Source organism: Photinus pyralis, unplaced genomic scaffold (genome assembly GCF_008802855.1).
Source record: "Photinus pyralis isolate 1611_PpyrPB1 unplaced genomic scaffold, Ppyr1.3 Ppyr1.4_LG6, whole genome shotgun sequence".
NCBI classification, from domain to species: Eukaryota; Metazoa; Arthropoda; class Insecta; order Coleoptera; family Lampyridae; genus Photinus; species Photinus pyralis.
In genome coordinates, this window is record NW_022170663.1 from 23,478,304 (window position 1) to 23,548,375 (window position 70,072).

The following is a 70,072-nucleotide window of genomic DNA, read 5'->3' on the forward strand; positions in this document are numbered from 1 at the left end:
GGGTTGTATTGGGAGAAGGGCAGGTACAATTACGTCAAATTTACCTGATCGATGGAACGGGGGAGGATTGATGTAATCTCGGTTGACAAATCGCCATTGTGGTCCAGAACTATCATACGGATATCTGTTAAAGGTGAATTTAACTTGAGCCAATTTTGAAGTCTGTGCGAGGTTTCCCTAAAATAAAGGTGTAACATCGTAACATGATTCATGGGATGAGTTACATACTGAAAGTGAGGATATCAGCAGCAGAACACCGACAACTTTGTACATCTCGAGGCGAAAGTAGAAGCGCAATGCGTGAGTTCAGATACAGTGGGCCTGTATTTAAACCGAATTACGACCACTAAGTTGTAAATCACTTCTGTATTATCCGCAACCAATTTCATGCTTTAATTAGAAATGAGTGGGTACTTTTACAACTCAGAATATTAGATCACTTGGGCTTCAATAAAATTTACCTATTCCAGTTTCACTACATTTCTCCAGTGGAGAGGACAGGCGGAGAAAGAGAAGTATGTTATGCGTTTCTCCTCGCCAGTCTCTGACTAAGGGTCATAAATAGGATATTGTGAGAAAGATGTAGTTAACTAAGGATTAAATTCGCCTGATCAAACTAGTGAAAAAATCCATGCAACCATTGGAAATGATAACCGTATAGCGTCATATACACAAATATGTCGCGTATCACTTACTCCACTCGCTCGCAAGCTCACTCGTGTGGCAAACGTAAGTCTTCTGAATAATAAGCGGCATAATATGCTCGTAATGCCATCAAAGAAGATGTGCGAGAATTTTACCGTATCGACAGTATCCACGACTTCTCCCCAACCTACCGATCTCGGCGGCCGAGTACGGAACAATCGTGGCTTGATGCGACACCGTTGCCTTTTGCTTGTAAACGAAACTCGTAACTTTGTACCCATATACGAAAACATAAACTTTATTTACGGATGAGCCATCAGGAGCGCCCACGAAAATCAACGACTATTATACAGGTTTCCCCAAAAGAGACTTTTTGTTAGACGACCATCTTGTTCAACGTTTACTATAGAGAGGACCACTTAATCCTACAGCACTGGTCCAGGATTTTAGAGAGGAGAGAGGATTTGTAGCTCATAGTCCGAGAGCTGGCTACGGAAAAATGTGACTTGCCACTACATGGCTGATTTGTTGTGTAAAGTATCCTGATGCATAGTGAAGGAGAAACAGTCATGTCTGCCAGCGAGGTCCCGTGACTTAAGGTTGGGAGGGTTGTTTAAGTATGTTAAATTTTAATAAAACTGCCGATTTTCCGGCTATATTTACCTCTTTTTGTACAGGTCATCAAGGCACATATTTTTTTTATATTTAACATTTTTCGCTATGAGGCTTACTTTCTGAAAAAATTGTAAATTTAGAAAAATTATAAAATGAATATTTAAACTGTTCAATTTAAAATTTCTCAAAAACTAAGAAACCCCCAAAAAATGGTTTCTTGTGCCACATTAGCCATCAGTGTATGCGAAAAAATTACAAACATTATTTTTAAGCTGTCCTTTTAAACTTTTAACTCTCAAAAACCCTGAACATGGTAGCTGGTAACGGACTGAAACCAAAATAGGTCGTTTGCGATTCTCCATGCAATCCTATAAACATTCCAAATTTCATCAAAATCGATTTAGGTATTTTTTGAGTTATCGTGTTCATAAAAAACGAACCACATGCATACAGTTCAAAAGGGCCATAATAAGAAATTGTTTGTAATCATTTTTGCACACACTGGCAATTGGGCATACAAAACTCTACAAGAAAAAGTCCATTACAGTTTTTTCTGAATTTCTTAGTTTTTGAGAAATTCTAAAATGAAAAGTTAAACTATTTATTTTATAATTTTTGTTGTTTGCAGTTTTCTCGAAAAGTAAGCACTATAGAGAAAAATGTTCCATGCAAACAAGTATAAATTGTGCACAACTCTTGTGTAGATAAAGCGCATTTTTTTAACCGAAATAGCTTTTGTTTTGACATCACCAATGGATATATTTTTTGCAGACGTCTTAATCGCCCTTTGTGAGTAACCTCTTCCGACAATCCGTTCTTGAGTTATAAGGGAATATACCCGATCACGATAAGAGGTCGAGGAGGAGGGCTATGATTGGTAGAAGTTAATTCCTTTCGTTGAGACCTTTCATTAGAGTACCATGAAGGATAAAACTAGTTCCACCCCCCTTCCCCTCCACCCCCTACTTTGATAAGAGGACAGAAAGAAGGACAGTTGTTGGTAGAAAACGGTTCCTTTCGTTGAGACCTTTAATTAGAATACAATGAGAGATAAAATTAATTTTAACCCCCCTCCCCTCAAGCCCCGTCGCTCACTGATCTCGAAAAAGTGTCGCACGGGAAAGTTATAGTTTGTACAAATCAATTTATTTCGATGAGGCCTTTCATTAGAATACCATGAAGGGTAGAACATGTGTTCCCCCCCCCCCCCCCCCCCGTTCCAAAAAATCCAGGACTGTAATACCATTCCCCTAGAAGTAGTTCAAAACAGCAGAAATGAGTCCGGACGGACGGACGGACAAAACGCATACAATAGCACATTTTTTTTAATTCTTAAAAAATGCGCTAAAAAATACAAAATAAAGGCGCCAGAGGTAAATATAGTCGGAAAATCGGCAGTATTATTAAAATTTGACGTATTTAACCACCCCTGGGAATTTCTTTAGATTCGTTTCGAGCATTCTGCCGGCTATTCCGAATTAGGTTTCCCTGCAATTTTCCTAATTCGTAAGGTATATACCGGAGTAGTATAGAACAACTGAAGACCTTCTGCGTAAGCTTGTTGAGGGCCTAGAACAAAAGGGACAATAAATAAATAGAGCGTGAAAATCATAATTAGAGGGAGGAGGCTAAGTCTTCTAAGAGAGGCAGCTTGGTGGATGATGCACTAATGGCGAAATTTAAATCAATGACAGATTCAATCTTGCAGGTCAAGTTTACCTGGAACAGGGGGCCAAAACTGTGGTAAGCTAACTGCTATACCAATTGGATGAACCGGTCCAACACCATCCTATGGTTTTTGGTTGTCTGTGAACATATTCAATGAATTAAAGTGTAGATATTATTTGGTACGTGAAGTTGTAAATCAAATCATGCGCGTTAATGTAAGTTTATACTTCATTTCAAATGGCCCCGACTAAATTTACGTTGTGTAAGTTTGCTTGGGTGTTAGGATGTACCGCGTGACCCAATAAGACTGTTCTTCGTTCATATGTCGAGAACCGTTCATCATATGACTTAGGGGTAAAAAAATTATTGGGTAAATCGGTCATGAAGAATCGCTGGAAAACTGATCAACAGAGGGCGTAACTGCCATCATAAATCTTAAAATTGCATTTTCTTTCAATTTCGCATGATAAACTAAAAAAAAATTTTTCACATTTTTAAAGAGAACCACTTTACCTATCATTTTCGTAAAAACAAAAACTCAGTTATTTCAAAAACAATGATGGCGTGGGGCGTTCAATTGTTTTTGAAATAACCTGCTTTAACTTCTTAACCGTTTGACCGATTTTAACAAATTTGGTATGGTTAAAAAGAGCATTTCTTGGGCAATGACAATCAACAAAATATAGTTAATTTAGTTGAATCCTTTTCCGCCAGGGGGTTAGTTTTGACACTATGACCCAAAATCCTAAAAAAATCAAATGGAATGATATTACTTTTTCTTTATGAAAAATTAGCCAAATAACATTCAAAGGGGCCAGTGGAAACCGTTTTTAAAAATCTCGTTCCTAACCTCAAATATTGGGAAAATGAGTAATTAATTAATCAATAAAAAAGCTTAAATTGTATCTTAATTTACTTTTCATGTATTTCCGGTATTTGTCGATGGCGCGAAAGAAAAGCACCCTACACTTTGAGGTAGCCCCTTGGAAAATTAAACAAATGAAACACGATGCATTATAAAATAATAACAGCCGTAATTTGTAAATTATTCTGCTGCGACCACGAACCATCGCCGCCAGCATATTAAATGCTTCTTGGTTAGAAATCGGCATTTTAGAAAAGATTACACATTCAAAAGACTACACTTTCTGAATGTAAACACAGCAGAATAATTTACAAATTACGGCTGTTATTATTTTATAATGCATCGTGTTTCATTTGTTTAATTTTCCAAGGCCTACCTAAACGTGTAGGGTGCTTTTCTTTGGCGCCATCGACAAATACCGGAAATACATGAAAAGTAAATTAAGATACAATTTAAGCTTTTTTATTGATTAATTAATTAATCTTATTTTCCCAATTTTTGAGGTTAGGAACGAGATTTTGAAAAACTGTTTTCACTGGCTACTTTTTCATAAAGAAAATATCATTCCATTTGATTTTTTTGATTATTTTAGGATTGTGGGTCATAGTGTCAAAACTAGCCCCCCGGCGGAGAAGGATTCAACTAAATTAACTATATTCTCATTGCCCAAGGAATGCTCTTTTCAACGATACCAAATTTGTTACAGCAAGTTATTACAAAAACAGTTGAACGCCCCACACCATCTTTGTTTTTGAAATAAATGAGTTTTTGTTTTTACGAAAATGATAGATAAACTGGTTCTCTTTAAAAATGTGAAAAAAGAATGTTTAGCTTATTATGCGAAATTTAAAGAAATTGCCATTTGGCAGTTACGCCCTGATTTTTAGAACTTGAAAATATTTTCCAGCGATTCTTCATAACCGATTTACCCAATAATTTTTTTTTCCCCGAAGTCGTACGACGAACGGTTCCCGAGATATGCTCGAGGAACGGTCTTATTAGGTCACCCGGTACCTACAACCCTAGCGCAAGAGGCGTCAATGCTTGCGCAATGAGCTGAAATGTAGTAAATAATGTTCTTAATTTTATCACACTAACATAATACAAATTTTACTCTGATATAGCCGAACGTTCCGCTGTATCGCAGCAAAGAATGAACTATTAAAATCGGGCGTATTAAAATTACATTGTTTACATTGATCCCGCGTAAGGTTCGGCTGCATCGTGGTAAACAATGTATTTACGCGTCCCGCGCCATTTGAAATGAAATATAAACTTACACATCCGACACGCATGATTTGATTTACAGCTTCACGTGCCAAATAATATCTACAATAGGTATATAAGTGCAAATCTAGTTACCACTTCATTTGCTATCAGAAAAGGCATAATCATGCATCAAATCGTGTGTGCTCTACTCCTTACATCTTCACTTACGGTTTGTATCGTATTTCCTTTAAACTAGTTTGCACACTAAGTTTACTATCTTAGGGAAACTTCGCAGCACCAGCTGTTTCTACAGGTAGATTGGGCACCGTCTAATATTACTTTAATTCACTGAATTGATGTTCACAGACAACCAAAAACCACAGGATGGTGTTGGAGCTGTTGATGGTGTTGTACCTGTTCATGGTGTTGGACCTGTTCATCCAATTGGTATAGCAGTTAGCGTACCACAGTTTTGGCCCCCTGTTCCTCCAGGTAAATTTGACCTGAAAAATGGAATCGGTCATTGATTCAAATTTCGCCATTAGTGCATTTACCCTCAGACTATGGTTGGTTCCCAACAGTTGAAATAGTACCACAACCTATACCTTTGAATGACGGAAGAATATATCCTTATTATTGGCCGTTTTAATCCAATGGGCACATTTTGTAAACTTGGAGAAATACCTATTAGAAATCTTTATTAATGGAAAATTGAAAAACCACAAATATATATTGGATATAATAAAAGTTTATATTGCAGCAATTACGGTTTTTTTAATTACAGAATATTAGAGCGCTATTGGAACATTGAAAACTACAAAGGTAAATATAATAATAGAATTATATTGTATATTTTATAAAGCACCAACAACATTCTATACGGATAGCTGAGGTGGTCTTTGTAAATGTGTATCCACCACAACAATCAGCTGCACCTGTCAATGCCAGACTAATACTACTAATCATTTGTTGTTCGGTCGTCGTGGGGCAGCTGAAAGAGAAATAAATTTTTAAAAAACGTTCAGGAAAGGTTGGTAGCTGATAGTCGGCGAAAGGGTCTACTATCAAATACAGCACTTGGAAAGAAACTTATTAACACTCTGTAATTGGGCGTAAGCCTGTTGAGGGCCTAGAACAAGAGGGACAATTAATAAATTAAACAAAAATATAGCAAACGAGCTCCTGGGTATGGCTATAGCATGTGCAAAATCAAATTTTAAACCTGATGTTAGTTTTGCTTTTATTTAAAGTGTATATGTATGAAATTTCACTTGAATGCCTCCATAAATAAGCTGCGCATGCGCAAAACCAAATTTTGAAACTGATGTTAAATTTTTCTTTTATTCCAAGTAGTTATGTACCAAATTTCATTTAAATCCCCCTATAAATCAGAAAGTTGGCACTGCGCATGCGCAAAACGAAATTTTGAAACTGGCGTTAAATTTGTTTTTATTCCAAGTGGCTATGTATCAAATTTCATTTAAATACCTTCATAAATAAGAAAGTTTGCAATTCGGTCTGTAAATGGTCGAGATGCGCAAAGGGCACTGTGAATGCTGATCGATTAGGTTCAACTTTTGGAATTGTGTTTTATATGGCTAAGGCTATGCGCATATTGAATTTCATGCAATTCGGTTCATAACTAACGGAGATGTCAAAAGGGCCTACTTTATTTTTTGGGCTACATTGCCAATTCACGAACTCCGATCTACAAATTTGATAAAGAATCCACCTGCAAAATTTCATTGTAATCGGTCCATTCGTTTATGAGTTATCGTGCTAACGGACGGACGGACGGACGGACAGACACAACAAAATTATAAACTCGCTAGGAGCTCTTTAATAAATAGATAAATAAATAAATAAATAAATAAATAAATAAATAAATAAATAAATAAATAAATAAATAAATAAATAAATAAACAAATAAGTAAATAAATAAATAAGTAAATGTTAATGTGACGGGTTTCATTATAAGTAGTAACGTACAATTACGCTTAAACACAAAGTAATCGCAGTCTCCGGACTCTAACAAGCCATACGATAGTTGTGCTTACGGTTTGAACGAGTTACCCTCCGGCCTTCTACAAGCCACACATGCAATAAATAAAATGAGATGAATCATTTCAAATTTACTGTTTAAAGTTACTGAACTTGAAGGAGACAGGGCCTCAAGTTTCATTTTTGCTGGTTGTTTCTAAAGTTATACCTACCATAACGATAGAGGGGACAATGTTAGGTGGGAGATTTTATGCGTTATTAGTTTATTGTAATACAGTGACGTTACCAGAGCCTACTGTAACTACATAGGCTCTGGTTATACAGACAGTGATATTCATGTAGAAGTAGACATAGGGATTTCCTATAGGAATTTCCTATGTCTAATTTGTCTTCGGAACGACGCTTAACTTTATGCAAACCAAAATAACTACCTACAACAAATGAGGATCTGTCTGTCATATTAATTAATTTGAATATAATCGCTTTGACTTCCGTATTCTAATTATCGTTCGTATGCCATGTATTTAAGTAAAAAAAAGTTGATATTTCCAACTAGTATAGGGCCGGTAACAATTAAAGAAACTTAAGAGACTTATTTTCTGTGAAGCCAAAGAATAATTAATATGACAGCCAGATCTTTGTTTCAAGAAGTTGTTTTGGTTGCATAAAATTAGGCGTCCTTCAGAAGACTTTTTATCATTTGAAAGTAGAGATAGGAAATCCCTATGTCTACTTCTACATGAATACCACTGATATAAAGTCACTGTAATGGTAATTGATCGCCTAGCCCCCTATTAATAAAATTTCCAAGAATTATTGTAGATTTCTCTACAATAAAATTTCATATTCTTACATCTCCCCTTCTTTCTCAAGAACATCTTTCCGCCTCCATACTCCCATTTCTATGGCTGATTCCCTGGGAAGACTTAGCCTCCTCCCTTTAATTCTTATTTTCAATCTTCTCCGGTTGTTCTTTTGTCAATTGTCGACGACCAAGCGTTGTCGGTTGTGTTTGAGAGCCCTACAGATTTCCTCTGTTTTGCAGAAATCTCGTGGCCGGTTCAAAGTTTAGTGGTGCGATTCCATGTTTCCTCACTGGTAGTACGATGTCGGCCATTTCCGTTTTCATTTCCCATATCTCCAAACAAGCGGCTCTCAAACTCTCTTCGGAGTTGGTGGCTGTGGCCATTCTATCATGAGCGAAGGCGTGTTAACTGGTAACTGGTCTAGTAACTGGTGGTGTAAACCCTGGTGGGGTTTTTATATTGTTGAGTACTTTTGGTAGACGATCCTGGTGACGATATTTGTGGGCTTCCAAACAGCTCACTCATCATCTTCGTCATTTGTTCCATCGCTGCTAACGATCGCACCTTTATCCTTATAATGTAAGCTAGTGAGGTCCCTGTTCTGCATCTTTCGTTTAGAAGCCAAGGATTCATTCGTTTGTTCACCGTAGCCATTTCCTGTACACTAACTTCTTGTGTAGCACTATTTAAAATTTCTTCCTTTCGGTGCCCCTCCATCCCTATCCCTTACTTCTTCTCCACCTACCTCCTGATTTTCCTGTTTCCTAGATCTATCACCTCTATGATTATTGAAGAAATTACTTCCTTAATTTTATACGATCCCCCAAATTTTGGCGTTATCTTACTCGTAATACATTTTTCCTTGTCTGACTCTATGAGTCCTGCAATACACCGTATCCCTTGATCACCTGCTCTTGGTCTATACGGCCTACTTCTTAAATCGTAATAATCGTTTTGTTCCTTAAAAGCTTTTGCCAAGGTTTTGTCTTACCTCTTTCAATTTTCTTTGTTGATTTCTTTGTCCATCGGTTTTTAATTCCTCTTCACTTTGTTCTCCCTCCAGTTCTTTGGTACGTGTTCCGGTTGGTAACATCTCCCTTCCAAAGTTCAGAAAACTTCATAGCAAAGGCTATCTCTGATAATTGTGCGTCCCAATGTTTGGCATTCTCTTTGGCCGTTTGGGCAATCATTGTCCCAATTGCCCTCTTCGCCCTCTCTACCGGATTGGCTTCCGGTGTGTACGATGAAGTTAATTGATGTTTTTTTATTCATTGATTTATTATAGGTCTTAATTTTTGAGTGGGCGGGGTTTCAGCCAAGACTACTGTACCAACCCAGCCTACTTTTAGAAATATCCTAGTCCGAATCCGGATTGGAACCAGGGACCCTTAGTACCGCAGTCAAGCTTCAACTCAACTGCACTACTCGGGCCGACCGATTCCCTATTCTGCCAATGCTGGTGAATTGTACCCCATTATCCGACACCACCATGCGAGGACTTCCATACCTCTGTATATAATAACTTCTTTAAAAATCCTAATTATAATGGCACTGGTAGCTTTTCTCAGGGATTTTATTTCCACCCATTTTGTAAATCTATCTTGAAAACAATTCCTCTTGCTTGACCTGGGAAACGGAGCTATAATGTCTACACTTACACTCCTCCATGTTTGGCCTACCTTAGTGAAATATAATTAACCGTGGGTTTTGTGTTCGTATTTCAAACAGGTGTCACGTTTCCTTACATATTTAATTATTTCTTGAGTGCTCCTGGGCCGGTAACAGTTCGGGAATACCTTCTACATCGTTTTCGAAACTCCTAGGTGCCCAGCGGTTGGATCATCATGACAGTCCTTAAAATCCAGGGTCTCTGATGTGTTCGTACGCACAATTTCAAGGGACTAACCATCGCCTCTACCTATGATGAACATATTTAGGGAAAAGAATGGTATATGCTACCTTCTTGTACCTTGTAATAAGGGCGGGCAACCTTTCGGATGGTTTCTAATTTTCTCCATATTTTTGGCTAGTTAAATATTCATTTCGGATACTATTTACGCCATTTGTATATTTTTCTTAAAATTCTATGTAGTTTAGATTATTGGCATTTGGTAGTTTATTATTCTGCCACTAGAGGTCACGCAAAGTACCTTTAGTTTAAATTTTTTATTGATTTATTTCCCTAGAGAGCTTCGGTTGTTGACTTGTAAATCGTAATGCTCTCATATTTTTTACTTTGATTATCTTCGTCGCACCTTGTGATATTTCTGTGAAGTTTCCTTTCGTGCAGTATTGTTGATACGCTTCATTGAGAACGCACTTTGCGAAGCATTTAGTCCCGGTAGGTAAGTATTTTAAGATTGCGCAATGTTGCATTAACATTCAATATTAGTCCCTCAATTTGCGGGTTAAATTTTTATTAAAATTTGTTTTAAACGGTATGCTAGTTGTTTATTGGTACTGATATCGTCACTTGTTTTACTGACGCTACAAGATACGATTGCGTGTTCACAAAATTCCAACTTCTCATGGGCAAAATGGGGATGGGCGATTGTTAATCATACAGCATTTACAAACTTACATCCATCAAAGTTTTAATGAAATTTTTTTTGCGATAGTCCATATCTATGTATATTCAATTTATAATAAAGTCTCCAAAAAAACTAAGTCCACGGGAAAAACCTAGGTAATATTCATCTAGAAAATTTTTTAAGTCCAAGATAACGGACCTGAATTGCCGTACGTTAACTGCTTTACCAATTGGATGAGCATGTCCAACACCATCCTGTGTTTTTTGGTTGTCTGTGAACATCAATTCATTGGATTAACCTAATATTAGACGGTGTTCAATCTACCTGGTACAGCTGGTACTGCGAAATTTCCCTAAGATAGTAAACTTAGTATGCAAGTAATTGAAAGAAAATTGGATACAAACCGTAAGTGAAGATGTCAGGAGTAGAGCCCACACGATTTGATACATGATTATGCTTTTTCTGATAGCGAATGAAATGATATCTACATTTTTGTATTTATACCTATTGTATTTGGTTTGTGAAGCTGTAAATCAAATCATGCGTTTGGAATTACGTGTAATTTTATACTTCATTTCAAATGGCGCGGGACAGATTTTTTAATTACTATTGCAATACCTGGTTCGATCGTTTACTACACCAATTTACATTGTAGTTGTTGTAGCGTCACGTAACAATCTGTACTCACCATTCGCCATAAACACTGTGACGTCACGTTAACATCGCGCGCGCTCGCCATCCGTCGTAAAAACGAAAACTCCCACTCATTAGCGCGCATGTGCGACGGATTTATAAGTCGATTCCCAAACGGAAGTTGTCATTCGTTATTCTTACCTTGTTGTCTAGCAGGTGAAGCAAGGCCCAGTAATGCCTCCAGTGTTTATTAACCTGGAGAATTTACCGCTTCAGCCTTTTGATATCCTGCAGTTGAACAGCGTTTTTTAACCTACGCCCCAACCTGGGTAATGTTTACTCTTCAGCGTTCCTCGGCCTGAAGACCAAGCCCGCTACCGAGCATCGACATAACAAACGCACTGTACCTGCGTGCTTAAATCCGTCAAGGTGCACCACGTCTTCCGCTGACGTGTCAGTTCAACAATGGTGCCAACAAACGACCCCAGAAAGTACGCCATCCGCCAGAAATTCCTCCGAGTAAACGACGCTGCAAAATTATTAATTTGTATATGTTGTAAATAAATCATCAATTAAGAGAACCAAAATTAAGAACACCAGCGCAGCCACCATTTTTGGAATGTAACGTCATCTTCATGCTTGCATATGCAATTAAGGATAACCCGTGGTTGATCAAAATTTTGTTTTTGCGTCGAAAGTCATTCGAATTATTGATTCTTATTGTGTATTAATTAGTTTTTTTATACACGATTGTCTCCGCAGACGTTAGAGATTCCTTACGCAATATTTTATGTACGGTGTAATTCACTACCCTTTTTACTGGTTTGTTGTGTTATTGTCTGTTACAGATTTACAGAATGCGCTCTCTTGAGCTCAAAAGCTTGCGACCCGAAGTTCAAAGGTAATCTTTATGTTTCGTCGACTCCTTGATTAATATTTGATTACATACTGATTTTGGAGACAATCGAATCTCCTCCTTTGTTTTCTGCCGAAGCCTATTTTGATATTAAAATTTTCTCTGACTACGTGTTGATCCCCTTTTACTAGAAATCAATTTAAAATCAAACATTGACGTAATAGGTCTATATATTAGAGTGATCTGTTTGCAATATTTTTAGTTCATTGACTAAATTATCCTTGATTGTGACATCAATTATTATTTATGTTAAGTATTTTATTCTTTTGGCTTTTCAAGACCCAAACAAGGATTTCTTAGTCTGTCTTATGTAAAAATTTCACAGATTTGGCAATCCATCGGAGATATTGGACATGATAACCGTATAGCGCCATAATGTAAAACACAAATAACCCTTATTCACCCGGAATCACTTAAACTTTCAAAGTCATAAGCCTCATAACATGCTCGTAATCCTATTAAAGGAGATGTGCGAGAATTTTAAATTCGGATTAACAGAACAATTGCGCACTATTAAGTAAGTACCGTATCGACAGTATCCGCGACATGCCGATTGCGGCCGAGTGCGGTACAATCATCACTTGATGCGACACCGCTGTCTCCTTTTTCTTGAACTAAACTGCTAACTTTATACTCATAGACAAAACATAAGCGTTTCCAATGTTAAAAATAAATCCATCCATAGAAAATCATATGAAATTCAAATACGATAATCAAAGATTTGAAAACGTCTTTGGATTGCAAAATTTGAATTTTATATCACTTTGCGAGTTGAAATTTTTAAATTATCACAAAAAAAACTTGGCCATCGATCGGGTGTAACGAGTTATGTTCTCCCTTACGAAGCATAATTATTGTTTACGGTTCATTACTTGTTGAAAGTTCCTCGTAACAATTGTAACGATCTGATAAATGGCTCTATCTATTATTGGAACCTGATAACGCAATTTTTCGGCGCAATTTTGACGGCGCATTTTTGATTGACGGGTTCATCCTTTTCCTTCATAAGCCGTATCGAAATACACATCGCTTAATCAGTGAGGCAGAACGCATGGAATTGTAATTGCTATCTTCCGTATATATTAATTTCTGGCGATTGGATTCATCATTTGGGGATTCCGATGTAATTAGTGGACGAAATTCACCTATGCTCCTAGGGAGGATTAACAATTGCTTTCTTTCTTTCTTATCGTAAGTATCGTTATGTGCATTTCGTTTACTTAAAGTGTACCTTCTTTAGGTTTCCTGTAATTTGTTGTAACTACTGCAATAATTATTGCTTGATCTACAACTAGCCCGGCTTATTTAAGAGGTAAGTAAATTTTTATGTCATCAACGAAGGGCGGAAGATCTCAAGTTCTTATTTAACTCTTGACATGGGAGGGAGGGGGGAGTGCCAGTTGTAAATTCAGTGTCGATAGGATTTTCTTTTAGTGCAATAAAAAGGAAGAAGAGCCAGAGGAAGAAAAATAGTGACACCTTACCGGGGAGCAAATATTGCAGTGCGAGGCGCCTTTTTGGGGAGGGGGGTGTTTACTAATGCCAATTATCAAAGAAAAAATGAGCTATAGATCAGTATGTCTATCAAATACACATTAACAGCACCCAGATCTATGTGTATGCGGATGAGTTTGGTATACAAATCAGCATCATCAAATTTTTTGTCAATAGCACCACCAAGGTTATATATCCGTAGCAATGAAAAATCAAGAGATGTGACCGTGTAAATTTTGATTTTTATTTCCTTTAATTTATATCCAACAGAGTGTAACAAATCAAAAATTTTAATATACACATTCTGAAAAGGAAGATTCCTCTTAAAACGTGCCAAGCCAAGCTGTTTCAATTTAAAAATTTTCATGTGTTTCCATGGTGTATTGGTTTGCGTCAGTGGATTAGATAGTGAGGCCTAAAAATCTAAACGCAACCGTCAGCGATGGCTCATTTCGACGATCAATCAAATTCACCTGAATAATAGGGATGACCAAAGTGATGGTTGTAGTGTCCAAAGCCGCGCGCATAGTGACCATGGCCATAGTAGTCGTGAGGATAGTGCAAATGTCCTAGATCTCCATCAAACGCCGAAAATGCCGAATCTGAAAGTAGATGAATTGCAGCGAATTCAAATTGCAAATTGCTACCCACCGAAATGAGTCGGATATCCGAAGACTCCCTGAAACAATCTCACTTAGTAAAATATTCTAATGAATGTTTGTTACAAACCAGAAGCATAGACGTTAGCAACAGTCCGAAGAATACTTGGTACATGATTGACTTGTTACCACTCTTGTTGGTAGCGAAAATGCAAGTGCTCAGAGCAATCCAGATACTCCCTATTTAAAGCAAAATCCGATGACGAAGCTACGAAACAATTATGCATAACAAAAGCACAATTTAACGCTTAAATTCCGGATAAGAAGAAAACGTGTGGGATATATTAATATTTCGATACTTCGGTTCGGGCGGCCGCTCAAGGTGGCAAAAAACTTATTTTACTTGTAATTTTCTAAACCAATAGCAGCAATATCGTACGATCCAGGTTTGATGCATTTCCATAGGAAATGGGGGTGCATTATAGGAAACCCCGGATAAATGATATAGCAATAGTTAACGTTATAGACCAAAACCTAGGTCGTTTCACAGTTCATATTAAAACGGGAAGCATCAAGGAAGGAAGTCATGTATGCAAATATTAAGCTCATCTCTATCTATCTGCCATGTGTGTCAGGTTGCAGAAATCCGAAGTCTTGTGTTGTTAGCTTTAATTAATGACTCAGCCGCAAAGTATGTGTGGGTAAATAATAAAGAAAGTTATTAAATTTGCTGTTTTATGGATAAATCAGATTTCAGGAGACCTTCTAAATTAAATCTCCCACCAACATTATATTTTAACATTTCCACATACACGAATTAATTTAATTTGAATTAAACGTTTATAGAAAACCTACACAGTGATACGAATAGTTCCTTTTAAGCTAATTAAATGACCAGAGATGCCGTATCGATCATATCTCAGAATATCGCATTGATGGTAGGTACATACAGAAGATAGTTGAATTGTTCAGATAAAAGTTGGGTCTGAAAGCCTTATTCCTGTTCCTGAGGTTTTTACACACAAATTGTTTTACTTTGCACTTATTTGAAATAATTGTCAGCATGGTGTTATTGTTCATCATTTTGTAAGAATTTTCACCATCGGACCTTTTTTCGGAACAGTTTTTTGAGAGTAGTTTCCAAGTCTGCCTTCCTAATGTAAGTAATTTTGTCTTCCTGTTGATTTCCTTTTTAATTAGGGATGTGTTTAAAGACCGATATACATTTGCATAGTTGTTTCTTTGCTTTATCTCTACTTCCAGATTCCATATACACCCCATTTTGCAGCTATACATTTACTTACTAGTAATTTTCTACTAGCATTACATTATTGTAACCGTTTTTAGTGCACGTTCACTTTCAAAGGTGCACTTTTGCCAGAACTCATAGTAATGTCAGTTTCCATTAGATCATTTTCTCAGCGAAAGGTCGGAACTGCCAAAAAGCAATCGGTTTTCTGCTTTAAAAAGAAGGCTATAAAATACTGAGTGACTCCTTTTATTCTAAAAAGAGTATCTACAAATGATAAAGAAGAACAGTTTAGAATTATAAAAACAGCTGACATACGATCTCAACTGTACGTACTATACTTTAGAGTATCTTCTAACTGATAACTTTTTATCTAATATTCTTGAAGTTATTCCTGAATCCTGACACATTGAAACTATTTTTTGAAAGAGTAATTTGAAAAAACAACGCGACGTGAGCAAATATAAGGATATATGTACCTTTTGGTCGCACAGCAAAGTCACATTCTTTCCTGTCACCTGTTTTGTTGGGAGTTAGTTCGTATCCTCATAAACGTCCTTTCACTCTTCTCTAGGTTTTGCATCTTACAGGTGAAACTTTACTTCTACAAATGTCCAGCATCCTGCATCAACAGAAACCAATGTTGGAAGATGAAGCATTCTGTCAATTCATATTCGACAACGGAGATTTTAATGTTAATACACTAGATAGCAAGGGGCCGATTCATGCAATGGGTCGAATTACGTGTGCGAAGTCTAATAACGCCTTGCTTCCAGTTGAAATACAGCAATGTGCCTCCGCAGGTTAAAAAATCTGATAAAGGAGGCTTACATTACAAACAATCAAGGAAAATAATCCCTTTGACAATGGATTTGTTTTCGATATACGGTAAATGGAGTAAAAATGAAAGTATACCTGGTTGGAATGGATTCTTAGAGCAGGTAACCAGTTCTGAACCATACGGTCAAAGATTATGTGCTTTCCACTCATCACTGCACTACAGACCCCCTATAATACTGCGTGTACTTCTGTTCTACTTGCATCAAATCAGTCTAGAAAGAGTACCCACGTGTTTTGTAGCATTCGACCAACTATTATGCTAGAAAGCAAGGGACGTAGAAAATTACACTGAAATGAATAATGTTATTGTTAGATTGGGAGGTTTTCATGCGTTAATGGCGCGTATGGGGACAATAGGCCAGATAATGGGTGGATGCGGTTTACAAGTCCATTTTTCTACGAGAATAGCGTAGAAAAAATAACGTCTGGACACGTCGGAGCAATTTTCAAAAAGAGGGGATAACTTACAGGTATTAGCAAAATAGTCGGTAGCGACCTTCAAACGGTTAAATTCAGTCCAACAAGACGCAGTCGATATTCTTGCATCCTTTCGTAGTAGCATAACAGAACAGCAAGAAACGCTAAAGTTACTGTAGTCAATCCGCTTACCCTATTTCAGAGATTGAGTATGTGCAAAGAAACTGGAGGAGGACATTTTTTAACTTATGAATTAGCCAGCCGAGCAGAAAGGGATTCCGATGTTTTAATCATTACTACTGCTATCTCCAAAGCGCGCGAATTTAAAAGCGTAGTGGTAATAGGTGAAGATATTAACCTGCGCGCCTCGGGTGTTTAAAATTCTTTGAAAAAATACCCACTTTTGCACTAATATACTATTATGCGACTGGTGGTTGCTGGTGATCTGGGAACATAGCTCACTTCTCTGGATGACATCTAATTTACATAAGTTAAGCGTTGCCTTTTTTTGTTTGGCTTGTATTTGGCCTATACGTGCGCATTTGTGTTCGGAATATCAATTTCTTTGTGGAAACTTGTTTTAAGATAAAGTAATCAATTTAATCGCTCATTTTTGATAGGAGTTTTGTTAAACTGGTGTATTTCAATTTGTGTATTTCTCAATTTGTAATCAATTTGGATATTTACGCTATTCCATTGGCCATTGAGGAGATAAATTTGATTTTTTCCAATTTCATACGGGGAGAGTTGAGTTAGAAATTGAGTGGCGCTCCACCCTTGATAAGTGCACCTCAATAACAAACAAAAAACAAACAATAATACCCATTAGTTTAATTAGTTGAATTTGTTTAGTGGGCGAGGCTAACTTCGCTGACATAAACATGATTTTATCTAAGTCTTGCGGTTGGCGAGTTATTTTTAGAAAAACCCAAAACAGTCAAAAATTGCTTGATTTTTGACCACACAAATTCCGCCGGACGTCAGTCGCATTGGCAAACTGTTTTCCCTCTTTACTATTTAAATCAGTCGAAAAAATGAAAACTTATTTCCGATCCTTGGTAATCATAAAGTACAAATTTACTGAAGGCTTTATTAATTTCTTTTCGTTTTACAATCCCCCCCCCCCCCCTCCTTTCAAACTGTCATATATTTTTTTTCCGCTAAATTTTTCCCAAGTCTATATTTATTTCCTTGTGTGCCTTTGTTTAATTGTTGAATTGATGATATATGGTTTTGACCTTCATAATACGCCTTGTTTCTATGCAAGTAATGTTTTTCCAAGAAAACTTCGTATGCCTTTTTTTCAATACTTGAGAGCGTTCCGTTGTATTTGATGCATTCCCTGTATACACGGCGAGTTTCTTAAAGTGTTACAAGGCGATATCTCAAAAACGAAACGAAATATTTTTAAAAAATTTTTGGTGATGTGGGGGACCAATTTTGACATATTTTTGAACTTAAAGAGTATCATTTCATTTTAAATGTCTATCCCTTAATCATTGAGAGAAGAAAAAAATTTAAAAAACATGTTAAAATTTGTCTCCCTGCATCCTTAGTAAGTAAGTGGGGGTCATGCGTTGGTGTAAACCTTAGATCATATACTCGTGTATTCCATAAACATAGCCTTCTATGTATTTGTAATAAAGAGCATCTGCGCCAACATACCTACCAAAGACAGAGATATATTACGTAAGTAGAACATCACACATGCGCAATAACATTCGAATTTAAACAGTTGATAACCATAGGCGGCATAAAAAGGGTTTGCAGCATTGGTTTCGTATTGTCTTGTTATTCCTGCATCGATTTGTCTGAAAGCCCAAAGTCATTCTTGAAGTTGATAATTTACGAATTTCTATGTCTCTGTTTATAATTCGTGATCTCAACGAAAAACGCAGAGTATTAGGGTTTTCAACAATAGATTCGTATTACCGAGTTATTCCTGCAAATTACAAACAAAACGTTTAAGTGTATAAAATAAAGAAAAAGAAAGCTATTTTTGACGAAATAAGAAAAAAACTAATTAACGGTTAAACTTAAAAACTCGTCCACTGTGTATACTGAATGGTTTAATAACAGTTTTCGTACTACTATTGCAAATTTGGTGTCACGCCAGACCTGTTTTTCGCGATTACAATTATGTAACATTCTATAACATTAGTTTCATTGTTTAATGACTTTTTGCACTATTAAGGGATAACTAGTATAATTCACATGCACTCAAAAACAACACTGTATATAGGACGATTCACGTAGCGCGTTCGTTGGAAGTTTTTGTGGTTGAAATGGAAACTTGAAATTTGGTTCTCAACCATAATCGACTATTGCTAATGGAAGTAAAATAATTTCAAGATTCAAGATATTTTCTATTTTTTTTAAATGCGTGAATTCCATTAATTTAAGATTTGCGTATTTATCTGTCATAGTTTTTGACATATTATGTGAATTCGTCTCTAAAATTCAAATCTACGTTCATTTTTGGCAATATAAACTGAAGTTTTTAATTTCAGCGGACATTCAAAAAATGCCTTTGACTTTAAGGATTCGATAATAAAAAGAGGCACTCACTTTTTGAATTGACCCTTACATCTTCTAACGTTTAGAGAAAAATTGACGTATGTCAAAAACTATAACAGACACGTACGTTGAATTCAGAATAAATAAGAACATTTAGAAAAAAATAATGGTACGTTTCTATTTAAAAAAAACTTCCAGTATTTACGAAAGCACCAACATCTTGATATTATTTTAATTTCAAGTCGCAATGGTCGATTATGGCTGTGAACCAAATTTCCAGTTTCTATTTCAACCGCAAATTAAAAAACTTTCAAACGAATGAGCTACATGAATGTCCTTGTATATTTCGGTAGTAAACAACACCGGTGAGCAATCAGGAAATACAGAGCTACGAAAACAATAAAAATATACCGGGTGTCTCAATTAAAATTATAAAAGTCATTAACGAATGAAACTAATGTTATACAATACTATAATCAAGAAATACAGGGCTATCCAAAACTATAAATATACAGGATGTCCCATATTGAATTCAATCAGTTGCCACATTTTTTGTTGGTGCAGAGAAACTTTGATTTTTTGTGTGCCCACGATTAATGGAAATAGGTGGGGGTCAAGATATACTGGGCGTTTATCATTTAAGACGAAAGATTCAATATTTAATCTTGATATGAAAATTCTTGATATAACCTCTCTATATCTAAAAATAATGACCGTGTGCCTTAGTGACAGTGACAATTTCCACAGCAACAGTGTAAGCGGACGTTATCCACAGTATACGAATGTTTCTATTTTCTAAAAGTCATTTTCGAAATAAATGTTTATAGTTTAAATCTAGGGGAATACATTGATGTGTTGGGAATGCTGTTTTGTACTTTATTTTATAGCATATGTTAAAATGACATTTTAATAGGTTTTAATGAGTAGGCTTAGCCGTTCTTTAATAATAAGAATAGATAACGTGATCACTTTAACAGTAAGGGTAGATAAAGTGAAACAGATCAGTGTGCAGTCTAAAGACACTTGTTATTCTTATTTCAAACGCACGATATAAAATGACGTCCAGAACATTTGCCAATTCTGTTTCTATAGCAACGATTGCGACGGCAGAACCTAAGCTTGCGATTTTTGACGTCTCTAAATTAAATTCAGAATTGTCAGAAGCTTTACAATGATTTATGACTTTTGCTATAAAATAAAGTTTTGTATTATAAACGACAATAAAAGGAAACTAACCATCTCGGGAAAGTTAATATAATTATTATCTTTCACTCCATGGTTAAAATATCCCTTTATCGTCTTGTATAATAAAATAACTATTATTACTTTCAGTGTTGTAGACGAAGTACGAAAATATGACAAAGATCTTGAACCTCTTATTGCATTGGAAATCGTTGTGATGCTTGTTAGTCAAAAAGGTGAAGGTTTCTCGATGCCGCGTTATAAAACAAAAGTGTGTTATCTATTGGCGAACGTGATCTTATGTCTACCTAGTTATCCACATAGGTACGTACTCGTACATACTTAAATATAAGGGTTTCGACTCGGTATTTATTAAAAAGTATTTCAAACACAATTTATAGGAATATCATATAATAAAGCTTTATTATTAGATCAATAAAATCATATTAATAATATATTAATAATCATTTCATAGTTGTAGGTACCCAATTACTTTTCCTAGGAAAAATTTATATAAGTCAATCTCAGACACAACTCGAGCCTTTGCAAACATATTTGTTGTTGTGTCTTTGACGGGGTGGATTAACAATTCAATATTGATCCGGTGGGCACGTGCACACCTTTTTTGGCGGTGGCTTGGGTGTAACGTGTGGCGCAGGGGTAACGTGCGGCGCAGGTGGAACGTGTGGCGCTGCCGTCGGCGCCGGCTCATGTGGAGTGAGATTTATAGGTTGATCATTGGATGGAACCCTGGATGGAACTGTATTGTCCGTATTCGGGACGGGACATTCCTTTTCCTGCGGCGGCTGCGGCGGCGGCGATTGATATCCTTGGCGAAACTGGTCTCCGGAACGGCCGAAATCATTGGGTCTTTGTGGGTAATAGTCGAGCATCTGTTGGGGCACTAGGATGTCCAACAAGTTGGGGATAACCTGTAAAGTAAATTGAGAGCTTGCTTGCCACACTTGTTCTTACTTGTCCATATCCGTAGATCTCTACAAAAAATAACTGATATAACTAATTATCTGCAAGAAGCTTACTACTTACGACTTGATGTTGTCTGGGGGATGACTCCCTGAAATAAATCTACCTAGTGAAAGAAATTTAATGAATGTTTGATACAAACCAGGAGTGCAAACGCTACTAGTAAGCTGACGAAGACTTGGTACATCTTTGAATTATTGTTGTGCAACTAGTGTGGTTACTTCCACAGTGACCAAGGTTTATATACGCAGTTTGGTAGACGAGGGTGTATAGCATGACAAATGGGTAATTTAACGCCCGCCGAAGAATAAATTATGTTTATACTAACATTTCAATGCCAGCAGCGATTCCTAACAAAAACACTACATAATTTGTTTTAGTAATTATATCTAACAAAAACAGTGAATTGATTGTTTTCCGTTCTTTGAATGAGTTTCGTTTTAATTCCAAGTCTACTGCAAGTCGGTTATTAACAATATCTAAAGAAATTGTTGGAAGACTGTGAGCGAACCCATCTTCAGAGAAGCTAGCTGCGATGTTTTTGGAAAACGTCAGAAACTTTGGTGTCACGCACTGCGTACAACGATCAAGCTTGACAAACCAATAGTTTACAACGATCGAGGTTAAATAGTACCGACAATCCTATGCGATCTTGTTTTGGTTCACAAAGCAAAATTAATGGGCTGTAATAAAGACGGTTGTGAAACGCTAATAACGAGGCGGTATAAATTGAACAGTTCAAGAAAGCACGAAATCAACGAAATCTTCATTGGATTTTATCTCTTCGGTATAGGTAATTCTAATTTTATTTCTTGCTTTACGATATTAATAACTAGGTAGTTCGTCAAAAGTATAAATCCATCTTCAAAGGGGGAAACCGTAAAAAGGAGTCACAAGTTTTAGAAGCGATTCGAAATGGCGAATGCTTTTTGTTGTTGAATTACGTATAACTTTGTGAGGAGCAGATCAATTTGGCGGAAATTTTGTACCAATTGTCCTTTTGGGTATAAAAAATTGTATAGAATTCCATTGAAGAACGCTTGCTTGAAATTTTCCAAGTTAAATTTTATTCGAAATTACCGATTTTTTAAGATTGTTCACATGATTTTCCTAACATTCTCGGCAGTAATGTTGTTAAAGATTATCAGAAGCTCCTCTTTAAGGTATGTGTTCCTTCAATGATTCTTTCCAAAATTTTTTCGTACGACGCTATTTTGGATACTAAGAGAATTTCTGGACTATTTCCTCGCTATAGCGATTTTCGTGGAATTTTCCTATCACAGCATTTTGCTCTCCTTGTATTTAGTGATATGAGAGTATTCTATTTTATACGGAGTAGACGAAAATTTGCCTATGAACTTCGGGTCGCAACCTTGTGAGCTCAGACGGGCGCGTTCTGAAAATCTGTAACAGACAACAACACAACAAACAAGTAAAACGGGTAATGAATCGCGCTGCACATAAAATATTGCGAAATACAAATTCTGGCGTCTGACACTAAGTAGGTAAATCGGATATTAATACACAACAAAACGAATCAATGGTTTGAATGACTTTACACTAGTAAAAGTAAAATTTTAATCGACCACGCGTTTCTTGTACATTTACGAAATACGCACACAGTTGGTTCGCTTCATTTGAATATGTATCTCAGTGTTGTTTTTCCTTTCCAAATTTGGAAATCCGTAATTTTTGTTTAAATTTTATCGATCTAATAATTTATTAAATTCAGGTAAGGTGTTAGAAGTAAGGTTACGGTCTGGTTGTTTGCGATAATAAGTTTTGTTGTTAGGCGAAATCTAATTAACGCACGTGTTTTGGTGGTGATAACTCTGACGCAGTGGTTTCGGGGAATTGCGTGTTTTATGTTGGAGAAGTGGGGACGTTATCTCGCTGATTGGCGATTTATTTGAAAATTCTTAAAGAAGAAGTGTATCTTATGATGGAAGTGGTATTTCCTTAAAATAATGGAGACGACGAGAAAAATGGGTGGCTAGTTTTCGCTACGGTTGAAGAGCACGTACATCTTTTTTCGCTAAATTACGGGTAGTCAGTCTTATTTGTTTTGTTAAAGACGCAGTTCCTCATTATTTCTAATAAATCTGTGCAGATACAAGTTAACCAAAGTTGTGTGGGAAGTTTAACGCGTGTTTCTCGATTACGAAGCAGTTGTAGTTTGTGTTTGGGTTCAGTGAGCTTGTATTGCAAACATTGTACGGACAGATTATTTTTGTTATTAAAAAACTATCAGTGATTTTAATATCTCTTATTTTAATTGTCGAGGTAACGTCCAAACAAGCTTTTCTTTCTTTCAAGGATTTTGTTTTAATTATTTTTCATTGCGTGTCGGAATAAATTTTTGTTACTGTCAATCAATTAGTTGCGTGTTTATTCGAATCCAAAGTGTGACCCAGATAGAGTTTTCATGTTTTTTATTTTGCCTTTATTTTTGAGTGGGCTGGGTTTCAGCCAAAGCTGCTCTACCAACCCAAGCCACTATACATTTACAAATATCCATACCCGAACCCTGATTCGAACCAGGGACCCTTAGCACCACAGTTCAGCTTTAATTGAACTGCGCCACACGGGCCGGCCATCAGATTGTTTTCTATTTATGCCCAATATTTATTTCAGGTATTCCATCGTGACACTTCCTCGTGAAGTTAAAGCGTGATTGTTTTCATTTTCACTTTAATTGGATATACCTACCCTTAATTTCAAGGAAATCCTACCAATAAACAATACACAGACAAAAATTGAAGGGGAACAAGTTATAACCTAAATTCAAACGAAACTTGATCTTTTTCAATGGGTTTAGGCTCAACCGGTGCCATCGCTTACGGCGGCCCCTTTGTCCGTACGAGACATAAATATAGACCATCCATCGATTTCGAGTTTTGTACTACATTTGATAAGAACCTTTACAATGAGGATTTCCAAGACTAAATATCCTGGGTGTGTTACTCTTACAACCTCCAGGTATGAGTTTTGCACTTCTGTACCTTATACTTACTAGTTCGTCAAATTTTTTGACATAAGGCATTTTATTGCAAAACTTAAAAAAAAATGATTTTACAATGGCTGGATCAGTATTATTGTAAAGAGAAAAAGAGAGGACTTCTATCTACAAATTGTAAGAGATTCACATATACTGCTGTGTGCAATGGTATGCGGCCAAATAGCAAATCAAAATTGGAACGCCTGAAATAATTCATGGGTACGAAGAGAAAAATCTGACATGCAGACTCTATTTTGGTCGTACAATGGTTTGGAATAAACACACCATGACAAAATTTTCATCCGAAACACATTAAATGAAAATTAACACAAATTCCCCGAAAAAATGCAAAGCTTATAAAACTTGTTTTTATATAGCACCTACCTCGTACGCCGACGGTCGATAATTAAAGATAAGTAAATCGTAAATTTACTTACATTTTTTTTTCTTTTATAATCCTAAAATCTGGTTGTGAAGAGGTTTGCGATAAACTCAACACAAACGTCTGACAGGTTCAGAACTTTTCTTTTACGCAAAGTTGATGATAAATGAACTGGAATATTGAATACAATGATAAAAAAATTCAGGGTAGCTGCTCGAACAGTATCACTTTTAATTCTTAACAGACAAGATAACCTCAACAAACTGTTTTTTATCTTCAACTTAACTAACTTTTTTCCGTAAAATGGACAACGCGCTTTCACTTCTTACAACTTTTAAAAAACTACAGTTAACTTTCTTCTGCACAGAAATAGTTATAAAAATGACTAAATGCAGCTTCAATCAATCAAAACGGGCGGATACGTCGAATAAATAGCGTAAAGAGACGTACACCTTTCAACCGTTGCGAAAAAATGCCAGTTTTTTTTGGCTGCAGTATTTAACGAAACACCACCTTCACCATCAATAAACTCCTTCTTCCAGTATTTACAAATAATACACCAATTACAATTACACTAAAAAACTCCGAATGCAAAAAATCTCGCTTGAGATCCCCTCTTCTTTCTGATGAGCTTACTGTTTATTTCCATAGCGTGGACAAAAATTGAAGAGGGTAGGAATAGGATCGTGATCTTCATTTGGGACGGAGTTGAGTGGAATTAGGGTAAGGACGAGAGAGAATACGGTGAACCGGGGTGTCGGACAATGATCTTCATCGAAAACGGCCATACGCTTCCGATAACACTCAAATCCTCCGTGCGAGGAGAAGATGCGAACTGCCGCGCGTCCGTGGACATGCCTTTGGTGTAATCATTTATGGATAATAAAGGTTAAGGCAAAGGTAGTACGTCCTTTAACGGACACGTTCCAAGACCAAAGCTTTATGTGACGCATGGCGGCCGAAAGGGAAAGGAAGTCGTTGATAGAAATGCTGTCGTTAAACAGGGTATAGGTGCCGGTCCTGCGTAGGATACTGCTCCAGTAAATTTCCTCCAGGAGATGAGGAGGAGGAGAATTCATAGCATATGACGCATAGCGAAATCGTTGGGTACCGTTCTGTAAGTCCTAAATAGGTCTTAAGGAATAGGAACTGATTCAATGCCATCTTCCTGACCACGCGAGAATGCCTGAGTCTGTTAATAGTAATTACTTTGCCAGTTGTGCAACTGACAGGAAAGTAGCAGAGGCTTACACACGAATTGTATAGTTCGACGATGGATATAGGATACCTTGCCTAGTGTCCTTTGCTATGCTAGATTCCAAGTTGAATTGTTGGGAACGCATTTCAGCGTGGATTGGTTAGTCTTCTGTCGGATCATCGTCAAGAAAGAGGATATGCAAAATCGTCTCCATCGTTTGCTGTCTAGAAACAGTGTATTTGTCACCGTCGCGGACATTGCACCAAAAGTCGAAGGAAACTTGATTCGAGAGGATATGCGGCATACTACTCCCCAAGAGTTAGCCGACATGCTAGACTCATTGAACTACAACGTAACTGGAAGGGAAACCGGTATAGGCGAAGCCGTGCGACAGACCTGATAGAAGCAGAAAATTCGACTGTATGAATTTAAGTGAAATAGAAAAATTTGTCAATGAATTTAATGTTACTAGTGTGAGAGAGATAAAGATACTACCACTCGTGGGGCTTCACTAATAATATGCTTATTTCCCTTCCAGTTACGAGTATACAGTATGTTCCAGATCTCGTGGGATTGCATGGGTAACTTTCCTATTATTAAAGATAGAGAATTGGTTTAATGGACAATGTTTTGCAGTTTTAGATGCTTATTTAAAATTTTATTGTGGAAATTCAAAATATCGAATAGGTCAAGTCAAGTCAAGTCAGTTTTTACGTAAATTTAAAAAAAACTAAAATTGGTCATTTCCATGAATGTCTTATATCATCCAAAGTATAAGAGATATAAAAGAATGTTTTATATAAAACTTACTGTCTTTGATACGTTTAGTTTAGAATTGATGTCAAAAAAATTCAAGATGGCTGCTTTTTAGAAACATTTACTTCCTAAAGTTAAATAGGCGCCATATTGAATTTTTAGATTACTTGATAGATTATTTAATTTTCTTTTCAATAAGATACCAGTTATATCAACGGTTTTATATTTTAATCAAGTAGTCTGTGCTGAATTAAAAAAAAAACAAAATCTATTCGAGGCAACAAAACAATTGTTATAGTAGGCTCTTTTTCAGTATTCAGTATAATCAGATAACAAATTTCTATAGTAATACTTCTAGAATTGATAAGGGTACTTCTTTGTTTATTTCAATTTGCAAATAGAGGGAATATTACAGTATTTACTTGGAGCATATTACCGCAACGATTCAGGGCAAGGTGGGATCTTCACAAGCAGTATTCCAACTCAAATTAAATATTTTATTAAATTAATATAACAACATACAAAATACTTTTTTTGGAATTGAGGATAAACCGCTACATTTCTCTAAAGAACGTAATTTTTTTACTGTATAGGCAAACGTTTAGAGCCTATGGCAGCGACTCAATGGTTTTTTGAAATTTTGTGTGATGTAATTTTGCCAATGTCGCCAGCTTAGTTGTTGCATGTGCAAGTACTATCTTTAACAGTTGGCTTCTTATCGTACTCCTCCGCATTTGGTATTCCTATGACGTTCGCGCTAGGACTATTGGGTGGCTTGGGAATTGGTACGGGACGCTGTACGGTCTGTATTTGCGGTCGATAGTAATTCATCGGTGAGGGTTGAGGGTAACCAAAGTATGGTCTATAATAGTTATTGTACAGATCTGGATTATACAGAAGGTCCATCATGTTCGGGTAACCCTGCAACTAAAAACTTAAAACCTGACGCTTGCGAATAGTTGTTTTCTTACTTGTCCATATCCGTAGAATTCTACAACAAAAATGTATTAAAACGCTAGTCCTCCAATCATGTCGTACTTACGGGTCAGCACTGGCTGTGCGAGTACACCCTGAAATACGCGTACTTAGTAAATGCCTTTGGTGCAACAAAAGAAGAGCTACAAACCAATAAGGAGAATACCAGCAGACTGCTATACACTTGGCACATGTTGGTGACGTAAATTCAAGTGTACCAGCCGGCCTGAAGTGACCTACATTTATATGAGCGACCAAAGACGAGGGTGTAAGCAATTATGCGTAACAAATGGTTAATTTGATGCATGAGTTGCACGTATGAAAAAAATTGTGTGGGACCCTTTAATAACAATTTAATGTCAGCACAATTCCTAGTCATTTTTATAAAAATACCCTTGATCAAAACAATATAAATTAATTATTTTCTAATTTAAAGCGCAATTATTTGTCATTTGCGCACTTATTTGTGCATTTATAGTGTATCATTCACAAGGGAAACATTTCTTGTAGCATTGGGAATAGTGATATGAAATTACACTATTTTTTTAGTGAGTAATATTACGTGTAAAATTACCAATTGTTTTTTATGGTATATTATGTAATTTATGAAACTGACCATTTAAAAAAAATAATTTTACAGTAAAATTTCCAGTAATTTACGTTTTTTACGTAATTTAAACATATTTTTGTAAAATTACCTGTCCTTTTTGTTTTTTTTGTTTTTTTTTAATATACTGTAAACCATATTTGGATTATGTGGGTGTTTGAAAACAAAAACAGTTGTTAAATTTTATATATGTTGGTGTATTAAATAAAATACCCAAGCAGTAGGTATTTCGGCGTGACGCGTATGTTTATATTTTTTATTTTATAGCACATATGTTACATTGACATTTTAATAGGTTTGAAGGAGTAGGCTAAGCTGTTCTTTAACCGTGAGGATAGATAAAGTAATCACTTTAACCGTTAGGGTAGATAAAGTGAAATAAATAATGAATAATTCTAATGACATCTGTCATTCTTATTTCAAATGCACGATATAAAATGACGTTCAGAACATACGATAATTCTGTTTTTATTGAAACGATCGCGACGGCAGATCCTAAGCTTGCTATTTTTGACGTCTAAATTAAATTCAGAATTGTCAGAAGCTTTAGAATGATGATATGATGATATGGCTTCTGCTATAAGGTAAAATTTTGTATTATACACGTCGATAAAGGGAAACTAACCACCTCGTGAAAATCTTTCACTCAATATTTTTGAAATATTACAGCCTGGAAAGCTGATAGAAATGATGAAAATGTCGCTAGTTTGATTATACAGACCGTTCCTAAATATGATGTACACACAGAAGGGGTTAAACTTATTATAGCGAACATTCCAGAAATTTCGATAGACATCGAGGCGCCATGAAAGATGGCCCCTGAAGCTTTATAGAGCAGCTGACGGTGCAGACGATTATCGACGGTGTTCGCGATGTGGGAAAGCAACAAGCTTTTAAACTTGCGCGACATGAGAATTTGGGTCATGCTCTGGAGTTTGATGCTACAAAGAATACGTCTTGTGGTAATGCTAGCGTGATCGGTGAAAAAGATCTAGCAGAAATAGTGAATAGAGCAATGCGGCGAGGGCTGCGATGTGGGTGCAGTGGTGACAAGCAGGACAGAAGAAAAAATTGTTCTGACATTACAGTGACCAATAGCCAGGGAGAACAAGGACGAGTCAAAGGGAAGGAGCGAGCAAGTTGTGTCCCGGAGAGACTGTCATCTAAGTCGCAACATTGAAACATGAAGATACGCGACGCACGGTACTTGTAGATGATGGTTGGGCACCGCAAGAACTTCCGACGGCTCAACGAGATGGCCGTGATCTACGTTCAGTGATAAACTGGAAAATGGAAGAGAAAAGGTCAATCTGTAAAGAGGTATCTCGATACGGTCCAATTTTAAAGGCGTATTGGTCTCAGTGGAACCCGTTACGAGGCTTCCAGAAAACACTGGTTAGGGTGCGGGAACGATTCTACTGGGTAAATTGCAAACAAGATGTGAAAGGATGTTGCAGAAAATGGCCGATTTGTACCACATTTAATCATGTGGGTACTTCATTTCAAAGAATAACCAGTAATATCGGAGGCCCAAGAAGCGCCAACTATGATAGACTTTGTAGCATATTTGGAGTACCCCTGGAACCACACTCGAACCAGGGACGAAACTTTGAGTCGGCGCTATTCCAAAGCCGATGTCAACTATTAGTCTGAGAGAGTGAGAGCTGGTAGACATTGTTGGGTAGGTATTTGAGGCACGACGAAAACTTGTCCAATACTTCTCCAATAATATCTAAACACAGAATTGCAGACCTGGCTGAGGAATAGCGGGGCTAAATCAACCCGTACATTTTTTAAGATACGAATTTTTTTTTAGTTTTTAGTGGGGCCTTACACTTTGACAGGCGCCTTCAAGGTTTGAAAGAATGTATACTGGCCGTCATACACCCAGTGTATTTTGATGAAAGTTTTAGGACAACAGTTTTAAGAAGGGGTCAGTGTAGTGAACATTCCCGAAAGTCATGAAAGATTAGTCATCGGCGATAAAGAACGAAGGCGGATGTGATGCAATCGTTCCATTGCTTTCCAGTTTGCTATATAAGCAAACAATAATTGCGTTTCCGTTGAGTTTTAATTTCAACGCCAAAGTAATAAATAGTTGTCGTTATTATAAATTGTGTATGTGTGAGATAAATAATATTTTAGCTGTTATAAATTAATCTATTTCAAGACCGTTACAAATTTAATGTTTTTTATTTATTTATTTATTTTTAAGTGGGCGGGGTATCAGTCATGGCCGTTCTACCAACCTAACACATTTACAAACATCCATGTCCGAACCCAGGAACAGTGGAAAAACTGCCAAAAAAATTTAATTTAATTTAATTTTTTTCTCAGCAACCATAAGAGTTTCAAATATTAAGGGCGCGTTTTCGAATAGGTTTCCCATTGAAACTTGAAACTTTGACATATGCCTGGTGTCGCCGCCTCTCCCAGGATTTAGCGATTTTGCAAACAAACTTTCAAAATTCCTATCACTCCCAAATAAGTGTGCGAACAAAATTCTGATTTCGACGAAATTTGGTATCTGGGGGTTTTTGAACATCAAAATCACGAATCTGAAAATTCGAAAAAAAATTCCACTAAAATTCTTAGTCGGACAACGAAAACGGAGAGAATTCCACCAAATTTATTGTGTACATTCTTGACGAGTTAAAGATGAAAATTGTCGAACAGTTTTTTAAAATCACTTTTCAAACAAAAGACAAAAAACATTTGAGAATTCACACTTCGGGTCAGAATCCTCATTAAATGGTATTAAAAAATTTGAAGAAAGATTCCAAGAAGATTGTGCGTGTTTGCGGGTGGTGGGATCTTCGAAAATGATTGAAATGGGAGTTCCATAACAATAAATAATAATTTCCAAGCATTTTAGTATCTACTTGTCGTTAATTTTTTGTTATTTGCAACATTTTCAACTAACCACATGCGAACTAAGATTTATTTTATTTATTTATTTTTTTAGTCTTCATTTTTAAGTGGGCGGGGTTTCAGCCAAGGCTGCTCTACCAACCCAACCCTCTATACATTTACAAATATCCATGTCCGAAACCGGATTCGAACCAGGGACCCTTAGTGCCGCAGTCGAGTTTCCACACCACAGGCCGACGAGCTGACTCACTAGTAGGCGTGGAAGTCGTGTGAGCGATTCGAAATGACTTTTGTAATGACGCCACCACGAACTTTGCCGAAGGCGTATTTAATTAATTTTGGGATTATTTTAAAACGAAAAGAAACAAGAGGGGTCCCACAAGTGTGCGAAAAAGAGTTTTAAAATGGGACGGTAGGGATTTAATTTTCAATGATTAAGTTATTGAAGAGAGAAAGAGTTTTAAAAGCAACTCTCGTTTGTCGCTTGTAATGTTGGCTGCCTATAGATATCTATTTATTTATTTATTAGTTATTTATTTATTTATTTATTTATTTATTAATTTATTAATTTATTAATTTATTAATTTATTAATTTATTAATTTATTTATTTATTTACTTATTTATGTATTCATTTATTTATTTATTTGTTTATTTATCAATTAATCAAAGTTACTAGTATAATCCAGTATAAATAGCAGAGAGACCTATAAGGCGACCGCAACGTCCGCCACCAAACAAAAAATTTTTTTAAAGAAACGGCGCACAGAAGCTGACGATAGGCGCACAAATTCTTACAAAACAACCACAAAAAAATATTACATAATATGTTCTAAGGCACTAACAGAAGATTTTTACTGTCTCGGAAACGAAAGGAGCATAAAACTTAGAGATTGGCGCAGAAATCAGCACAAAATAGGCACAAAATTATGACGTAGGTTTCAAATCGCTCCGATTGTGAGGGGTGCTGCGATAAGTTGACACCCACTTCACACATTTTGAATTTCTCGGAAACGAAAGGCGCACAAAATTTTAGTATGAGCGCTCAAATCAGCACAAAACTATAGTCTTAGTTTTATGTCGGGACACGGATTAATTTCTTCGAAATGATAAACGCACAAAATATCCATAAATCAGCACAAAGCAACCACAGTATTTTGGAATGCCGATTAAGGGGTACTAACTTAAACCACCTGAAAAAATAAACAGTTCAAAGTCACAAATTTATTAAATTATGTACTACAAACACTGCGCAAAATTATTTGATCTGTGTGATAATAATCTTAATCTCCCCGAAAGGTCGTCAAGTTGTTTATTTAAGACCTTTTTGTACTTAGAGAGACCTGGTATCATTCCGAATCTCTTAGTTTTTCTCACTGCTATAAATCATGGCTGGCTTCACTATAGATTTAAAAACCCTTTCTTTAACCTCTTTCCTAATCCTTCTGTCATATACAGTCTCCCGTTATCTTTTTCCACTTCATCCACTCTGCACCGCTTCATACGAATAGTAACAGGGTGTAGGTTTATCGGTGACAGCCAGACGGGATTGAGAACGCGTGGGTTGTGCGATAGTTGGTGGAAAATTCGTGAAGCTTACGCGTAACGAAGTACCTATTTTCCGCTAGTTTTAAGTTTACTAGCTTTAATGAACACTCGGTATCAGGGGGCGCTTCGTTATGAAAAGTGTCGCACCGAAAGTATTGTTGGTTTTGGGATTTGAAGATGGAAGGTAAAGGTAATTGATTGAATTTCTAAAGTTGTGTTTCAGCCGCCGTTACCGTAAACAAACGCTGTAATTAATTCGCCGTTTGCAACCGTTCCCGTCAGCTTGTTCAATTATTTTCGTTGCGCCCGAAAGCTCCTGTCATTATTAGAAGGCGAAGACAAATTAATATTTTAGATTTCAACCCTGTTAAGTTATTTAAAATAAAACGAACATTAAAGCTGCAAGGTCATTCAGGTTTGACAAAGACCTTTTGCCTACTTGCGAAATTCCAATGGGGATTAATTAGAAGTATGAATTTAGAAATTTCATCTCGCACATTTCAGGGAGTATAATTGACTGTAGCTAATTTGATTAGTTGCAGTAAACAGCTTCCGGTTAAATCGTGAGTGGTCTCCAAAGAAGCGCATTGAATTAATGTACATTTTAAGATCAAGCACAGATTCTTAGGACGTCAGGAGACCGCAAAATTAATTAAAAAAGTTCTTATCCGAATACACTGGGCTGGTTCGGGAATCCGGCGTTCCATCCATGGCATGACCGAATTTCATGAAAAATAAAGCACTTGTTTGAAGGGGATCTTTTACCTTTGGTGTAAGTTCCACATTAATTTTTGATATCTTACGCAAATTTATTTTGCATTCATATCGTTTTATTTTTACCGTATTGTCAACTGTTGCTTGCACAGTAATTTCTACCGCTCCGTTTTATTGAAAGGTAAGCTTTTTCCTACTTTCTGTTCCATTAATTATAAGGGGGATATTGTTTCTCTTCCCTGCATTTCATTTGCCGTAGACACCGCTAACTAATTTGTGTTTTGTTGCTTTCCTTCCCGGTGAGTTTTCCGTATGGGCCGTGTGCCGTAATTTTGTTTTAAGTCTTCCGAGGTGACCGCCGGCATTTGTTAAACTCATCCGATTCCTGGAGCTTTGATTGAGTTTACTCTGATTGAGTTTACCTGAGGTTTTTAAGACCATCCCGCAAACCTCTACTACCGCCATTTTTTTTTGTAATTAAATTGTAAACTTTATTCCGCTAATTATAATGTTTAGTTTTAAATACTACAGAAGTTCGACGCATACTTTTGTTCCGTTTTCAGGTTCGCACGGCAATAATGACTGATAGCGAGAATTTCAATCGCGGAGTAAGCGAAGCGGGCAAAATGTTAAAAGTTAAGGGCGCAGCTACAGCTTACGGCGCGATTCATTTGCAGATATGTCGTGGTTTTCCTATTTCCCGCAAAGAAAGAAACTGCGTATACCAAAGAACGCTAACCATGCTCTAGGGGAATTTTCCACTACGAAGGAATTTCTGGAGAACGACGCAACTTAAAAACCGTAAGATTACCGTGATAGAAATTTCAATGAGTAAATTAAGGTTTCCATTTTGTATGCATTTTAATAAGACTTGACTTTTCACTGTTAGATTATTTATTGCTGTCAAATTATAGTGTTAGTTAAGGAATTTGTAACAATAATAATCAGTTGTGTCTGATGTTGTAATTTGCGTTTTGTGAAATGATGGAATTACTAATTTGTAAAGTCTATTAAAAAGATGGCTATAATAGAATAATGTAGCTGCATGAGCTGGTCTTCTGCAGCCTATATTCAATCACTTTACTTCTTTCAGTTTAGAAAAGACGTGTTCGTGTTTTTTATACCGAATATTAATCGCATGAATTTTGCATTTTTGTATTCAGGCAATATCCAGACTATCAAGGCCAGAACCATAGACCATATCTCAATAATTAAGTGTGCTAAGACAAACGATTCACATAAAATCACTTTTCAATTCTGGCGTAATAAATCTCTATTGTTGTAAATTAGTATTGCAAATCAATATCAATCACCAGTTGCTTGAAATCGTATATCACGGTCCATTTGCAATCCAAAGTTTTTAACGTAGCGCTTCGGTTGTAGTAGCGTGTCATTCATTTTAATGGTATTAATGTGAAGGTATCTAAGTTTTTGTGGCCCATCAGCACAAATGATGATTTTTGGGCAACCCACGTGTTTCTACCATCTCTATCAGAAACTTGGACAACCTCTGAAGTAGCAAAATGATGAAGTAGCTGAATTTAACGTGATTAACCCCATTTTTAAAAACCGAAGTGTCTATAGAAAACAGGAGCGGGCCCAAAACAATTCCCTGGGGCGCTCCCGATTTTATTGTAATTGCCGGAAACATTTACCCAAAACCACATACCTTCAAGAAAACTTTGTATTAGGCCGGCAGCATGAGTACTAACCCCTGGTTCTATGCAGCATTAAAGCTTTTTCACATAAAAATTAATTTTTAGATGTGTTGGATTCAGTGTTTATGAGGAAGATATGAGCACTGCGCGGCTAATATATATGGCTTGTTAAATGTATGATCTGTTTGCAGAAACAGTCCTCGATTTATACAGGGTGCGCTCACAAAGGACCCCCCTGTATTTGAATGCGTTTTTTAAATCTACGTGTAATTGTACGATTTTTTTTTATTCTATGGTTAATATTCGAAAAACTAGCAGTTATAAAGATAATTCGATTTTTAAGAAAAATTGGGCATTTGCAAGCGTCAGTATATTGTCAAAATTATTATTATAATTTTGATTTCAAGTTCTAAATCTTTTATCCTGGGTAAAGTAAAAGTCAACTATTATGAAACATTAAAAAAAATAGCTTATGGTTTTTTTGTAGGTCCAAAGTTACAAAACCTCATATTAAAAAAATCTCACTTTGTTTAAATAGAACACCCTGTATATTTTTCTGTCATCTTTTAGCTCCTCCAAAAACCTTCGCGAGTTACTATCTGAAGCACTGTCGAGGTGTAAATACCACCGTACGTCCTCTATGTTTAAACAAATGTTTTCTTCTTCTCTCTAGGGGCGAAGGGGTAAGGAATGTAATATGCACAATGTAGTCTCAAGTTTATTGAAATGTATTACAATAACAGTGCGGACTTTCTCTGAATTTGCACTATTGTCGAATTTATAATCCTATAGTATAGTCTATATTTTTGTGTTTTCTGCAAATCCTAAAATCCAATTACGACAACATCCAATATTAACGAAACGCAACAAATCGCGTGCACCTACCTACTACTGTTGCATTTATCAATTCATAGATGAGTCTACTAAAAACGTCAGTCCAGAATTTCCGTTGCTGGATTTTTTGAAAGCCTTGAGGATCGACCGATCCATTACGTGTAGATATCGAGCTTTGTTGCGCTGGAATCAGACGAAAGTTGTTCAGTGGTAAAACATATTGAAAGTTCTGCAAGTGAAACACTTAGGAACTTCTCTGGTTCGTGTCGAATTTAATCTACCCCATGTTCTGGTCCATGTAAAGATGTCGGTAACACAGCAAGTTAAATAATTTTCAAATTATCGTGCCTGTCTTTCCCAAATTGTATACTTACGATTAGTGACATGCGCATACGTTCCCTGTAATAAATGTACTGTATGAAAATTCGTATGGAGGGTATGGTACAAACCAATAAGTGTAAAGTTATTAAAAGACCGTAGATCAATCGGTACATCATTCCAAGATGCTCAACAACCAAGGTACAACTGGCTCGAATCACTCAAAAGTGATTTGTATTTAAACCAAACGTTGCAATCAGTATTTTCACGCTTTAATTTTAAACCAGAGTAAATATCCGTGGGTTATTACTATTATATTGTGGACTTTATCTAAATGTTTCGCGGTTTTGGTTTAACAGATGTATTTATGAATATGTTGCAAGCTAATAAAGTAAACTGAAGATTAAAACAGACTGACGCGTCCCAGGTAGCACATAATCTTGACATTTCAAAGGGGATATATAGGCTCAATATAAATATGTTGGCGCAATATTGCATAGATAGTGTGCTTTTGTTTCCCTTAAGTTTCTTATGGGATTTTCTTCCACAAACATTAAAACATTCAGTTTCATATCATCCGATAAAAGTGACGGTTGTTTACAGTGTCATGTGGATCGCATTTAAATACTCACTATGATCGGCACTATACCAATTCAGAATATCAACTTTTTCTTCAGCTGAATACATCGTACACGAATAACAATAAGAAAGCCAAAGCAATAATATTCCAATTAATTAATTGACACTATGACAGCAAAATCTTCATTTGTTTTAAAAAGTTATTTTGGTTGCCTAAAATTAGGCCTTCTTCGTCAGTTTTTGTCATTTAAAAGTAGACATAGAGGAAATTCCTATCTCTACTTCTAAATGAATATCACTGTAGAATATCTAATATAATTCTATATAGATAACACTTATATTTCCAATATTGGTTCAATATTGTATAGTCAATACGTTTATTATGTTGATATTTCCGTTATTGGTCCTATACTTTAAGTTGCCGTTGCACCATCAACCTATGGGCAAGTCGCTGCTGCCGGGCTCAGAGTGGCAATTGTTCCGGAGGTGAACATCACTGAGCCTCAGTCGAGGTGCACATTCAGTTGTTGACGGGATGGAGGGGAGACCTTTTCCTTAGCTGGCAGAGTTCCGATAGACTGCTTGGAGAGGACCGTCCTTCTTATTTGGCCCTGGGATGGCTGGTGGCCGTGTTATACGCGCTTCCGGATAACACGGCCACCATCTTGAAGCGCTCCCAGAGGCAAAATCCTCGTTTCAGTACAAGTCTATGGATGTTCTTCCGCAGAGAGGAGCCTATTAAGGTCAACTTGCCAACCTGGTGCAAAGCATCACACAAGAACCTTGGATTTTCAGGGGACGAGGCTAGGTACGAGTCTTCGGAGGGACATCCAACTGAATCCTAGGACTTGCATTTATGGCGATAGACGAATCGAGTCTTGTATAATGGTTGATATCCGTTTCAGGGACCCTGTAACTCTAAGACTTCAGCTGAAAGATGTCAGAGGACGGAGCAGGCACTTCGAGGTCTGCTCTCAGCCTATTTCCCGTATGACTTGGGAGAAGCTCCGCCTACCAGTTGATAGAGTACTCAAAATAGTGGTTGGCTGTGAACCAAACTCGTACCGTGTTGTGTGGTGCAGCACGGACACGAACTGGAGAGGCGTGAGGTGAGGTGAATCTTTTAAATTAGGGAGCAGACCCTACCTACATCACAACGCGGAGGTAGGAGGTTATCAATCTGACGTTGGGCTCCTTTTCAATAGCTAACATGATCACAAATTAGAGAGTGTCTGATGAACCGTCGCTTTCGGACCACAGGCACATTTTTTTCCAACTAAACCTGCGGTCCTGTAGGTTTCAGAATCGCCGATCCACTGACTGGGACTGCTATGTGGCGAGATGTTAGATGAACCACCTTTGCTCTGTCGGACGACAAGGCAGGTGGAGGAGGTAGCCGCATTAGTAAGCGACGTCATAACAGCATCAGTAGAGGACAGCTGTAAACTTGTGGATTTTTCGAGGAACGAAGAGAACACCTTTGTGGAACTCAGACCTTGAAAAGGTTCGTAATGAGGTTCACTGTCCCTTTAACAGAAGATCTCAAGATAGCTCAGTGCAGGTATAAGGACCTTCTGTGGTAACATCGAGAATCTTTCTGAAGTACAAAAACTTCGCCAGATTCCTTTGAAAAACCAGGGGAAAAAAGTGGGTACACTGAGGTTTTCCATGCGGTACATATATGTCTATCGCGGGTGAGGCTCTAACATGTATCCTGGAAACACACTTTCTTCGCTCTGGGGAGTACGTAACTCCGACCCACCAAAAAGAGCTACCCCAGTCGATCGACTAAAGTAGCTGTCCGGATGGTTAACACTATCAGCGCATTTAAAAGTGAAGGATCGGATGGTATATTCCAGGCTCTTCTGCAGAAGATCCTGGAACCGCTGCTCGTACATTGGTTGCACCTCCTTAGAGCCTCCTTGGCTTTTATAATAGTAATAATAATCCTTTAATGTCTTACAGAAATAACATTCCAATTACAGGACTCAACTAAATTGTGTAGCAGTATACAGTGTGTCCCAGATCGCGTGGGATTGCGTATGGGTAACTTTCTCATTATTAAAGATAGAGAATTGGTTAAATGGACAATGTTTTGCAGCTTTAGATGCTTATTTAAAATTTCCTTATGGAAATTCAAAATGTCGAATATGTTTAACGTAAATTCAAAAAAACTAAAATTGGTTATTTTCTTGAATGTCCTATACCATCGAAAGTATAAGAGATCTGAGATATAAAAAAAAGTTTTATCGTTGAGTGAAGCTTCACTCAACTGTTTTATATAAAAGTTACTGTCTTTGATATTATTTAATTTACTTTTCAACGAACTATCATAGCATAAGATTGAAAAAAAATATCAGTTATATGAACGGTTTTTTATTTTAATCAAGTAGTCTGTGATGAATTAAAAAAAAAACAAAATCTAATGATATATATAATTATGTATATAATGGATATATCCCGGATTCCTTGTAATCATTTCAAGAATCCTTTCTGCCAGGGACCCGGGCCGGACCGGAAAAGAACCGAAAACCGGATCGAAACCGGTATTTTTTTCTGCACCGAAAACCGAACCGAAATCGTTATTCTTTCAGAAATGGATACGTATTGAGAACCGGAACACATATTACTTTTTTCGGTTCTTTTCGGTTTTTTACGGTTTTTAACAGGTTATTGGAAATTAAAGTATTACTCTTTGATTGCTATCGGTGGATTATAAATGTTTAATAAGGTGTCGAAATTGAAGGCATTACGAGGGCGGTGGCGCTAATTTAGCCACTACTTTAAAAAAATAAAAAAGGAGGGGCGAGGTTTTAGAAAATAAAATTTTCTGTTTTTTAGTAATAAATTAAGTGTAAATACATTTTTCCCTCTTCCTCCTTGATTCCCCTTGTCGTAATTAGCTACACGATACGTCATGGAATTCATGACTTTTTTTTCAATTAAAAAATCACGTTGTTATAATGATTATATAATAATATAATGCCATACATAATCGAAGATAATCGTTATGGACCGAAAAAAATGCGCAGAACCGAACCGTTATTTCATTTTTTTACCGAAACCGGACCGGAACCATTATAAATATTTTCGCTTTAATATAAGCAGAACCGGAACCGATACTTCATTTGGGTCCCGGTCCCTGCTTTCTGCACCGATTCTATTCGCTTAATGTAGCAATTGTATATGGAATTCCCAATAATGGCTGCGTATTCTAACTTGCAACGATTATTATTATTTTTAATTAGTTAGTATAACAGCTAACGTCCAGGATCTTTTAAAACTACTAACTATTCCTTGAAGTAAAAAGCAATCTGTAACAGAAAAAAGATTCTTTTTAATATTTTTAAATCGTCAATCTAAAGCGATACATTTGCGTTGAATGCATTCTGGTAAGTCGTAACAATAATGAACCGAAGTGCGAACCTTGAGGTACGCCCGAGCTAACCGCATATGTCTCAGAGGATGTATTTTGTAATGTAATATATTGTTTATTAATATGAGAACTTTATTAAATTATATCTGATAATCCGTATTTTTTTAGTAATTGGACCACAATGTTACAATGTTGCAATAGTCTAGTGTTAATTTGGCAGTTTTTCTGCAGATCCTAAAATCCAATATTAAAGAAACGTAACAAATCGCGTGCACCTACCGATCACTTTAGCCTTTACCCATTCAAAGAAGAGACTACCAACAAGATCAGTAAACCATCCCCGTTGCTCTATTTCTTGAGAGCCTTGAGGATCGACTGATCCATCAGGTGAAGATATCGAGCTGAAATCGCTCAGTTGCTCCGTATGTGGTGGATTCAGACGCAAGTTATTCAGTGGTAAAACGTACTGAATGCCCTGCAAGTAAAAAACTTAGGAACATCTCAGGTGCGTGTCCAATTTAATCTACCCCATGTCCTAGTCGACGTAAAGGTGGCGGTAATACAGGAAGTTAAATAATTTGGTATCGCAACTTGTATACTTACGATTAGTGTTGTGCGCATAAGTTCCCTGTAATAAATGTACTGGTATAAAATTCGTATAAAGAATATGTTACAAACCAATAGGTGCAATGTTATTAACAGACCGTAGATCAATCGGCACATCATTCCCATATCTTCAACGACCAAGGTATAATTGGTTCGAATCGCTCAAAGTGATCTGTATTTAAACCAAACGATGGGCATCAAAATTTTCACGCTTTAATCTGTGTAAATATCCGTGGTATATTGTCGATTTTCGCGGTTGTGGTTTTACAGATTTATTTATGAAGGTGTGGCAAGCTATTAAAGTAAACTGAAAATTGAAATAGACCGACGCGTGTTGAAGACTCGCACATGAAAATTCGCCCCTGGAAGATTCATCCCAGGAAATTTCGCCAATGTAGAATTCGCGCCCGCCGGAATAATTATTCTCTCGCCAAGATCTCTCTCTAAGGAAAATTAAATTTAATAACATGTACTAAATATTTGGGTTATATAATACTAATTACCTATCATAAAAAAATTACTGCCATTAGTGATAAGAGTTGCGATAAGAGCGGGCGTATATATATTTTAAGGAATGGCGCAATTATAAGTGTTAAGAAATTTCTACTCTACGGTATACCAAAGATCGGTTCAGATCTATCAATATCCACACCCTCAACCTCCAGAATACAGCAAAACGAGAAGAATAAATTAACTGGCATTAAAAGAGAAAAGGAGTATCACTACGTAAACGGGATCACAAGTGGAACAAGGCAATAATTTTATGGAAGGTAGACTTTTTCCAACTCGCACCAACACCCAATCACGCTTCATTCATCCAGGAGACTGATCCTAAACCCCGACATAACCCACCCCGATTTCTCACAATGAAGACTAAAAACCACCCAACCCAGAACATATAACTCAAGAATTCCCAACCTAGAAGAGTACATAGACGATAGTCGTACAGGAAACCCACTAAAAAAATTAATAAAGGATAGAAATTAAGTCCTATTATCTTCGAGTAGGGAACTGTATCCGAAAACGAAAATAAAGAGTAGATACAACCCCTAAAATGGGTTTTGTCCCAACCAACCAAACGGAAGAATTGATCACCGACCAATCCACAACACCCCAGATTGAAATCCTAAGCGTACCAACAACCTTAAAATATCCCATACATATCCTTTAGTTCATACATACTTTATGAAGCGCCACAAATGGTCCGAAAAATTTGGGTGCTAATTTTTCCGAAAATTATTTCTAAGCGTTGGATTGAGGGAAGTTCCTACGGTAAACCTTCTCTCCGTCTCAAGTCATACTAGCCCTTATGCAACGTCATTCAACAGCTTACATAGGGCCTTGTTTCTTTTCTGATAATCTGTAGGTCGAGCGGTTTCGACATCTCCAGCTGTAGCTCCTGCTTGTTATCCTTCAACATGATCTGTAGAGTCTTATTCACTCGTTCAGTGGGATTAGCAAGAGCGTGATAATCTGCTGTAAAAATTTATTTCACTCCATACGACCCTTGTTGTTCTTGAAACTCTTTACTGCAAAACTGACAAAGTTGACCGAAAACTAAGAGTCATTGATCCTCGACTCCTGTGTAAATAGGTTTTTGATTTCACCAACGGTCCTCTAAAATCCACGGGTACAACCCTAAAGGGTTCCTTTATAACCTGCCGAACAGGCATCAGGCCCGCCTGCTTCTTTGTTCTGTTCCGGTAAGGCAGACATTACAAGTTTAGGAAACCCCTGCATGACCCGCGCTTGCATAAGCATGACACGTTCGTAAGATCTCTTCCCGGTCATCTTTTGGGACGACATTTTTCCACCGCTGTTCTTTGATAGGTTTCCGAACGACCTGACCAAAATACCTATCAAGTTTGATATTCAGAACTCGCCAATCGGGATATTTCAACGAACTCCCAATTACCATATCGATCATACTACGATACCTTCTATCCTTAATTTCATTTTGTGCGATGTTTTCTCCTTTAGCCACGTCTACAACTGGTACGGAGCGAGATTCTTATAAATTAAATCGAAAGTTGGAGACGAAGGTTCCAACGACCAAGCTTACCTGAAGGTTGTTTCAAGTTCTTCAGCCACAATAAGGACCAATGGTGTGTGATTACCTTAAAGTGGGTTCCTTCAATATAGGGTCGAAGTTTCTAGATGCTCCACAGTACCACTAAATACTCCCTTTGCGATGTGTAGTAGCAGATTATGATTTCCCCTTTCTCCGGATAATTCTGACTCAAGACGTCCCCTATGCCAAATGAACCTGCATCCGTCTGGACAGGACAATATGGGAACTGGTCTCTGCTGCTCAAAAACTGGCGGTAACGTCATCTAGATATTTAAAGCAATAGGGCTCCAAATCTACCCCCATAACTCTATCTATTAAAATTTGCCAGGTTGATGGCGCTGTATGCAGACCAAACGGAAGCCTTTTGAATTGTAGTAACCCACGCGACGGTACCATGAATCCGATTAAGGGATGAGATTGATCATCAAGGGGAATTTGCCAGTATGCCGACTTAATATCTAGACTCTTAATCTGTCTAAAATATTCGAAATGTAAGGCAGGGCCTCGCGCATATTGACATATTCACCATTACAATTGGGTTGCTCCAAGGACTTGTCGATGGTTCAATTATAAACGTGAAATTCAACGTCGATTTCTTTTTAAAATGCTGGAGATATTGGGTTATACATCTGTTTAATTGGTTCTATATTATCTTCCACCTGAATTTTATGTTCCACTAGATAAGTGCAACCGAAATCTTCCCATATTAGTCCAAAAGCCCACCCCAAATATCAGGAACTAGCTTAATTTAGGAACAACAAAAATATTGATGATTTTGTCACCGTTGGAGCATTTGGAGCCGAGGTTCACTGAACTAAATTTCCTATAGGGCAATTTGAAGGGAAATATTCCAGGGTATAACGTCCCGTTACTGCGTTGAATGTACTCCAAGTTTTAGTGAGTGATTTAATGTACTTTTAGTGTGTTATCGAGTACAAAATGGGAATCTGGAATACCATTCCTGTCGCGATCATGAAATGAGAGGGATCTATCTTGCGGAAGATGTTGAAATCTGAAGTGGAAAATCCCAAGCCATTGAGTTAAAATTGTCGAAATTATTTATCTGAACGTATTTACGTCAATGCGCCGTTGTTCGTATCTTTCTGAGGTAATCGGACTTATTTGGTTAACCACATTTATTTTCACATTATGCCATCTGATTTAATTTAATTACGTATATCGCAATCCGAAACTCGTTTATTAATGGGGTACATCAGTTCGAATTAGTTGATTTGTCTACCTAACGATGAAAAAGTACCGTTGTTCTGTATGAAATGCCAACCCTCATTTTAGAATCGAAGATTTGCCGGTTAACTGGAACCCATGGTATCTAAGATCGACGAACTGCTACGCAAATGATTATTTGAAATACCGGAGCTGCCAACGTGCAGGTAAACTGTCTCTTTAGTTTATCTTGGCCTTTCCCTTTGCCATTATCGCGACGAATTGCTTTCCAATTGATTACCTGAACAGAAGTTGGTGTTCGAGCTTATCTAAAGGGTGTACTACTCTTCTTGTTTCACGTAGGGTTCGGTTGCTCCTCTACTTGCGTGTGATAACAAGGCTGTACGGCGATAGGTTTTGGCAGATATATTAATGTACACAATGTAGTCTCAAATTTATTGAAATATGTACTACAATCACAATACGGAATTTATCTGAATTTGTATGATTTGAGTCTTTATGGTCTTACAGTCTTGCGATTATTATCCTGATGAGTATAAAATCCAATATTAAGAAACGTAACAAATTGCGCGCACTTACCTGAAAATACTCCCTTTAGCAGTTCGTAGATGGTAGTACTCAAGAGAACAGCCAGACCCCAGAATGCTCGTTGCTCTATTTCTTCAGGAGGATCGCTGGATTCGTGACGTGTAGATATCGAGCTCAGATTGCTCTGTTGCTGCTCATGATGCGGTGGTATCGGACGATAGTTGTTGAGTGGTAAAACATACTGAAAGCTCTGTAAGTGAAACACTTAGGAACATCTTTGGTGCGTGTCCAATTTAGCCTACCCCATGTCCTAGCCCATGTAAAGCTGTCGGTAACACAGGTTGTTAAAGAATTTCGTATTGCAGATTGTATACTTACGGTGATTAGTGATCTCCGTATATGGTCCCTGTAATAAATGTACTAGATGAAATTCGTATGAAAGATATGTTACAAACCAATAGGTGCAAAGTTATGAATATAGTGTAGATTAATCGGTACATTATTCCAAGATTCTCAACCAAAGTTGAATTGGCTCGAATCACTCAAAGTGCCTATTTAAACCAAACGTTGCGCATCAGTATTTGCACGCTTTAATTTTAATCCGTGGGTTATTGCTATTATATTGTCGCTTTTATCTAAATGTTTCGCGGTTTTGCTTTAACGGATTTATTTATGAAAATGTTGCAAGCTATTAAAGTAAACTGAAAATTGAAATAGCCCCAACCCAGAAGCGTGCCTAGGGATAGACGCAGAGGAAACCCAAGCATTCATTGGTTCACACCGCCATTCTGACACTAAAAATGAATGACTGGTGAATGGTAATTTGGGAAGAGCTCAGGTGTTCGGGCGGGGTATTAGGGATGGAAAGATATAGCAACCTAACCCATTTAATTGATATACACCAAGGCCCCAGCCAGCCAACCCATAATATCTAGCTTCGCAAAACGAGAGTAGTCCAAATCGAGGGTAAAATCAAAGTCAGGATGTCCCTTCCAACTGAACCAATCGATAAGCAAAACAATTAACTGCGATCATCTGGTGGAAAGAAAGGCTTCATCTTGTAAATGACATGTACCAGCGCGGGGAATCCTTGTTGTGTATTGCTTTAACTTGCATCGGTGGACAGGTTTGAAGGTGTAGGGTGGCAAACGAAACGCCCAGCGAGTTAAGCGTCATTGGGAATCCTTGAGCGAGTGTAACCATAATAACGACTGGTGGTCGATGACGACGAAAGTACTCCCTCTAAATAATGTACTCGGTGGTGGTATAATTGCCCTCGGAGCGAGATAAGTATCGAGACAGATAACATATCACACGTTCCCCATCGGGAAAAGATTGTGTTAAAACAGCACAGCAAAGTGTCAGTTTGTAACTTAAATGGTCGAAAAAAATCGGCACAGCTGAAGATAGGCGCAGTAACCAAAAGTTCCTTAGGCATTTTCGCATTCAGGTGTCGGGGGTCGGCCGCGAGTAAGCAACGGAACACCTCGGTCAGAATTCGTCCAGAGATACCAAAATATTACGTTGAAGTTCCGGACCTAGAATATTATCGATATGGACGTTGATGGGACGTTGGTAAGCCCAAAAGGCATTCGACAAGATTGATATAGTCCTCGCCCAGGCGCTGTAAATACAGTATAGGCACGAGGGGATTCTGACACTCCCACAACTTGAGTTGTTGTAAGATGGTGACCACTAGGGATACGTTTTAGTTTTAATCGTTAAGGGCCATCTGTTTCGGTATTAAGCAAACAGGCGAAGACCATCCACTCTTGGATGGTATATCATTTTTTCGATCTCCTCGATAAAAATTTGTTGTTTGGCAGGACTAAAGGGGTAGTATCTCTGAGGTTTAGAGGTAAAGGGCAAACTTCGATAAGGTAAGGGTATTACAATTCTTTTAAGAGCCTGTCGGCCATGAAATAATTTGTGTTAGAAAAAAATTATCAGTTCGAGTAGAATGTTCATTTTATCTAGTACGAGTAAGAATTTCCAACCCCCGTATGGTCTGTTACAAATTCTATTTACCTTCAAAATGTGTTATCTTGTTGGTTATTTGAAATTATATATTAATAATTATTAACAGAATAATATTAATTCTTCTGCCGTTTACTATTGTCTTAGATAACTTTAAATGGCATCCGTTGCATGCTGTAGTTAAATAAAAATACATTGCTTTATAGGGGTAGAAAACAGAACAAGTTAAAAAGTAATCGTAAACGATTTACATAAAGCGCATTTCCACTTGCATTCATTTCCCATTTGTAAGATGCAACTTCTGTTAAAATCGTAGAAATCCGGCCACAAATATGAAAGATAGCATTGCACATGGGCAATCCATTGTTGACGTGCTACTTCAATTTCAGTTTATGAGAAGAATTTCATTTCAATGTATTTCTAAATAAGAAAGTTGGAACTGCGCATGCGCAAACCTCAATTTTAAAACTAATGTTAGATTTTCCTTTGTTCCAAGCGCCTAAGTATCAAATTTCACTTAAATAGTTCCATAGATAAAAAAATTGGCACGGCGCATGCGCAAAATAAAATTTTGAAACTGGCGCTAGATTTTCCTTTATTCCAAGTGCCTATGTATCACATTTCATTTAAATTCTTCCATAAATAAAAAAGTTGGCACTGCGCATGCGCAAAACCAAATTTTGAAATTGGCGTTTGATTTTCCTTTATCCCAAGTGCCTATGTATCAAATTTCGTTTAAATTCTTCCATAAATAAAAAAGTTGGCACTGCGCATGCGCAAAACCAAATTTTGAAATTGGCGTTTGATTTTCCTTTATCCCAAGTGCCTATGTATCAAATTTCGTTTAAATTCTTCCATAAATAAAAAAGTTGGCACTGCGCATGCGCAAAACCAAATTTTGAAATTTGCGTTTGATTTTCCTTTATCCCAAGTGCCTATGTATCAAATTTCGTTTAAATTCTTCCATAAATAAAAAAGTTGGCACTGCGCATGCGCAAAACCAAATTTTGAAATTGGCGTTTGATTTTCCTTTATCCCAAGTGCCTATGTATCAAATTTTGTTTAAATTCTTCCATAAATAAAAAAGTTGGCACTGCGCATGCGCAAAACCAAATTTTGAAATTGGCGTTTGATTTTCCTTTATTCGAAGTGCTTCTGTATCAAATTTCGTTTAAATTCTTCCATAAATAAAAAACTTGGCACTGCGCATGCGCAAAACCAAATTTTGAAATTGGCGTTTGCTTTACCTTTATCCCAAGTGCCTCTGTATCAAATTTCGTTTAAATTCTTCCATAAATAAAAAAGTTGGCACTGCGCATGCGCAAAACCAAATTTTGAAATTGGCGTTTGATTTTCCTTTATTCCCAAGTGCCTATGTATCAAATTTCGTTTAAATTCTTCCATAAATAAAAAAGTTGGCACTGCGCATGCGCAAAACCAAATTTTGAAATTGGCGTTTGATTTTCCTTTATCCCAAGTGCCTATGTATAAATTTCGTTTAAATTCTTCCATAAATAAAAAAGTTGGCACTGCGCATGCGCAAAACCAAATTTTGAAATTGGCGTTTGATTTTCCTTTATTCCAAGTGCCTATGTATCAAATTTCATTCAAATACTTTTATAGGTAAAAAAGTTTGCAATTCGGTTTATAAATGGTCGAGATGCGAAAAGGGCACTGTGAATTTTGAATCGATTCGATTCAACTTTTGGCATTGCGTATTATATGGTTAAAGCTATGTCCATATTGAATTTCATGCAATTCAGTTCATAACTAACGGAGATGTAAAAGCGATCGAACATTTCTAAACAAAGTTATCGTTCACACGGACAGATAGATGGACAGACAGACAAAGGAACAGACGGACAGACCAACCGGCAGGCGACAGATAGCAATGCAAAATTATAAACGATCTCTAGGATCGTTAATAAACGGCAAATGTGTAAAATTATGGAACATGTAAAAAACGGTTTTTTGTTTTTTTTACAATAACTTTTTTTGTAAGCGGTACAGAAAAAATTCCTTCCTTGGTACAAGACTCGACACCATAACGAACCAAATAGCGAAAAAAGTAGAACAATAGCTCTTAAGATAAAAAACTAGTAGCGTCGCAAAGTTAGCGGACGGACGGACGGACGGACGGACGGACAAAGTGGCCACAATAGCGCATTTTTTTTTATTTTTGTGGAAATGCGCTAAAAACGGTCACGCTCCCATTTAATTTTGTCTCAGATGGATTTTAAATAGCAGAATTAAATTAAAATTATCAAAAAGATAAAAATAACTATTTTGCATTGTTGTCAACTTAACAAAAATCATTAGGATTTATCGTTAAAATTAAAATACTCTTTCACTAACCCACTGGATTTAGAAAACCTCCCGCGGCATTTGTCCCTAAAAATTAATTCACCTCGGAGTATTTCTATCGGGAAATTCCATCCCCACCTCATTCATTCCGTGCAATTCACAGTAACAAATTCGTGCACCTCCTAAATATCTGTCATTGTAAGTGCTACGATTGGAGCCGGGGTTCAATGAACTGTTTCTTTCGGGCAAATTGGAGGCGCATATTCCGGGGGTTTATTAGTTTTGGTAAGTGATTGAATGCGCTTTCTGTCTGTTATCGAGAGGGCAAGTTGGTACAAATGTGATTGGGGAATCCGAAATATGATTTTTGCCGTAATCGCGACCTTTGCGAACGGTGTTGGAATCTGAAATAGAAAGTTCAACGCCACCAAAGTTATTTTCTTCGGATTCTTTGTTTGGTTTACTACGGTTCTTTTTAGGTTATGTGTCTTAATTTAATTACCTATCTTTCTTTTACATATATCGCAATCCGAAACGCATTTACGTAAGTTTGGATTTTTTGTCTACCTAACGGTCAAGAAGTACCGTTGTTCTGTATGAAATGCCAAAACTCATACACAAATCCAAAATTGGCATATGTCGGTTAGCTGGAACATAATTATCGACGAACTGCTACGCAAATGATTATCTGAAATACCGGATCTGCCAACGTGCAGGTAAACTATAAAGTGCCTTTGTCATTTAATTTATCCTGCCGTTTACCTTTGCCATGATCGTGACGAATGATTACCTGAAATACAGAAATTCGTCTTCGAGTTAATCTCTTTACGTAGAGTTCGAGCGATTGATTCTCGACTTGTGTGAGATGCCAATGCCGTACGGCGATTGGTTTTGACCAAGATATTAATACTATGTACAATGTGGTCTCAATTTATTGAAGTATTACAATTACAGTGGGGAGTTTATCTGAGTTTGCATGATTAGAGTCTTTAAAGTCCGTTAAAGAGATTTACTATGCCTAAAATGCAATATTAAAGAAACGTAACAAATCGCGTACACCTACCCATTACTATGTCCACGAGCAAGCTACCAAAAAATCCTGAGATAAATCCGCGTTGCTGTATTTCTTCAGAGTCGTGAGGATCGACGGATCCATGAAGTGTTGGTATCGTGAAGTTCTTCAGTGGTAAAACATACTGAAGGCTCTGCAAGTAAAAAACTTAGGAACATCTCTGGTGCGTGTCCGATTTAACCTACCCCATGTTCTAGTCCATGTAAAGCTGGCGGTAACATAGGAACTTAAATAATTTCGTATCGCAAATTGTATACTTACGATTAGTGTTCTTCGCGTACGTTCCCTGTAAGAAATGTACTACTCGTATATCAAATTCGTATGGAGGATATGTTACAAACCAATAGCTGCAAAGTTATTAGTAGACCGTAGACCAATGGGTTCATCATTCCAATATCTTCAACAACCAAGGTATAGCTGGCACGAATTACTCAAAGTGATCTGTATTTAAACCAAACGTTACGCATCAATATTTTCACGGTTTAAATTAAATCAGAGTAAATATCCGTGGGTTATTGCGATTATATTGTCGCTTTTATCTAAATGTTTCGCGGTTTGGCTTTAACGTATTTATTAATTGCAAACCAATAAAGGAAACTGTTAATTGAAGTATCTAGCACGTTCTCTGGATGATTCGACGGATTTATCAAAAAACTACTCTGCATATCCTAAAATGGTTGCGCTGATAATAGTCCAGCCTATATATCTAATATTTTTTTACAAAAAAAATTAGTTACCGTGCGAAACCGGGTTTCTCAGGCAGGTGAAATGAATAGAAATTGGAAAAAAATAATTAAAACAGCTGAATTTTTCCGCGTGTGAAATCCCGGGGGTTGAAAGGGGTGGAAAGTGGTGTTTTGCAAATTGTGGCAAAACTATTAATTTTAGACGAAAATGTTAAATGAGATTAAAAAATGAGCAACCTTTGTATCTGCACTATTTTCACATAACCTCAAATTTTCCTAGAAAAACCGGAAAAACTGTTTTTTTCGTTTTTTATTCTTATATTTGCGAAAAAATGTCGTAGGGGTTTGAAATTTGGAGGAAACATAGCTTGTTTTATGATAAACAAGAAGATAATTTTTTGGGCCTGTAAAGTTGAACCGTTTCCAAGATCTCACGATTTCTGAAAAAACCACCTCTTTCTCAAGAGGATGAAAAATCAATTTTTTTTCATCGTACAAAGGTGCGCGGGGTATCAAAATTTTCGGGAAGGCTTATATTTTAATAAACAAAAATTAAAAAATATTATTCCTATAGCAAAAATTCGAGAAAATCGCCAAAAAACTGGAAAAACAGTTTTAAGGTATACACGGTTTTTGACATGGTAAATCAACCTGTTGGATGTTAATAAAGATTTTTTCGAAATCTGTCTTCTTGCTTCTCTTTAATGATTGCTTAAATATTCTCTTTTGGTATCTTATGTTCAACTGTTTTAGTTAAAACATCTTTATTATTTCTTTTTTCTGCATTTTTACCGCAATAAAAGCAATTCGAAATAAAATCGGATTATTTTGTTTCGTGATTCCTGCACAATTTCTTTTTGTTCCTGCCTGTTTTATGCTGATGCAATTGCGTTGGGCCTGTTGATAAATTTGCAAAATTTGCAATAGGAACGTTAGTTTTACCGGCTAAAGCTAATGATTTGAGATGTAAAACCTGGAATAAACTTTATGAGGAGTTTATTCATAATTCCTGTAAATTAACCATCAACAGGTCCAGCTCCCATCAGCTGTAAAACAGACAGAAAGAAGATTTTACTTCAAATTGCTTTTATTGCGGTAAAAATGCAGAAAAAAGAAATAATAAAGATGTTTAATTAAGGCAGTTGGGCACTAGGAAACAAAAGAAAATATTTTAGCAACATTAAAGAGGAGAGAGAAGACATATTTCAAAAACTTTTTATTAGCGCGGATCCAATACGTTAATTTATTTGCAAAAAAAGCTATTTACCTATACTGTCAAAAACGGTATATCTTAAAACTGTTCCCCCCGTTTTTGCCGCTTTTTTTAAAATTTTTCTATTGGAATATTTTTAATTTTTGATTGTTAAAATGTAAGTCGTTATGAAAATTTTGCTACCCCGCGCCCCTCTGTACGATGAAAAAAAAATATATTTTTCATCCCCTTGAAAAAGAGGTGGTTTTTTCAGAAATCACGTAAGATCTTGGAAACGGTTCAACTTTACAGGCTCATAAAATAAGCTATGTTTCCTCCAAATTTCAAACCCCTACGACATTTTTTCGCAAAAATAAGAATAAAAAACGAAAAAAACAGCTTTTCCGTTTTTTCTAGGAATATTGGAGGCTATGTGAAAATAGTGCAGATGCAAAAGTTGCTCATTTTTTTAATCTCTATAACTTTTACAATTAACATTTTCGTCTAAAACTAATAGTTTTGCCACAATTTGCAAAACCCCACTTTCCACCCCTTTCAACCCCCGGGATTTCACCCGCGGAGAAATTCAGCTGTTTTAATTATTTTTTCCCAATTTCTATTCATTTCACCTGTCTGAAAACTCCGGTTTCGCCCGGTAACTAATTTTTTTTGAAAATAAATTATTTTAGAGCTATTTAGCCTGGACTATAAGAAGAGTTTCATAATTCTCATAATGACGTCCACCTTGTCACTATATTGTATTTGAGGTGCAATTGTGAGACTTTCGATTCAAGGAAACTTCGCCCCGGAAATAGCGCTCCAGTAAATTCGTTCCCGGAAAAACCGATTCCGGAGTATTTTCACCCCAGTAATTTTTCCTCCGGAAGATTCTTCTCCGGCCGATACATCTTCATATTATACGGGCCAAAAAATCCGCTCTCGAAAGATTCGCAGTAGTAAGATTCACTTCCGGAAGACTCCCCACTGGAATATTCGCCCCCGGAAACTTTGCGCAGGAACTAGGTCAAAGCAAAATACACGTTCAGGAGATTTTGGTCCTAACGAGCTGATCTTACTTACCTCCTCAACTCCTGTTATGTAGTCTTTCAGCTTCCAAGAACTAGTTCTCTTGCCGCAGTTAAAGCTTCACATGAGCATGTTAGGTGACGATGTGACTTGCTTTCTTCTTTAGCTTGCGTCTGCTTCTTATGAGCTATTGGATTATTTCGTACTGCATAGTATACTACACTAATGCCATCTATCTTCAGACTGCGTTTCTCCTTAAGGTTTTTCCCTGAGTCTATCGTCACATGCTTTTAAATTCAATGAAGGTTTAATTTACCGGGAGGGATATGCCTTGGGAATTTACCACACATAGCGTGATGTGATAGACGTGACGTGAAAAACAATCGAAATGGATCGGCAATATTTTTAACCGTTTGGATGTTCTGGAATGACCAGGTTGATCAATGTCAATTTCTGGGATTGGTTGAGTGTCATCGTCCTCTTCGATATTATCCTCTTCGACAGCCTCTTCAGTATCTTTTTCTTCGTCACCATCTTCAGTAGCGAAAAGATAGTTAACGGCGATCTGGGTTTCATCTTCGGTTTCCTCGTTAATAGAAACTTCAGTGATATGCAAATGATGGAGCATTTTAAACCCGCTTTTCTACAGACACATGCTGGACCACAACCTTTTTTTTTGCATCTACAGGACACGAATTTGAGTTACAGTGTGGTCAAGAACTGTTCTCCTAACACAGCTATATGGTGTTCTTTAAATACCTGTATACTTGTACAGCTCGATGCAATGCTTTGGACTTTTCGAGGACATTAAAGAACTTTTCCTTGGCTGAAGATCGCTGAAGTGGTATCTCAGCCACAGAATGAGTGAATGCTTCCAAAAACGGTACACTACTTGGCCACCTTGCAAACTCTTTGAAGAAAAAAAACTACTTCTGAGGCTTTGTCCTTGTCCGATTTAAAACATAATTAACATTCGGATGCGTTCTCGCCAGTGCTGTTAGAAGGACGAGAAGGTCGATGTCTTTCCCACAACAAAAAACGCTATCAAAAGATGAGGCCATATTGATCGCTCTCCACACGAACATTGGGTTGGCGTCTTTTCTCGCATATGAATAACTATTATTCAATGACAGTAGCCATAACGGAACATACGACGTTACTGAACGATTTCGATGTACTAAATAACTAATAACTAGAACCGGTCCGAAACCCACTCTGGAATGCCGAAGGGGAGAGTAGCCCAACAAACAATGATATAGCAGGTGAGGCTACCATCTGAATGTGAAGGTCGCCCCATTTTCAGTGCTTAGAAGGAATACAAACCCTAACCCAGGTATACAACCAATTGAATGTGTTGTACTGTACACAAAATAAGGTGGAAATGAGGATGAGGATCGGAAGGGTCAAATATAATCAATTCAACGTAATATACAGAGCGATCATTAATCATTGTCTGTGCCGCTCTTATGAAACATGACATTTGCCGCAACACAATTGATACTGTAGCTATACACTACTGGGCACCGCCGTAAAGGAGATACGAATTCACTCTCTACTTCATGTTTTAGAAAAGTGCATGAAGTTGCTGTTGTGTTATGTTATGAATAGTCGCTTCTATAGCTGCACGAAATTCTTCAATGGTGTTTAAGCGATTGCTATAAATAATGTTTTTTAGATGACCAAATAAAAAGTAATACAAGAGAGTTAGATCAGCTGGTCTTGGCGGCCAACGGTTTCTTTCAACATATAACGGATAGGTAGAGTTGGCGCTGCGTTACCTCAAACCCGCCGCATAAACAAGAGCTTGAGAATCTTCCACGGCGGCAGTTCGTTCTGGGTAAACTGATCTTCTTACCTTCGGTGCACTTATCAAGGGTTGAGCGCCACCCAATTTCTGAGGTAACCCGTAACACATGAAATTGAGACGATACGGGGGGATTACAAAGAGTACAAATCAATTCAAGTACCAAAATAAATGCTGGTTTATTGTCACTAAATGGCAAAATAAAAATGGTCCCCACAATGAATTTATGGGATAGCGTAATGCACAAATATTCAAATGTTCAAAATTATAAGTTAAGTTACGCACAAATCCTAGTAACTTGACGTTGCAACTGAAATCTTCCAATTTAATAAAACCCCAATCAATAATGATCGATTAAATTGATGACTTGATCTTAAGCAGGTTTCCACAAATAAATTGGTGTCCCGAACATCAATTGGCACATGTAGGCCAAATGCAAGTGAAACATGAAATGCAAACAACCGAAAACTTCCTAGCCGCAGAGCTCGGAATGCAATGAACTGAACAATGCCTTACACGTAGTAAGCTTCTATCACAAGTACGATACTCGGCTAACCTCTCCAGAAGGAAGTGGTGGGATACTATAACATTTACGTGAAAAACGCGACCATAACTTAACAGAGTACGCAAAGATAATAGATAGGTACTGAAGGTAACAAATTAATTGAATGCGGTAGGGACAAAATAATGATCAATTATTACGATAAACAGTTACGGAAGTTGTTTCATGGTTAACGATCGACTCCTTGATATCAAATCTGGTGCATTACCCAGTGACCTAATTTCAGCAAATGGCGGCTCCATGCCTCCGTATCAGCAGATGGTAGATATGCCAAAATATGTTGGCAGCAGACAGAATGGTAGGTAAAGCGTCCCCCAACTTAAGCCGATCCTTACGGTTGAATTAAATTCAATTTGTACTGGTCCGTTCAACTGGCAACAATTAAGGGCCGGTTGTTCAATCACGGTTTAAACTGCAGATTAGGTAATCTGTAGTTTAAGATAATCCACAGTTAATCTTTTATTGCGTTGCTCATTCGCAGTTTAGGGAGAGTTTAACTAAACTGCGTTTAATGAAATTTCTATTGATGGCAACACTGTAATCCGCTCAAATTTTGACGTTTACGCTATTCAAACTTCAAATTTGGTTTGTTTACAAGCGTGTATGTTGTTTTGTTCGTGATTGAAATAGTGTCTGTATTTTTTGTGTAATTAATCATGGCTAGTAACACCGTTTGGAAATGGAGAATGGTGATTTAGTACGGAAGCGACCACGATCTGTAAACTTCAATCCAACGATGCGATGCTTCTGCAGCTCGTCAAAAAGTTTCGAGCAACAATAGAGTGTAAAAAAACCGACGTTCTTAATAACCGCATCAAAGACGCTGCATGAGGCTGAGGAGTTTAATGCTGCAGGAGGTCAAGGAAGGGATGCGAAAACACTCAGAAGCAAAAAAAGGTTTTAAAGAAAAAATTTGCAAATAAAAAGAGATATTTAAATGCTACTGGGGAAGGGCCAGCGAAGAAAATAATAACGACGGATGTAGACGAGCAAATAGAGGAATTGCTTGGAATGAGAGGTTCTTCTTCATCGTCCAAAAACGGCTGCATTAGCTCCAAAAAACCTTCATCATCAGTAATTGGCTTATCAAAATCCGTGTAGTTCATCTTGATTAACAAACCATGAAACCAACAGCCCAAAATGACAAGAATAACGTTTTCGCGTTTGTTTGATTATGTAGGTATTTGGGGTTATGTTTGACGGTTTAGGACCGTTAAACGGCCCTCTTTCACCGTTTAGTTAAACCTCTAATCTAAACCGAGTTTAACGTTAAACCGCAGTGGTGCAATGCATTAAACTAAGCTTACAGCTTTAAACGCCAGTTTAAGCTAATCTACAGTTTAAACCATGATTGAACAACCGGGCCTTAGAAGCCAACTTGAACCCAAAATTAAAACTAGACTTGAACTTGAAGCCTAAAAGAAAATCAAAGGTAATCTCTTCGTTGGTAACCTTAAAATGTGCATACCTCTTTAAATAAAAGATGTGTTCAACCAGATAGCGTCAAACGTGTACGTCCCAGAAAAGAAAATTCGGTACGTGTACGAAATACATTTCGGTATGTAGTAAAAACCAATGAGAAGACAACAAGGGTTTGCCAGACAACCAGGATATACATGGGATAAAGCGTTCCCGACTTCGAAGGAAAGTTTTGAAGCAAGCATCCTTCAGAGATCTTAGGGAACATCAATCAAGGCCGAACAGAACAAAACCAGTCGTTTTGGATGCTGTTCGCAAATTCATAGAAGAACTACAGGCTCGCAACTCGCACTATTCCCGGGTCGATAATAAACTTTGTAACTCGTTTACAACTTGCTCAGGTTAAAAATGACGAAAAGTTTCAAGCATCATTAAATATAAACAAAGAGTTACACTTAAGGAAGACCGAAGTGTTTAGAATCAAAATGAATGACGCAACAGCTGATAAAGATCACTGTCACTGTCTTAATAAATGAACAGCATCTACGAGTATGTATCTATATGTATGCTGAGCTTTGAATATAGATGTATTATATAATCAAAGATGCTGAGCATTTTGTTCAAAAAGACCCTAATGAAGTAATAAGTTGCTTAGAAGATTATATTAATCAAACTATGCATTAATGGAACTTTTAATTCCATAGAAATAATACATCCTGATGCCGATCGATAGACATTTCGCGATAATAAAAGAGGAAACGATAAAACATGACATTGTTGACAACTCCGAGGTCTATATTGGGAGTTGATTAAAAAGCTGTAAAAAATCGATTTGCCTGCATATGTGTGGGACATTCCTTACGATCCGACGGGCAGTTAAGAGAGGGAGATCGAATAATAACAGTCTAGTAAATGTTGGCTAGCGCCTCGGTTAAAGGCTACTGTACCGGGAATCTCTAAAGCCCGATGTTCGAAGTACACTGAGGTCAAGCAGCGCAAATAACATTTACATATAGTGGAATGCCCGAAGCTATGAAACTGTACAAAGTTGGCCAGAACAAAAAACATTCTGGAATGAAAACCTCTAAAATTTGCAAACATTAAGTTCCTGGTGGACCACATCAAATCTCTGAACACCGAATTCTTTAAAAGAACTCTGACAGCAACGTCGCCCGACACCATCATCGTTCTAGAAGAAATACCACCCGCACCTATTTGTGCGCAGCATACAGGAATATTTATTGCGTTTTACTCTTTTGGGGAAGGAGCGCTTATAATGTGTTTATATACCTATAAGGAGCCTATTTACCACATAATTGCCATGATACACTCAAATTTGATGTCAGTGTTATGTGTTCCGGTGCCAATGATAGTGATAAGTTCCATTTGCACAACAAGGAGGTAAAGTGGTATCAAGAAGGGAGAGATAAAATATGTAACAACATATGGATTTTCTAAAGCATTTATTTAATAGTGAAAGTAGTGATACTTATCGAAGAAAATTATAATTACAAACGGCCGTGAAAAATAGTAGCCAATCGAGTATTTGTCTACGTTGATTTGTGCGATATTACGAGAAATTTTTTTGTTATATACATAACTAAAAACAACGTTTACCCAAACGATTTCGCAATTTCCGTCAATATGGGAAGAGTAAATACGTTGGATACATTGACGATGTCTGCCCAAGCCTGGCGTGGGCCTTGCCTCGTTTATTGGTGTTATCCACCCGTGCCTTGACATTGTCTTGTATATTGGTGTCATCCACTTTACCAGACACACAATTAACACAATCGGGGTCAACTAATCTAGATCTACTCGTAGGTAAAATTTCCCATGTTCCATATATATTATTCTGCAAAAACAAAACATTAAGTATCTTTCTCACGCATATCCGATTTAACCTACTACTACATGTGGTTCATATCCCCTCCAGTCTGTAAGAAAAGATGTCAAATAATCGTCTCACGAAACGATAGTACTTACGACTAGGAAATGGGTATACCAGTACTGCGTATGGGCTGAATATCAACAGTAGAAGGATGAAGGACATAATTTAACAGAAATGCAGATGTAAGTGTACCATCGTGGCCAAAGCCCTGTGTATTTATATCAAATCTAGCGCAACGCTGTAAACGTGTATTATGCGCGACAACTGATTAATTTTACGCTTAAATTCAAGTAAAAATAAAAGTATAATATATATTTTCTTGTATCAATTATGATGGCAATAAATTATTATTATTATAGAAAATTTTCAAAGTAGTAATGTAATAATTCTTTGGAAACTAAATTTGTTATTATAGGTATTATTCTTTATGGGCTAATAAATAGGATGTATTATATTACAGATATGCCAATTAATCTGTACCGTCATTCCACCTTCTTTTTCTTCCTTACACTATTAGGTATTGTGGGATGCCGCCAGTTTCTCTAACTTTTCCTAATGTACATAATACTGTTGATTTAAGTATTCTTCGTAAAACTGTTCGCAATCTGTTCACACTGTAATAACTGTGTCGCACTTTGTTCACACGGCGCTCCATCTATTACGAATCGCGATATTCTCGATACGTGAAAAACGGATGTGATGTTCACACGAGCTTATATCGTCTGATCGTGAATAACGACATGTCTGCATGATGTTCATATTGCACATGACTCTTAAAACAAGTTAAGTTTGGTTCACTTAGCTGGGGATGGTGCGTTAGTTAACAACGTGCAATGCACCTTGGTTTCTATTGGCTATCTATTAATTATTTTTAATAGCGAACTAATAATAATGATTGCATAAACCCTGGGACCGGGAAAAAATACCGGTAGGCACAACATCCTCTCCCCATTCTCTTTCAAATTAACCTCGGCCTATCGTCGCAGTTTGTTAAGTTTCACACAAGTAGTACTACGTGTCAGTTTTTAATATAGTTAAATTAAAAAGTAGGTACCTATCAACAAATTTTGAACGAGAGATCTTAAAGGATTCAAATAAGTGTTGTAACATTTTGTATTTTCAATGTATTTTGCAATCTAAAGAACCCACTAAACTTGATGTCATTCAGTTCACTTTTTCTCGGAATTAAAAAGAAATTCCATAAACTTTATATTGAATGAAACCAAGTTCAAGGGTTTATCTATTGTATGGCCGGTTTCACAAACGATGATTAAGGTTAATCAGTGAAAAAATATTAGAATGGGAACATCTGAGCGTATAATCAAAGGTGGCTAACATTCTAATATTTTTAATCATTGGGCTCATTCAGGGACGGTCAGCGGCCAAGTAGCTTACTAAGCAATTACCCTGAATGCGTCCGCTGACTTAGAATTCTGTGTCAGCGGCTGACAAAATAGGTTAGCACTTAAGTTTTCAGCTGTTTGTACTCAGCGCCGTCAGCGTTCTCGTCATAACCTCACAAAAGAACTGCAAAGTGCAAACTCATATGCGAACTGCATTAAAAATAACCTAAACCTTTCACGCCAAATAGTTATTACTTGTAGACCAGTGTGCAGGACAAGATGAACAAGGTAGTTATTGTGGAAAATTACGTCGTCGGTAAAAATAATACCATACGGTTGCGGCCGGTACCCACACCTTCAACAAGTAATTATTTAAATTACCAAAACGATACTACAGTCGATGAAAGTGAAGTTGATGCGATGTATAATGAAGGTGCAAACTATACACGTTATTCCTGTAATGCATTACTTACGACTGTTTTAGAGATCGAATTAGAAGGTGGTGACACAAACAATTTGGATGCTGTGCAAGATGCAGAAGCTAGTAAAGAAGGTAGGTGAATACCAATTAATACATGTACTAATAACATATTTTATAAGGTGAAAAATTTAGATGGAGTCGCCAAAGCATTCTGTTCTTCATAGATGAATACGAAAAGTTAATCGAAAAATTTAGAAATCCGAAGTATAAAAAAAAAGATCTGTGGAATGAGATCGCAGGGAAAATGAAGAACAAAGGATATACAGTGTCATCTGACGCACTTGATAAAAAAATGCGTAATATGCGTAGTACCTACATAAAAATTTTAGATAATAATAAGACTAAGGTCGCTACAGGTAGAGGTAGGATAGCATGGGAATATTTCGATCGCTTCGAGGAAGTATTTACCCGTGATAAAAGTGTGAAACCTGTCAATGTGGTGGCCTCTTCACAGCCGCCAAAGACACCAATTGTTATTACTGAAAATGGATCATCACCACAATCGACACCAACGCATGCCTCATCTGTACAAGCATGTACGCCACAACTTTCATCGAAGTGGAAACGATTAGACGTTTTTCGTAAAAAACAATTAGAAATAGAAGCCAAGAAGGTAGAAGAGATTAAAAACATTAGAATTCAAATGGAGACCTTTAATGAAATTCAGAAGAAAAAATTAGATCTGTTCGAAAAATATTTAAATTCACCTCCAAATTCACAAACATAACTTTTCTCATGTTTTGTAAAATGCTTATGCTTACTTTGTATAGCGACATATTTATGAACGAATAATGTGTTTTATTATAAGTACATATACCTATTACAATAGTGAAGCTATATAATCTCTTTTTATTTCTGCATTTCTTCCAACATCTTCCTCATAAAATTCTGCATGCTGTATACCTATGTCATCACCATTGTGACCTTTGTCATTCTGGTTATCTGCATCATTATCGATGATCAGAATAAAGTTATGCAGAATACAAGCTGCCAATATAACTTGAGGTAGTTTATCTGCTAGAGACATATCAAGATATTTTAGTCTTCTCCATTTTCCTGCAAAAAGAATCAGGTTTGTTCTCTTTTGAGCATATTCATTACCTTTCAATAGACCAAAGCACCTTTCGATCATCGACCGTATGCTACTCATCACTTCGTTAAACCGAATTTGTACTTCTGTAAGGTGGCCATTATCCCTGTATGGTTTTAAGAGATTATCAAGCAGCGGATAAGCTGCATCTCCGAGTAAGTGTTGCTGTGGTGTTAATAAAGCAGGATTGTTTACAAGTCTATTATAGATTGGGCTATTTCTAAAAATTCGCGCATCATGCAGTCGGCCTGGCATACCAATATATACATCTGTAAATATTAATTTATCGTTGCAAATTCCTTGTAAAACCACCGAGTGTACATCTTTTCTATTAAAGAAATCTACGGGGTTATGTGTTGGTTGTTTTATTTGTATGTGGGTTCCATCTATAGCACCCACGACACCTGGTATGCCTGGTAAATATATTATTTAGTTACCTATAGGTATTGGGGATAGAGTGGGACTCTGGAGTGTGATATAATAGCGACTTTCATCATACTCCTAGGAGTATACTCAAAGGTAGCGATAGTAGGGGCCGCCCCAAGATTTACACATGCTTTCCCTTTTTGGGTTAAAGTAATTATTTCCTCTCCCCAACTCTCAGTACTACCTTTATACGTGGTCCTAGTGGCAAACGTGTGAAATTTTGGGGCAACTCCTATTACAGGTACTATATGAGACCCCAGAGCCCTACTCTAACTACACATATTTACCATATTTTGTTTCTATTCTTGATGCTATTTCGATGTTCTCGCATTTGGCCACTCAATAAATTGGTGCGTTAAATGACCCACCGCAGAAATAAAATTCATAAAAATATAGTGGCCTGATCCACTCGACAGATTAAATCTGTCCCCGACAGCCAAGAAGCTTTCTTGCTTTGCCAGAAGCCAAATGGAAAAAAGAACTTGCTTTTCAATCGGAACCGAATGTTTATCGGGTAAATGATTACTAACAAGACCTATTAGCTGCTCCACTGCCATCCGGGACATTCGAAAGTGATTCTTGAACTCACTAACTGTGTACTGGGGTACTGTAACTTCAACGTAATTTTCATTACGCACAGGCTGCGCATGATGATTGGCCTCATCATCAACCGCATTATCGTCTAGAATATACACTACGCCGTTTAAGTTTACATCGTCGTTGAATAAGAAATCCACAATATTTGGTTCGATCATGTTAAAAAATTTATATTTTATAACATAACCTCAAATGCAAGTGGCACTCATCAGCTTAAGTGTGTCATTCAGGGAACATGGGTGGCTAACCTTAGCAACTTGTTAGCCATCTAAGCATCAGCCGTCAGCTGCTGACCGTCCCTGAACGCGCCCATTTATTGGGAGTTTCTATTGAAGATACTAAAAGTCCCTGTCAAAATCTGTTGCGCTCGAGCCGCCATCTTGGAAAAACGGTACACTTTTCCAGTTTTTTGCCCATATCTCGGTAACTATTACTGATAGGAAGAAACAGTTTAGATGAAAAATATAGTTTATTCACGATCATATTGTGATCGTGATCAGTCTCATAATTGTCATTTTGAAGGATAAGGAAGTATTTTACAACACTTATTTTTCCAGGAGGGAGGAAAGTAGATTCTCGAGGTTAGTAATATTCGATTCGAGGTTAGTAATATTCATTACCTACCTCGATTTAGTTGCTAATATCCTAATGGATGGCGCTCTCATCGTAACTGTCTGACACTGATGACAGCTGATTTAGATGCAAATTATTCAAAACCGCATTTTAAAAACAATACCTTAATCTTCCTATGAGTAATATGGATTGTTTTAAGTTTTGTGCTTTTTTTGTAAATTGCAAATGAAGGACCAAACGCGAAAAAGTGAAATAAGTAAATGCGGACCGAAGCAAACACAAGTAGGAGTTGTGATTAACTTTAGCCAGACTGCGGGAGATAGTGTTTTGTTTCACGTAACCTAAAACTAAACGAGCGCGGTGCAAAATGGTTAAGTAGATAGAACAGCAAAAAGAAACCGTTAATTATTAAAGGATCGGTAAGTATCGGTAAGTATATAAAACTTGAGTTTAATGAAATTGCTTGTTACTTTAGAGAGACCATTACTGTTCAGTTTCTGGGTGGAAAAGTGCAATTCTTGTCTAGACATGGAAACATTGGGTTGCGAATTATTTTATTTTTGATAATGGAATGATTGTAATGATGATCGTGAATAAAATCGTATATTATATATTATATTACCAAAAATTCCTACAAAATAGTATATTAAGAAACAAGTTTCATAAGTGGCGCGTTTAACGCACGAGTTCAAGTTTACCTATATCAATTATATGCAATTTTTCTAAAATCCTCGAATCCATAATTAGTGAACACATTTTATCCATTGTCCGTAACGAAATATCTTCATGTCAACATGCGTTTATGCCACAGCGCTCAACAACGACAAATTTAATTGGTTTTACGCAATTCATATCAGAAAATTTAGATCAAAGGTTTCAAACAGATGTCATTTACACCGACTTCAGTAAGGCGTTCGATCGATTGAATCACAACATTTTAACTCAAAAGTTAGAGAAATATAATATCCTTAGCAACATATCGCAAGTTATCAGATCATATTTGTATCATAGACTTCAAATTGTGGGTTATAATGGTCACCAGTCCACATCGTATGTAGCAAGCAGTGGGGTACCACAAGGGTCCAACCTAGGGCCAAACACTATTCCTATTGTTTATTAATGACCTACAATCAGTTGTGAAGGGTCCATGTTTACTCTATGCCGACGACTTAAAACTATACAACACTATACATAGTGAGGAAGATTGCCATACTCTCCAAAATGACTTGGATAACGTATCCCAATGGTGTGTTACTAATAAACTTCAATTAAACCTTAAAAAATGTACTTGTATGACTTTTGCACGTGTTGAGGACAAAATAATGTTTAATTACTCAATTAATGGTAATGCATTAAACCGGGTTTCGGTAGTGCGTGATCTTGGAATACAGTTTGATGAAATTTTGTCATTTAATAATCATGTATCGCAATTATCTTCTGAGTGTTCGAAAATAATGGGATTTATAATAAGGAATGGCAAACTACTACAAATTAATACGCTCGTGACTCTTTTTAATGCATATGTGATAAGTAAACTCACCTACGGTAGTGTGGTTTGGAATCCTCAGTTCAAACACTCAATAAATATGTGGGAGAGAGTGCAGAGATGATTTATAAGATATCTACTGTTTCGAGAATCGGGCGTTTATCCGAATAGAACCGTTAGCAATGCGAATCTGCTCAGTGCCTTCAATCTTATTTCAGTGGAAAATCGTCATAATATAGTATCTATAGTTTACTTGAGCAAACTTGTGAATTACCAGATTGACTTCCTATCTTTGTTACAATTCAATGTACCTAGACTTGCTTCAAGAAGTAATATTACATTTACTTATAAGACATGTAATACAAATCATCATATGAACTCTCCCCTTATCAGACTATGGAGACTGTACAATTCCCTAAATAGCGACATTGATATCTTTAATGATAAAGTAAGCGTTATAAAAAAATTCCTGTATCAAATGTATTCCGCGAACAGTCAATGATAGCTACGTATGGATATAGCAGTGTAATATCTTTGTTATCCAAACACTGCAGATGTCATTTTTAATCATGGTAAATAACTGGTAGCTATTATGGGTTTTTCTCAAATAATTATAATTTCTTTCTAGGTACTTGAAATAATATTTTTGTTATAATTGTGTCATTACATAACAGTAGTATGAAGCTAAATTTCAGTGTGAATGGATGCTCTCCTATTTTATGTTACCTTTTTTTTTTGTTCTTACATGTTTTAAGTTTAGTATGCATGTGTTTACTAGCACGTGCCCACTAGGTGAGATTAATTGTGATGTTGCTCTGTAACTGGCTTTGCTGTTGAGCAATAAATAAATATTTATTTATTTATTTAGAAAACGAGCCGCTCGCGGCGAGTTTTCTAATGAACGAGTGCCATGGGGCGTCTTTTGAAACAAGTTTCTTATACTATTTTTTCTATTGAGAAGAGATTTTCGAGTGTTTTGAGCGGAAAACAGTGCGTTAATAAGAACATTTAAAAATCGAAATTTAAAAAAGAGTATTTACATTTTTTTTGTATCTCCAATACTTTAGCTGTAATCTGGCGTTGAATACATCAGAACGCGTTGAGGCCCCGTTTCGTAGTTGTTAGGAAGGCGGCCCTTTTTATGGCTACACCGATAGCTGCAACAGCACCAAAAAATGAACAGGATCGTCGTGCGATAAAGTATTCTAGCACTGACATAATGTTCGATGCTACTATGGCCCCTACAGTAACTCAAACCAAGCTTTTGGGTAACGATAAGAACAAATCTCGATTGATATGAATTTTGAAATTTTTCCAATATGGCACCTCGAGCGCAACAGATTTTGACGGGGACTTTTAGTATGTTCAATGGGGCATATTAATAAACATGTGTACCAAAATTCAGATCTTTACCGATTAATGTTTTTATTTTTTCTTATTTGACTGGACTATAACCTTAATCATAGTTTGTGAAACCGGGCAGTATAGTGATCGCGGTAATCACAAATTAAGGTGTGGTTAAGGCGTAAATGTACTTATTTGATTTATCGGAAATTAAATTTCAAGCAATTAAGTTATTAAGAAGTAAGAAATAAGATGGCCATTTCACAGTAGGTAAGTTTTATTATGCAAATTGGGAGAGGTAGACGAATTCATAAATGAAGGTTTGATGTAAAAAGGAAATGCATTTTTTAAAAATATTTGAAGAGTAATTTTTTAATGATACAGTTTTCTGGTTGCAATTTTATAAAAAACAAAGTAAATTGTAGGGAAAATTCAACCTTAATAACAAATATGTGAAAATTAGTGAATCGTAACTCATATCGCACAAAGATATCTAAACCGAAGAGTTACGTATTATTAGATTTTCGCCCCTGAAACAGATAGCAATTATGGTCCCCCGTTTTGGATTTCTCAGCCTATAGTTTGAGATTTAAGAACAGTTCCGGCATTAGGTGTGGTTACAATTATTTACCACCCCCGTGCCTGTCTCACTCACAGCGAAGAAAGGTTAGTTTACAAAAAAAAGATCAGTACGCACATCAAACTTCAAACCATGCGTTACTTTTCACAGATTTAAAAGAACGTTCAAAGTTTATAATTGCAACTTCAGGTCAAGACTCACTCAGATGTTCCTACCAGTGCAGAACAGTTACCATTGAAGTCGAGGTTTGATTCTCTTTAGGGCGATTTGGAGGGAAATATTCCAGAGACGAACTTTTTAAGTTTACTTTTTAGCGCATTTCCACAAAAATTAAAAAAAATGCGCTATTGTGGCCACTTTGTCCGTCCGTCCGTCCGTCCGTCCGTCCGCTAACTTTGCGACGCTACTAGTTTTTTATCTTTAGAGCTATTGTTCTACTTTTTTCGCTATTTGGTTCGTTATGGTGTCGAGTCTTGTACCAAGGAAGGAATTTTTTCTGTACCGCTTACAAAAAAAGTTATTGTAAAAAAAAACAAAAAAACCGTTTTTTACATGTTCCATAATTTTACACTTTTGCCGTTTATTAACGATCCTAGAGATCGTTTATAATTTTGCATTGCTTTCTGTCGCCTGCCGGTTGGTCTCTCCGTCTGTTCCTTTGTCTGTCTGTCCATCTATCTGTCCGTGTGAACGATAACTTTGTTTAGAAATGTTCGATCGCTTTTACATTTCCGTTAGTTATGAACTGAATTGCATGAAATTCAATATGGGCATAGCTTTAGCCATATAATACGCAATGCCAAAAGTGGAATCGAATCGATTCAAAATTCACAGTGCCCTTTTCGCATCTCGACCATTTATGAACCGAATTGCAAACTTTTTTTACTTATAAAAGTATTTGAATGAAATTTGATACATAGGCACTTGGAATAAAGGGAAATCAAACTCCAATTTCAAAATTTGGTTTTGCGCATGCGCAGTGCCAACTTTTTTATTTATGGAAGAATTTAAACGAAATTTGATACATAAGCACTTCGAATAAAGGAAAATCAAAAGCCAATTTCAAAATTTGGTTTTGCGCATGCGCAGTGCCAACTTTTTTATTTATGGAAGAATTTAAACGAAATTTGATACATAGCCACTTGGGATAAAGGAAAATCAAACGCCAATTTCAAAATTTGGTTTTGCGCATGCGCAGTGCCAACTTTTTTATTTATGGAAGAATTTAAACGAAATTTGATACATAAGCACTTGGGATAAAGGAAAATCAAACGCCAATTTCAAAATTTGGTTTTGCGCATGCGCAGTGCCAACTTTTTTTATTTATGGAAGAATTTAAACGAAATTTGATACATAAGCACTTCGAATAAAGGAAAATCAAACGCCAATTTCAAAATTTGGTTTTGCGCATGCGCAGTGCCGACTTTTTTATTTATGGAAGAATTTAAACGAAATTTGATACATAGGCACTTGGGATAAAGGAAAATCAAACGCCAATTTCAAAATTTGGTTTTGCGCATGCGCAGTGCCAACTTTTTTATTTATGAAAGAATTTAAATGAAATGTGATACATAGGCACTTGGAATAAAGGAAAATCTAGCGCCAGTTTCAAAATTTTATTTTGCGCATGCGCCGTGCCAACTTTTTTATCTATGGAACTATTTCAGTGAAATTTGATACTTAGGCGCTTGGAACAAAGGAAAATCTTAGTTTATTAGTTAGTTATAGTAAATTAGTTTTAAAATTTAGGTTTGCGCATGCGCAGCTCCAACTTTCTTGTTTAGAAAAGCATTGAAATGAAATTCTTCTCATAAACTGAAATTGAAGTAGCACGTCAACAATGGATTGCCCATGTGCAACGCTATCTTTCATATGTGTGGCCGGATTTTTACGATTTTAACAGAAGTTGCATCTTACAAATGGGAAATGAATGCAAGTGGAAATGCGCTTTATGTAAATCGTTTACGATTACTTTTTAACTTGTTAAGTTTTGTCGACGGAATTTACCACACACTATAAATAGTGTGACGTGACAAACAATGGAAATGGTGTGTATGCGTATAGGTAAGTATGAAACTGTAGCAGAATGAAGCAACGCTATTTACCTGCAAATAGTGGTATCATATCACATTTTTATTTGTAAATAACAATTGTATACACAACAAATTTACACGTCAACAAACAAACATAGAAATGTATATATAATTTAAAACCATATTAGTGAGGAACTTATCTATCTATTTAAATATTCTTGTTCATTATAAAAAACTCCTAATGATAAAAACTCTTTAATTTTTCTTTTAAACTGTAGTTTTGTCAAGTTTTTGAAGGCACTAGGTAACAAGTTATAATATAAAGCGCTCTTATACTCAGGCGACTTCTTAAAAAAAGAATGTCGTGGTTTACTTAGTCGAAGATTGTCTTTGTGTCTAGTATCGTAAGTGTGCACATCTTTATTGAGCAAATAGGTATATTCTTGTGCATATGTATGTGAGTGACACAGTGGAGTACATGTATGGAAAACAAGGTGAGAATTCGATGGCTGCGGAAAACCCGTCGGCAGGAATGATTGTATTTAATATTGAAAATTAATCGGAGTAGCCTTTTTTGCAACACAAACACTCTGTCACAGTAAATGCTGGCTCCCCATACTGCAATATTATAACTAATCGCCGAGTATGCTAATGCATAGTACACAGTTAGCAAAAAACCAGGTCCAAATGAGTTTTTGAGCTTCACCATTAGGTAGTAAATCTTGTTAAGCTTGCAGCAGACATCAGACACCTGGGTAGACCAAGACAACGTATCATCAAGGCGTATACCTAAGAATTTTGTGCTCCGTTCATTTTAAAGGTGAATGTGTGCGTATCACAGTATTTGGAATGAATTTCAATGAACGCAGATTTGTTGTAGTTGACAGTTAGCCCATTCTTCCCACACCACGACTCAAATTGATTTAGTACTATCTCAACGTTATGGACGATATCCTGTGCAGTATTTCTACAACAGTGCGGTATCGTCGGCGTACATAAATAATTTACTGTTAGAAAGGTATTCTGGGAGGTCATTTATGAATAGAATAAAGATCAGCGGGCCAAGTACACTCCCTTGCGGGGTCCCTATCTTGAGATTGAATTTGTCAGACATATTTCCATTCACCTTTACAACGATTGAACGGTTTGACAGGTAGGAGTAAAGCCATTCGTTTATCGTGCCCCTTAATCGGTACCTTTCCAATTTTGCACACACAATTTGCTTATTGACGCTGTCGAATGCACTCGATTGTTCAAATTGAAGTGCCACAATATTATTCTTTTTGTCTAGTTCTCGAAACAGATACTGGGTAAATTCATAGTTTGCGGATGTCGTCGAATATCCTGGACGAAAGCCGTGCTGGCAGTCCGTGATGACCATGCAATTATTTATTTAAAAACGACCATAATTTTGTACTATCTTTTCAAAGATTTTTGAGAAGACACTTGTGATGTACCCAAGTCGACAGCTCCCGCGCTAACGAAAGCGGGAAAAACACGACCTCGGAACACTGGCGTAGTAACACAAACCTCGCACTCGACAATGGCCGGAACCCCTACGTTGTGGAAAGCCAGGTTGCACTCACTCGTACCCATGCTAATTATCGGAAAGGCGGAAAGCAAATAATACGCTTAATTGAATTTGAAACACAAATAAAGTTTATTAAATAACTGAGCAAAAGTGTAAAAATGAATCAAAAGGCTGAAAGACATCCTACAAATTTAGACAGAATACATTTAAAGCCAAAAAGTGCCAGGTTCCCCTAGAACTCGTCGGACAAAAGAACCGTGCTAAAGAAAATTCCGACTCACT

At 36.8% G+C, this 70,072-nt stretch overlaps 6 protein-coding genes and 4 long non-coding RNA genes across 13 annotated transcripts in view; 3 read left to right on the forward strand and 7 right to left on the reverse strand.

The window, feature by feature from the left end:
- LOC116174207 overlaps window positions 1-345 on the reverse strand; it is a 579-nt gene extending 234 nt beyond the window's left edge. Inside the window, exons 1-2 of one of the 2 annotated variants that reach the window (XM_031492091.1) lie at window positions 229-345; window positions 45-177 (exon numbers count right to left, since the gene is read on the reverse strand). In XM_031492091.1, the coding sequence (XP_031347951.1) occupies window positions 45-177; window positions 229-273 (178 nt within the window). In that variant the 5' untranslated portion in view covers window positions 274-345. Of the gene's footprint in view, window positions 178-228 lie in introns of both variants that reach the window. The other variant, XM_031492088.1, reaches the window with a different exon arrangement.
- A 4,798-nt stretch (window positions 346-5,143) lies between these two features.
- Window positions 5,144-5,766, forward strand: LOC116173050. The gene is made up of 4 exons (XM_031490336.1): window positions 5,144-5,231; window positions 5,285-5,315; window positions 5,369-5,494; window positions 5,548-5,766. Exons 1-4 carry the CDS (start codon window positions 5,187-5,189, stop codon window positions 5,649-5,651), a joined length of 306 nt encoding a protein of 101 aa, XP_031346196.1. The 5' UTR covers window positions 5,144-5,186; the 3' UTR covers window positions 5,652-5,766.
- A 3,654-nt stretch (window positions 5,767-9,420) lies between these two features.
- Window positions 9,421-10,842, reverse strand: LOC116173054. Of its 2 annotated transcripts, XR_004145847.1 has the most exons (5): window positions 10,745-10,841; window positions 10,665-10,692; window positions 9,779-10,611; window positions 9,489-9,727; window positions 9,421-9,435 (listed from the first exon to the last, which is right to left on the reverse strand). It is a non-coding gene; the product is annotated as an uncharacterized LOC116173054 (long non-coding RNA). The 2 variants fall into 2 exon arrangements; XR_004145846.1 differs by having other exon boundaries at window positions 9,489-10,611; window positions 10,745-10,842.
- Window positions 10,843-12,619: 1,777 nt separating this feature from the next.
- On the forward strand, window positions 12,620-34,934 carry LOC116173055. 2 transcript variants are annotated; one of them, XR_004145848.1, is made up of 3 exons: window positions 12,620-13,080; window positions 13,130-13,201; window positions 33,782-34,934. It is a non-coding gene; the product is annotated as an uncharacterized LOC116173055 (long non-coding RNA). The 2 variants fall into 2 exon arrangements; XR_004145849.1 differs by lacking the exons at window positions 12,620-13,080; window positions 13,130-13,201 and adding exons at window positions 31,626-33,067; window positions 33,114-33,276.
- Window positions 13,609-14,244, reverse strand: LOC116173053. The gene is made up of 4 exons (XR_004145845.1): window positions 14,113-14,244; window positions 14,035-14,062; window positions 13,857-13,985; window positions 13,609-13,806 (listed from the first exon to the last, which is right to left on the reverse strand). It is a non-coding gene; the product is annotated as an uncharacterized LOC116173053 (long non-coding RNA).
- Window positions 20,592-21,417, reverse strand: LOC116173051 (formin-like protein 14). Its single transcript, XM_031490338.1, has 4 exons — window positions 21,314-21,417; window positions 21,235-21,262; window positions 21,163-21,182; window positions 20,592-21,119 (listed from the first exon to the last, which is right to left on the reverse strand). The coding sequence occupies exons 1-4, from the start codon at window positions 21,356-21,358 to the stop codon at window positions 20,778-20,780; spliced, it is 435 nt and encodes a 144-aa protein (XP_031346198.1). The 5' UTR covers window positions 21,359-21,417; the 3' UTR covers window positions 20,592-20,777.
- On the reverse strand, window positions 26,989-27,720 carry LOC116173052. The gene is made up of 4 exons (XM_031490339.1): window positions 27,632-27,720; window positions 27,548-27,575; window positions 27,477-27,496; window positions 26,989-27,426 (listed from the first exon to the last, which is right to left on the reverse strand). Exons 1-4 carry the CDS (start codon window positions 27,671-27,673, stop codon window positions 27,178-27,180), a joined length of 339 nt encoding a protein of 112 aa, XP_031346199.1. The 5' UTR covers window positions 27,674-27,720; the 3' UTR covers window positions 26,989-27,177.
- A 5,158-nt stretch (window positions 34,935-40,092) lies between the features above and the next one.
- LOC116174954 lies at window positions 40,093-40,787 on the reverse strand. The gene is made up of 5 exons (XM_031492993.1): window positions 40,662-40,787; window positions 40,587-40,611; window positions 40,511-40,518; window positions 40,263-40,458; window positions 40,093-40,217 (listed from the first exon to the last, which is right to left on the reverse strand). The coding sequence occupies exons 1-5, from the start codon at window positions 40,713-40,715 to the stop codon at window positions 40,192-40,194; spliced, it is 309 nt and encodes a 102-aa protein (XP_031348853.1). The 5' UTR covers window positions 40,716-40,787; the 3' UTR covers window positions 40,093-40,191.
- Window positions 40,788-57,861: 17,074 nt separating this feature from the next.
- On the reverse strand, window positions 57,862-58,532 carry LOC116174333. The gene is made up of 3 exons (XR_004146084.1): window positions 58,402-58,532; window positions 58,324-58,352; window positions 57,862-58,270 (listed from the first exon to the last, which is right to left on the reverse strand). It is a non-coding gene; the product is annotated as an uncharacterized LOC116174333 (long non-coding RNA).
- Window positions 58,533-59,672: 1,140 nt separating this feature from the next.
- On the forward strand, window positions 59,673-60,533 carry LOC116174549 (the record flags this gene model as incomplete). Its single annotated transcript, XM_031492485.1, has 3 exons — window positions 59,673-60,082; window positions 60,134-60,202; window positions 60,250-60,533. Coding segments are annotated over exons 1-3 (507 nt in total), but the record flags the coding sequence as incomplete, so codon positions are not given.
- Between the last annotated feature and the right edge of the window lie 9,539 nt (window positions 60,534-70,072).

Bases quoted from the DNA above. Each gene is read 5' to 3' on its own strand.
- LOC116173050 (XM_031490336.1), top strand. From the start codon at position 5,187: ATGCATCAAATCGTGTGTGCTCTACTCCTTACATCTTCACTTACG. The intron at 5,232-5,284 runs GTTTGTATCGTA...TTACTATCTTAG, and splicing joins TCCTTACATCTTCACTTACG to GGAAACTTCGCAGCACCAGC. The intron at 5,495-5,547 runs GTAAATTTGACC...TTTCGCCATTAG, and splicing joins TTGGCCCCCTGTTCCTCCAG to TGCATTTACCCTCAGACTAT.
- LOC116173051 (XM_031490338.1), bottom strand. From the start codon at position 21,358: ATGTACCAAGTCTTCGTCAGCTTACTAGTAGCGTTTGCACTCCTG. The intron at 21,263-21,313 runs GTTTGTATCAAA...GATTTATTTCAG, and splicing joins TAGTAGCGTTTGCACTCCTG to GGAGTCATCCCCCAGACAAC. The intron at 21,183-21,234 runs GTAAGTAGTAAG...TATTTTTTGTAG, and splicing joins CCCCCAGACAACATCAAGTC to AGATCTACGGATATGGACAA.
- LOC116173052 (XM_031490339.1), bottom strand. From the start codon at position 27,673: ATGTGCCAAGTGTATAGCAGTCTGCTGGTATTCTCCTTATTG. The intron at 27,576-27,631 runs GTTTGTAGCTCT...CGCGTATTTCAG, and splicing joins TGCTGGTATTCTCCTTATTG to GGTGTACTCGCACAGCCAGT. The intron at 27,497-27,547 runs GTAAGTACGACA...TTTTTGTTGTAG, and splicing joins CGCACAGCCAGTGCTGACCC to AATTCTACGGATATGGACAA.
- LOC116174954 (XM_031492993.1), bottom strand. From the start codon at position 40,715: ATGGGAATGATGTGCCGATTGATCTACGGTCTGTTAATAACATTGCAC. The intron at 40,612-40,661 runs GTTTGTAACATA...CATTTATTACAG, and splicing joins TAATAACATTGCACCTATTG to GGAACTTATGCGCACAACAC. The intron at 40,218-40,262 runs GTAGGTGCACGC...ATTGGATTTTAG, and splicing joins GGTAAAGGCTAAAGTGATCG to GATCTGCAGAAAAACTGCCA.